The sequence below is a fragment of the Brachyistius frenatus genome, unplaced genomic scaffold (assembly GCF_029030835.1).
Source record: "Brachyistius frenatus isolate BFR_SWC_R1_liver_20210118 unplaced genomic scaffold, ASM2903083v1 Contig_10, whole genome shotgun sequence".
Lineage (NCBI taxonomy): Eukaryota > Metazoa > Chordata > Actinopteri > Embiotocidae > Brachyistius > Brachyistius frenatus.
In genome coordinates this window covers 5,420,342-5,486,917 of record NW_027210609.1, presented here as the reverse complement: position 1 = coordinate 5,486,917, position 66,576 = coordinate 5,420,342, and the positions used below count along the sequence as shown (strand labels likewise).

The 66,576-nt window shown below is 39.8% G+C and overlaps 3 protein-coding genes across 4 annotated transcripts; 2 read left to right on the top strand and 1 right to left on the bottom strand.

The window, feature by feature from the left end:
- The first annotated feature begins 23,433 nt into the window (after window positions 1–23,433).
- rtf2 (replication termination factor 2) lies at window positions 23,434–39,374 on the top strand. The gene is made up of 9 exons (XM_069691038.1): window positions 23,434–23,575; window positions 23,767–23,861; window positions 24,029–24,122; window positions 24,662–24,801; window positions 25,123–25,201; window positions 36,197–36,307; window positions 36,540–36,594; window positions 37,861–37,935; window positions 38,460–39,374. Exons 1-9 carry the CDS (start codon window positions 23,507–23,509, stop codon window positions 38,654–38,656), a joined length of 915 nt encoding a protein of 304 aa, XP_069547139.1. The 5' UTR covers window positions 23,434–23,506; the 3' UTR covers window positions 38,657–39,374.
- Window positions 26,562–34,110, bottom strand: gcnt7 (glucosaminyl (N-acetyl) transferase family member 7). Its single transcript, XM_069691037.1, has 5 exons — window positions 33,268–34,110; window positions 30,234–30,489; window positions 29,144–29,885; window positions 27,971–28,066; window positions 26,562–27,647 (listed from the first exon to the last, which is right to left on the bottom strand). Exons 2-5 carry the CDS (start codon window positions 30,438–30,440, stop codon window positions 27,391–27,393), a joined length of 1,302 nt encoding a protein of 433 aa, XP_069547138.1. The 5' UTR covers window positions 30,441–30,489; window positions 33,268–34,110; the 3' UTR covers window positions 26,562–27,390.
- A 7,159-nt stretch (window positions 39,375–46,533) lies between the features above and the next one.
- Window positions 46,534–56,356, top strand: tfap2c (transcription factor AP-2 gamma (activating enhancer binding protein 2 gamma)). 2 transcript variants are annotated; one of them, XM_069691035.1, is made up of 8 exons: window positions 46,534–47,204; window positions 47,853–48,311; window positions 48,772–48,823; window positions 50,010–50,081; window positions 50,698–50,920; window positions 52,289–52,407; window positions 53,843–53,984; window positions 54,758–56,356. In XM_069691035.1, the coding sequence occupies exons 1-8, from the start codon at window positions 47,157–47,159 to the stop codon at window positions 55,050–55,052; spliced, it is 1,410 nt and encodes a 469-aa protein (XP_069547136.1). In that variant the 5' UTR covers window positions 46,534–47,156; the 3' UTR covers window positions 55,053–56,356. The 2 variants fall into 2 exon arrangements, with proteins under 2 accessions (XP_069547136.1, XP_069547137.1); XM_069691036.1 differs by lacking the exon at window positions 50,010–50,081 and having other exon boundaries at window positions 46,535–47,204.
- Window positions 56,357–66,576: the final 10,220 nt, after the last annotated feature.

The window sequence follows — 66,576 nt, the reverse complement described above, 5'->3', positions numbered from 1 at the left end:
TTTTCAATTTTTTTTTAATGACTGTTGGTGACAGAGGAGTGAAATTGCTGAGTAATGATGAATCACCTCTGAATGGTTGTGTGAAGAACAATGAATAAGGAAAAGCCTGGTGTCGATTACACCTCAACTGTAAAGGTACACGGTAAATGAGGTCAAAAGGCTACTTATTTTACTTACATTTAACATTATTTTACAATTTACTTATGTGAATTTCCTCACTTTTACCCACACTATGATCTTTTTCAGACCCTAAACAAGTAGTTTTGGTGCCTAAACCTGAGGCACCTTGCGTGTGTGTCATATCACTGAAAGTCCATTCTTAGTGTTTGTACAATGCAGGTTTCAAGTTTTCTCATCAAGTTATCGATTGGGCTCCAAACTAGTTTGGATGTCATAAATCCTGCTAGCAGATACAGTTGTAAATGCTCACAGATTTTAGGCGAGCACCACTTCACACTTTCACCAGATGAATTTGAAAATAGTCTGCTGGTGTCAAACACTACATTTACATCATTCTGCACAGCGAAGGTAAGGGAAGTCAAATTGATGTCAATACATTTTTTAATGGACATCATTGAAACAGTTTATTCTTAGGGAAACATGAAGGACTGAGTCAAATGTAAAGGCAAGGCATTGAGTTTTGTGAGGACATTTTACTTAAAACCACAAATGTGAATTTCATGATGGCTCGAGAAGACAAATCTGTGTAGTCTTAGTTTTCTGAGATAGTTCAATTTGGATCAAAGTGCTGGACTGAACTGATGTGGAAAAAGTACCAAAAGGAACTGGAAACTGGGTAACGCAATCAACACAAACAAACAACATTTGAACTGTAAATAAACAGCCGGGATATAGCATGTTTGCAATGACCTGAAGGAAAGCATGCAACACTTTTCCAGCAATAACAACAATCAATAATTGTATCCACTCATGTTTGGTCTTCGAGGATGGATCAAAAAGCGACGAGACTGCTCCGGTTGTGCATGAATGGTGGGCAGCATCATGTCGCGCACGGAGCAGTAGGAAGCTATTACCGTGCGCACCGACCAGCACTCACAAAACAATGTGCAACTCAGGAGCTGATGTTGGCCAAGCAACGAAATTTGGAACACTTAATTACGTGGGTTATAGCTTATTTGATCTTATTTTGAGCTTATTGATCCACCCTCGTATAAAATCTGTGGTAGTTCAGTAGAGGAATGCATGAAGAGTTTACTAACACTCTTTTGTCATGAAACATAAAATCAGGGTGAGAATTTCAGTGCCTCCTAAATGGCTCTCATATAGTGATCCCACAAATATTCTATTTCATCATGACTTATTTTTACAATTGCTCTTAAATCAATTCACCCTGTGGCTGTTGAGCATGACAAAAGGACATCTTCTTTCTTACTCGTTCTCATCATATAATAATACAATGTAAAGTATTGCCAAGTGCAATCAAATAAAGCATCTGCTTTAAGAAGTTCTGGCGACAGTTGAAAACAGTACCAACTGGTTGTCTCACACTGCTGTTGTGTCAACTCAAGAGAACAAAGCAATCATGTGAGGGGATTTCCTCAATTTATATGCAGCAAAGGTTTGATGACAAACATCCGTAGTTACTTATATCATGATCAGCTACAGAACTACAACAAAACTTTTCTGTTAGTTTGTGAAAGTTAATTTAATGATAAGTGAATATGCATGACCTGTGAAGTGCTGCATGATGTCAGTGCTGCCTATGTTGTGCTGGATTCCCATGGCTGGAAGGCTGAAGGAAGCAGGATTTCATTACATGACCTGTATGTGCATGTCTGAGGGATTTCTGCTCTTTGATTGGAAGGAAACCAAAAGTTTTAATCACTATCTGCTGCAAAAGGAAGTTAGCTGTAGGAGTAATAAGATCGGGGGAGATGGCAAAAAAAAGAATGAAGGAATGTAAAAACTGGAAATGAAATAAAAACAGCGTGAGGTGCAGGAGAATGAAGATACGGAGGACAGACACCAGCTTTTGATTTCACCTGCATTGGCGAGACCGTCAGGAAGCCGTCATCGTCAGGGCAAGCTGAAGCAACGCTCTCAGCATCTCTCCTCGTAAATCCTGACACTTCACATCCTCCCTGAATGAAGATGAAAAGCAACAGAAGAGACACAAATAAATAGTTGGGAACAGTCCAGAATGAGCTAGACAGAAAAAGTGAATAATAATTTTGAAAAACATGGAGGTGTGGTGTCGATTTTGTATGAAAGGGTATCATCTCAAATTATTTTCCATTGCCTCCTGAGTTATATGAGCCCTGCTGCCTCACAATCCAAAACAGATCCAGTCTTGGAGTGAGAACCAGTGAGGTGCCATAAAGAAAATGCGTCTTCTCTCCACCGGATCAAACAGAGCTGGATCTCAAGGCAATAAAAAAATATTAAAAAATGTGGGCCAACAATGATACCAATACAGACACTCATATGCAGCATGCAGTCATGAGAAACACCATCAAATGTCAATAACACACTTTATACATGCTGCTGTAGATGACATTATGTTTTTAACATGTTGAGGTTTTATTTAAAAGCATATTTCTCTTTTATTAACAACGTATTTCTAGCTTGCAGTTGTGGTCTGATTGAATATTCACCCACAGGCAATTTTGAAACAGTCAAAAACTTACAAGTTTGGTTGAAAAATATGAAGGAGACATTTTTAATGTGGGTAATAAAAAGGCTCTGAAACATCTAAGACTCAAAGGCCATAGTTTAATTTCTTACACACAGTATTGTCACAGCAGTTTCATGTTTAAAGTGTCTTGAAACAGTTGGAGAAACTTTATTTACTTAATAGATATTTAAAGAAAGAATATCTTTAAATTGATTATTAATAATACAAATTGCTTTTGCTGGGTCAGCCGTCTGCTTTAACTGAGTAAATATTGATTTATTCCAAATGAATTGTGGGACTGTGACCTACCCTTGGCCTTTGACCTTTTATCCCTGCCACCCAAAGGTTACACAAAGAATTGATCACTGCAAATCAATTATTTGAAAAGTGATAGCTGGGCAGGAAGCTAATGGGTGCGTGAGGAGATTTGTAAGACTAAAAGGCGTGTTTAAAGCTGCACCATGTTTACAAGACAAATTCCGTTTCTGTTCCAAACAAACAGACAAAAAAATGTTTTTCCCATCAGCCTGAATAAGATGATTTGTCCAGTAAAAGAAATACTGACTTTACATAACAATACTTTTCGGAGACGTTTCTTGCTCACAGGAAAGTAAGTAAAACCAAGAAAAGCAATTAAGAGCATAAGTGACATTAACCTGCAGTTTTTCAAATTAAAAAACAATTCATTCTAACATGCTTTACAAAAATGACTGTATGCAAACATTGTACGAGAGCATAATACATTTCTTGACTTTTCTAATAATATAAAATGATTTTATCATATGCTCATAAAGAAAAGTTCAACTTTGATGGCTAAGTCTGGAAGCCAAGAAAGTGAAGATTAAAAAAAGGGAATAGAACTCAAATGTTCCACCAGTTTATCCGTCATTCAAGCAACTTCACCATCATCATTGTTGTGTTTTCCTCTGTGGTACACACATACAGTGCTTGCATTTGTTCTTGTGTTACTAAATTTTAAAAGACCAGGATCTTTATAAATATTGTGAATTACCTGTTGACTTATAGCCGCTGAATAACCTTTGCCGCCTTTTCACCTTCGTGGAGGGGAGCAAACTGAACAAGGAAATAGTGGAAGAAAATTGCAAAGAGAAGAAGAGACACTTGTCTGACTTCCAGAGTTACCTGGCCTGAGTGTTCAGGTTTGAAACTCCCTCTGGCTTGTTTTCTCTTTTTTCTCATTGTAGAGAAGAAATAGAGGGGAGTGGTGAGAGAAGGAGGCCACAGGTGACCTTTTGGATTATCAGTTCATTGCCTAGGGGGAATGAGTGAGCGAGTAAAAGGCAGTGAGGCCAAGGAGAGGTGGAGACAGGTTGGAGTAAAGGTGTGAAAAAAAAAAGATGTGATGTGCTCATTTCCTCTTCACTCTACTTCGTGGCTTCAGGCAGTGGATTTTCACCAAACCCTCACCTCGGTGCACATTGTCTTGTCAGTGCAAAGTGTGTGAAAACTCCACCCACATCCAGCTGAAAGCAGACCGAAAGAGAGCGAGGACGTCTAACTTAACACTCAGAAACTTCAGGAACACAAAATCCTGAGTAAGTTACCAATGAATGAGTAAACATCAAATTAAGAATCAAAAGCTAACCATTACTTAAAAACTGTCACCAAGATAGTTCCTCATATACATAAGAAAGAAGTGACTGATTAGTAGTTTTGTGCCATGCTTTAGTTGATCAGTTAGATAACAAGGAGCCTATCATAACAAGCTCACTTTCTCTGCCTTGCAACTTATAATTGTTATTGGGCTATGCGCTGTTTGCAAGGTAAAGAACAACGTCGGCACTCGATCTTTAAGCACATGAAAGATGATATTTTCCTTGTTTTACAGTGACCCAGAAACGTAAAAAAAAAAAAACTTTTTATTAATTAGCTGGTTCCTGAAATCTGGCGCACGAGAGCACTGATAGATGCACTTACATCACCCCAAGGGTAAACACGAATGTTGCATACTTTCTCTCTTGTGAAATATTTGAATTAGGGTTTAACAAAATTTCAGCTCTGCAGGTTTAAATATTCTCATAGTACAACAATCTGCACTGCTGTTATTTGCAGACTGTCTAAGGAGAGGTCTTCCTTTTTTTTTTTTTTTTTTTTTTTTATCAAATAAGTTAACCCCCTCAATCATTTAGTCTAACAATCATTTACTTTCTATCAATCATTTACAGACTATCAAATTTATATTTTGCTCCAATGGCTGTAATGGCTATGGAAATTACTGAGATGTTTTTATTTTGTAAAACTTGATCTGTAAACCCTAAAAGTTTTATGGTTGTAAAACAAACATTGGCTAAGGCCAGTTTGTCATCATGTCAGTTCAAAGCTTTGGCCCACTGTGTCATTTTGTCATTTTGCAAACCACATGAAAACCAAAACCAGAGATGTTGCTGTAAATGGCATATGGTTTTTCCTGTCAGTGCCTTAATGACTAGTTTTTCTGAGAAACCAGAAACTGTGCAAGGACACTAGTCACTGGCAACAATTGAGCTGCATTTGCATAAAATCACTGTCTTTTCCTGAATTTCTTGTCCATCTGTTATTCAACCTAACGGTAAGATAAGTGATTTCCTTCAAAATATTTCTTTGTACAACTGTTCCTATGATTGGTGTACGATTGGAAGTTTACACAAAATGAATCCAAGAAGTTGACTTGGACAAAAAGGGATACGACATTGACAAAACAAATATGAACTTCTGCGATCAATAAACATGTTCCTGCTGTTACTCTGTTCCTCCTCCCTGTGCACTGTCTCTCTCTCTTTTGTTTGTGTGCCAACATTCTCGTGGGATTTTTGTGTTTTGTCTGTTTTTGCCTCAGAGAGAAAACACGAGAGGAGAGGCCTAATTGGCTCCATGTATGTTCTGTGGACTGTGCTGTGAATCCACAGAGCGCTGAGGCCAATGTGTTTATGGTCATGTCTGTGAGCAGTCGACAGGCCCTGGAACGCCGCACACAACCACACCTAATTAGAACAAGACTGTTTGACTTACTGCGTTACCCTGTTATTACTCAGACCGGGTACTGAAGGACGCAAGGCTTGGTTTTAATAACTCTGCACACAACTGAGGGAAAATATTCAAGCAATCAAAGTCAGACAAGCATTTATAGTCACGGTTGCCACACTTTGCTTTTCATTGCGGCCGCTCAACTACCGAAGGCCCAATAGCATGATGGATCCGTTGTGATGGATGGTGGGATTCTTCTCATGTTAACAAAATGACGGATCTCATAAAAGCGCAGACGCACACATTAACCCAGATGGAGAGCATTAATTATTAATAACCCCTGAGTCCTTCCATAGATTCCACTGGCTCATCAATAATTCACACCTCTGATCAGGAACAGATTTTCTATTGGCTGATTTAATTATCTCACAAGGCTTTTAAAAGGTACTGTTCTTTCTATTAGGGTAATCACTTTATTGATAAACCGCCAGGATGGTAAGCCAGCTAACTGTCTTCGGAGCACGACTGATGGATGCTGAGTGCTTCTTTAACATTGTGACAGACCATCCATCCTGACCATCCCCCTTTTCTGGCTTCACCAAGTCTAGTCTTATCAGCATCAAACTGTGGTGGTGGAGAGGAAAAGAATGACTCAATAGTTTGGTCAAATACATTTAGTTAAAAAGAACAATACAAAAAAAATCCTTGCCACACAAAGGCCTGCATGAAAAGTTGAACGACATGGTGGCCCAAACAAAAGCTCAGTTTTGACCAATGTCTTGTAATTCCTAACAGGATATCTAAATTCAGCAGCATATGTTTAAACACTTGAAGTAGGTTTAGACAGCTGAATTTTAGCTGATGACGCAGCAACCTGAATCATATTTATCAATGGATCTTGAACACATTCCCAACAGATTATCTACTCAAGCTGTCAATTAGCTGCACTGCTCCAGTCCTTCTTTTCTTATCTCCCTTTCATCTCCCATATCCAGACACAGTTTTCATCCTCTGTTTTCACTTGTGATTTAGCATGAGTCAAAGTTAGTACTGATCCGTTCCTCTTAGACCGAAATGGTGGTGAAATCAAAAGTTTTGATTTTGATGGGTCTAAACTGTTTTGGGAGCAACGTAAGCACAGTGGAATATGAAGGCTGACTCGCTGGGCCGGGTGACAAAGCTTTGGAGAATATGTGCTTGTTTCAGGCTGGAGGTTTGTGATAATAGGACTTTTGGGATCCATAAAAGCTGACGGCTGCAGGACTGTCTGCATGTCTCAATGTGTGAATCATGTTTTCTGCTTCTGAACGCAGCTTGGGCTCTGCTGTATGGGTTGAATTTGTGAGAAATGTTTCTGGTTGTCTCTGTCTTTATCATGGTCTTCAGCTGGTGTTAGGGAGCTCATGAACACGGGATCAAGTCTCTTATTCTTTAAGGTTTGTAATGAATTTGTGACAGATGGAGCATTAGGGTGTGGCTTAGTCTACACAGCTATACTTAACAAATACAATCTGTTTCCACAAAATTAAATGTGACATCAGCTTGAATCATAAATACCCCTCCTATGATTTTTGCAAAATAAAATACAGAAGAATTTATGCTGAAATACAGTTTATTTTTGCAAAATGTGCATGATAAAATAGATGTCTTGAGGTTTGTCAAAAGAAAGAGTTATTTTGTCTTTCAATATGTGCTGTTCCGACTCTTTTTAGGACAAATCTGAAAATATTCTGTATTTTCTCCTTGTCACAAAAAAAACATTTATTTACATGGCGTACAATCCCAGTAAAATGCACCTCAAGGCCTTTAGAGTAAAATCATTACAACAGAACCCAGCAATATAGAAAATACCTCTTTTAACAGATATTCACATGAATGGAAAATTGTCCTTTGAGCTGAATCGTCCTCCTTTACATGAACAAAGTGTCCATATGTTGAACCTCAATGAGGAATGTTTCTCTACTCTCTGTGAGCTTTGCACTTCATATCAAGATTGAGGCTCTAAACAGCTGCTGCTTCACTTTCTCTCTGTGATGTAGATGGGAAACCTGAGCTGTGCTATTGATCAGACTTTCAGGTTGTTAGCTAGCAGCCTGATGTCTCCACGTTCACTTTATGACCATCTCCTAAACGAAGTGGAGGCTGTGATGAATGATGGATAAAATATGTATATACCATATAAATCTCTTTCAGTATAATTTTATTATTTAGAGATCGAGGAAGTGTATTTGTTTAAAATATTCTTTACCATTATTACATAATTTTTTTATTCTACAAAGAATTCACACCAAAGACTTCCACTAATACACTGCTGAGAAAGGTAGGCTTTGTTTTCTTACTGTCACTTTGAATGTTCAAGCGCACTGACGTACCGTGTTTGAGACAAACCAGGCTAACTTGGATTTATTATTTCATACTTTAATGATTATCTGGCTCGCTGTACTCAACATAATTTTACTAGCCTGTCACTCCAGCCTGAAGACATGGCTGTTCAACTTGGCCTAATCCTGCCCAAGGAACAGAGGGAGGAGGGGCCGCCACACCAGTGAAAAGATAGGCGTGGAGTGGGGGGATGCTGAAGAAAAATATCTGACCGGCATTTTGCAAAAGCACCTCTTAAGTTAAGAAAACATAGAGGTTGAGGAGAAACAGCTGTGTGCACTGAAGCCTGGCATCCTGAGGATGAAAACACAGGCAGTTAATAATAAAAATAATAAGCCTGCTGAGTTCCTAATAAAAGGACCCTGATGAGACAATGCAGTCAATTGAGGGGCCCCTTACTGTATCCCCGACTGCCCCTGTCATCACACAGACCCAGCCCCACCATCACAGAAGAAGAAAGAAGGTGAGGGGTTGGCAGGGACAGTGGGATGCTATTGGTTCCATACACCAGCTTTACCACAGAAGAAGAAAGTTGGCAGGATGACCCAGTCTTACTCCACAGTGCCACACGTGGCAATGGAAGGGTACCATGTTAATGTTGGAGCTAAGCCAGCAGTTGGAGTCAGAGTTTGAATACTTTATGTGTGGGTATATTTGAGTGTGTGTGTGTGTGTGTGTGTGTGTGTGTGTGTGTGTGTGTGTGTGTGTGTGTGTGTGTGTGTGTGTGTGTGTGTGTGTGTGTGTGTGTGTGTGTGTGTGTGTGTGTGTGTGTGTGTGTGTGTGTGTGGTTTGGTTTCCAAGCTCAATGCAGAATGCCAGGGAAACCCCAAACCACCCAGTTTGTCATCTTGTCCTTCTCCTGCCTCGCTTTTTTTTGTGCCTTTTCTGTCATCTGTTTCTCCCCCCTCATTGCTGTCTCTGCCATCTGGCCACAGTGAACAGACCTCTGACAGAAGCGTTCAGACAGCTCAGCCATAATGGTCTGTGTGGCGTTAACGCGGCTCATTTTATTCCACCAAACCTCACTGCATAAACGTCAACAATAGCTTTGCCAATAAATTGTTGGAGAGAGGCAATACATTTTTGCAGGTTTCTTATTAATTTATTGTTTTATCATGAGTTAAGAGAGGAGTACAAAACAGATCATTGCCGATTGTCATTGAACTGAATGTAAAAGGAAATGACGAGATGATTATCATAGGTTGGTATTGTTTGATTTGTCTGTCATGCCCCCTTGTTTTTTAGCCCTTGAACATCCCATGAAGAGTCAGGCTTGGCTCCATATTGCACTGATTTATGGGAACCCAGGGAGTAGAAATGAATGAGAGAGAAGCGTATTAGAGCATAAATCATCATCATCACAAATACCTACACTATCATAAAACAGCAGCCAAACCTTTGGTGGAGGCAAAAGGGAAATCCGTAAAGATGGCAGAAAAATGAGAACTGTGAGAAAACAAGGACCAAATATGACCAGTAAGCTAATACTGCTATGATTAGTCATGCTGTATGGTCTCTCAAAATGACCCCTTGCACCCTACACAACCTAAAACTGTAAAAAGTTTTGTCTGCCTGTTTAATCCCTTGTTTTACAGACAAAACGAGTATTGTTTCCCAACGGATTTAGTCACCAACAAAACTATACTATACGGATGTAATGTCAGCTCATATCTACTTGTTACATTGCTAGAGAGTGACCCAGAACATTCAGACTTATATTCAGAGAGCATTACAGTTTAGAGCAGAAATTAAGGTTTTAAGAAATGAAACTAACATTTTTTGCAAACATTTTCAAACAAAGATAACAACGGAAAGAAATTCTGGTTGTGTTTCTTTCTATAATATTGTAAAAGCTTGACCTTACATATAAAGTGCCTGGAGATGACTTGTAATTTGGCGCTGTATAAATAAAATAGAATTGATCTGAATTTAAATAACTTGAACTGAACAATAAGCTGAGAGTGAATCTTTAATTATCCAGTTCAGGTCTGTAGGATTGTTGTTGTGAAGACAATAGTGCGAGTTGGCAAGGGAGAGAAAACTGGATCCACCAACACACACACACACACACACACACACACACACACACACACACACACACACACACACACACACACACACACACACACACACACACACACACACACACACACACACACAGTATCTAAACCTGCACCCACACACATGCATTGTTCTCTGGTATCTGTTTCATAAAGTAGTGGCCACCAGCCAGCTGCTTTGTAGCCACCCAGTGGGGGGCGGTGGTGTTAGTTAGTTAATGCTGTTTACTGGTCCTCAGGGCAGCTCCAGTGCCTCAGGTACATGACCGCTTACAGTGGAGCAAATTCCAAGTAGAGCCTCGTATAAAAAGCCGAAGTGAATCCAGAGGAATACAAACCTCATTCAGAATCTCATATTAACTAAAAACACAGCCTTGGAATGGAGGGTCAACTTTATGTTGTGAGTCATATGGTTTTTTTAGGATTGTATGAAAAACTATCTTATATCAGTACTTATTAATCTATTTGTTTTTTTATCAGCCTCTAACAAACACCATTTCCCTTCAGCACCAGACAGGACGAGATGTGACCTCTAAGGTTTGACAGTGCTTTACAGCTAATTAAGGTAAAATTACCTTATTTCTTCACAAGCTCAATATATTATGATCATGTGATATTCAGGGTATAAAAAAAAAATATCCTCGTGCTCTGTGTTTGCCCAACCACAATGTGTGATGTCAGAGTTTGGAGATCTTAGACGAGAAACCTGCCTTTCAATACTTCCCCTCTTTCATCCCTTTTTCCCCTTCCTCATACACGGTTCGTGTGTTGCTGATTACCCCCAAATCCAAGTCTGAACCCAGAGCTTCCACCATTTCCATTCATATGGTTTGAAGTAGCACGGCACCCTCGCTGGAAATCCCCCTCACCCTCCCACCACCACCACTACCACTACAAACCACCACCTTAAAGCACCCACATGCGGCATTGGTACATGACGTCTGTGGTTTGTGTATGTAAGCACATATCCACTCCCAAATGGTAACACATGCAAACACAAACTGAATACAAACATAAACGCCACACACACACACAAGAGCATGCACACGACTTCCCCTGCCTTTTTTCCCCCCTGAGGTCCTTTTGATTGACAGTGCCTGCTCCTGCAATGGATTATAGTGGAAAATGGGGGTGGGTGGTGGTGGTGGGGGGGTGTCCTGGGGAGGGGTGATAGAGTTTGAGGCCGGGGTGAGGGAGAGTGAGAAAAAGAGCTGAGGATTAGGCCCACTGAGCTTCATTAACCTGAATGTTTACACAAGTTGATCTCTCGCAATGAGACCCTTTTCCTTCCCACAAGTGTCCCCTTCAAGAATCCGCTGCCCCTTCCTCCATCCCCTCCATCCGACTGAGGAAGCAGAGCAGCATTCACAAGTCAGGCATGCAGTCCACCCCGATAATAACCAGGACTGAGAATGGTGTAGCATAAAGCAGATATAAATCAATAAAATCACATTTTACCTCCTATAAAAGAAATATACCAATTGGTGATGTTTTTTGATTTTGTAAATGTTTAAGGATTATAACAATCAAAACTGAAGTGAGAATTTCAGGCAATTGCTCTGACAATGCTACCAAAAATATATTAATATATGTTAAATGTATGTATTTCTAATACACCTAATGCTTTGCAAACTTTAAGTAATAGGTGTGCAAAGCTTTATAACTAGAGTTTCAGCAAACTGCCCAGAATCCTTGCATGTTTTTGTTTTTTTATTAAGATCCTAACTGCTGTGCTACTGTATACAAATCATTGGTTTCCATAATGCATGATTCTGAAAAGTGAAACTAAGACCAACACATTTGACTCTTTTGAGAAAGCAGTTCCTGTTTTCCCTGCGTAGAATAAATCACAGCTAATTCCATAAGGCATTACAACATAAAGTAATACAAAAGTACAAAGGAAGTAAAGAGCCAATAAATTAGTGCCAATCACGAGGTATACTTCAAACACAGCGACTTGTGCTTTTGTTGCTTCTCTCCAAGGACCCATTGAGCTGTCCGGAGTTGTGCCTGGGCTCTAAGGACAACACTGGGGGCTATTTGCTTCTCAGATTAAAGAGGCTGAGTGAGATAGCCAGCTGAAAGCAGTGGTAGTAGGAAGACGAGCTCCAGAGGTTTCCCCCCTAAAGAGCAGTTAGCAGAACAGAACTGCCCGTATTGTTTAGCATCTCCGGGAAAGGGTGTTTTCTCTCGGCACTGAGGTGGAAAAGTAAATTAGCGTTCACTCTGTGCCTGGCTCCGGCCTCGACAAACTTAGAATGGTGTGTTGACAGCCAGAAGATTGCTCTCTTCAAAGAGGACACGGCTCGTGCTTAAGTAAACAGAGACAAGTCTAGAGCTCTTACTTAGATCGGCAGGCTGTGGCATGTATTTCAAAATCGCCATGACATCAAATGGGCAGGCAGATCAACTGGAAGTTATTCTGCAAGAGGCACTTCTTTGGCGACATCTGCCATGTGGGTCTAATTCTTCACCTTGAATGATTGTGAACGCTGTGGAGGTTCATCGTAGGTCCATGCCTGCTTGACAAGATGCTGATTCTAGAGACAGAAAAAAGGGAAGGGAAGGGAACGCTTCAGACGGAGGGAAAAAAGACAGAAAGACAGAGAGCCGACAAGAGTGCCAAATCATGAATGCCGAGGACCAGCCGTCTACACAATCTCTGACAGGAAAGGGAATGTGGGGGGAAGAGAAGGGGAATGAGAGATTGGAGAAAGGGGTGTAGTGAGTAGAGGGGAGAAAAAGGTTTTGAGGAGACATCTGGCTTTGATTAAGCGGGGCAGTGTGGAAAAGCCAGGCTTTGCTGCTTGTTTTGACTGGACCTTTCAGGGGAAGTTGATGTTGTTTGTTTTTGAATAGCAAGTGGATAGTTAATTGATGAATATGAGGCATGGAGACAATGAATGATCAGAGATTTGGCTTTTTAGAAGTTCTGGTGTTTACCTGTTTGTATATTTATGTGCAGTTTGCATGTACAATAAAGCATGTATTTGTGGGAATGAGTGATGACTGCATGGGAGGTTGCAATATATACAAAGAATAAATTTCTCCTTGAATGCCAAACTTTTCTTCAGTGTTGCTTTTAATGTTCTTTGAAGTGAGGTGAACATGAGCCATATTTTCAAGCAATTTTTTCCTGGTCTGTTAGAGGCTCAAAAAGCCGCAGGAATTCGTGGGTTTGATGCTGAATTAGATGACATAGAAGAATAAAGAAGATGGAATTGAAGAGAAAAAATAAACAGAGGAAAAAACAAGAAGAGTACAGAACAGACTTGAACAGACAAGACTAGACTACTTTGGACAAAATGTAGTTTTTTAGCGGCTGTAAAATGTCGGTATTACTAGACTTAAACAGCGAAGAGCCGTGGTATTGGCTGACTTAGAAAACGATCATTGTTCAGATCTTCAGACGAGAGCGAAAACATGTCTAACACCCATACAGCAAAAACTGAGATTCAGTCTTCTTCTCTGTCACTTCTTTGCAGACATATTGAGTGTGAGAGCAACCTCATGGCACAGTGTCCTGCACCGCTGAATATGAATAAACCATCAAGTGCAGAGACTCGAGCCAAGCCAAACTCAGCACGCAGGCATCACAGCAGAACAGGACAGGAGGCCCTGGAGCTCTTACTGGCAAGCACATCCGAACTCCTCCACCGCCCTCCCTCCACAAACTCTCGTTCCCAAAGTCAATTGCCCATCAAAAAAAGATAATGGCTTGAAAAATAACATCATGCAGTGATTTTTATTCTTCTGATTTTCAATTATCGTCAGGGTCACATGCATTCCTGCAGAAGAAGAAGACCCTGCAGGTCACAGTGAACGGGAATCTGAGGGAATACTTTTGAGACTGAAGGGGATTTGAAGAGAAACTGGAGACGTGGAATAGGCTGCTTGTTTTCAGAAGGCTTTGAGGTTGTGATGATGATTGGAAGTGAAGTCTGTTTGGTAGCTGCTGCTTCTGCTTCAAGGGCAGCTGTATAAATGTCAAAGGGGTTTGGCCCTTGGTCTCAAGCACTGTTAGGCAAAGTGAAACTCAAAAGTGTGTAAAGGAGTGAAGAATGATTAAGAGTGGCGTTTATTAGCCAGTGCTGTCTTAAGGTAAGACTTCCGTCCCTTTCAAAATGCTTTTGTATATGGAGAAAAATATTGTAAAATTCAATGTGTCAGTATTTCAAATACATGCTGAAGATTATGTTCAAAATTATTGTTGTATTGGAGAAAAATATTAAAATCACTCAAAACATAAAGTAAAGTGGCACATTTTACAGTGTTATGGTTGTAAAAATGTACTTAAGTGAGCACTAATGATCCAGATCATTTTCATCATATTTGATCATTTGTATTATATTACTTATTAGATGTATAAAACAGCTTATTCCTAAATACCTGAGATTACCAGTGTGTTTATTCACAGGAGACTGTAGGCTACCTTTACTTTATAATGTTTACTAAATATGAAAATAAATCAAATTAACAGAATTAAAATTGATATATTTAGTATTAATAATAGTCTTTCCAATTACTTGGTTCATAGTATTAAATGAATTGCATATTATTTATAACAATATCATATTTATTTTAATGTATTTCTAATATACACCCTGTTGTAAGAACCTTAACACCTCATCAAGTTTCATCTGTGTTGTGTTTAATTGGTTTAGAGGTCTTGAACCTCTGGCCACCACACCTTGGCAGCAGCAGCGCAATGTGTCAGAAGATCAGTGAAACATAATCCACGGGACGGGAAACCAGCTGGGAAGTGGAGAACAGCAGCGACTGGAGGATGTTCCCTCTGCTTACCAAACAGAAACTCAAGAGGATCTGTTCCAAGAATGAGGAGGAAGGTGTTAAAGAAAGTATCAATAGCCTGACACAACTCCCCATATCTGCAAGGCCTTCTGGTGTGTTTGCGGTCTGTATGTGAGCCTGCACAGCATGGTTGTGTGTGTGTGTGTGTGTGTGTGTGTGTGTGTGTGTGTGTGTGTGTGTGTGTGTGTGTGTGTGTGTGTGTGTGTGTGTGTGTGTGTGCGAGAGAGAGAGAGAGAGTGCACGTATTCAGATACCATGTGATGCTGTTAAAAAGATAATATTTCTATATGATTTCTAGGGCTTAAAAATATTTCACATCATAGCCAACTAAAAAAACAGAGAAAGTTTTTATTTTTACAGTTTGACCACTAATTATCTTGCCAAGTGAACACACTGGTGGGAAAGGCAGTAGTGAGGAATTAAATTAGTGTTGTTATGTCTGATGACTAGGAGGTCTGAAAATTTCAATTTCCTATAGTTGTGATTAACACGAGAAAAACAGTATAGGTGGAGGTAGATTCAACATTTAGTAAAGTTATTATTTAAAATTTCACTCAGCTGTATTACTTACTGAGATGTATTACACTCCATCCACAAGTCAGAACAATGTCTGCACACATTAGGGGACCTTTTAACATAGTTTTGGGTCTTTGGGGATTTGAATCTGTTTGTAAATGCAACACTTATACACAATGCACGTACGGAAAAGCTGACTTTCAATATGCTAATAGAGGCAAATTAGACCTGTCAGGGGTAATAACACTGATAACTATAATAGTGTAGGTCAAAAGGTAACAATATTAGCAGAACAAGAACAGTCTTGAACTTGAAATGACAAGACAATGTCAATTTATTTTTACAACCGCATCCTTCTTTCCTGAAACCTCACTGTCAGGTACTTTTACTTAGTTTCTATGGAAGATCAAACTCATCCACATAATAAGACAATGTTGGAGTGCTAAAATAGACAACTGCGGGTGAGACCTGTGGCTGTGTGTCATTATCTCATCAACCCATCAATCAAATAGAAGCACCGCCCTGTGGGGAACATTTGCCAATAGGCATGCAGGTGAACCCTTAAATCAGCTTTAATTAGGCTACCGAGTAACAAGCGTGGTTGAAAGGTGTGGGAAAGTGAGACTGGTGTCTGTGAACTTTATAGAAATCTGATGGATTCCTTCCAACTGCGGAGGCAGAGCTGGTAATGATAGTCTGTCTGTTCCATGTTTCTTTATCACTTGTTAACTACCTAAAGAAAGAAACTGAACAATAGGCATTACACATTTTTAACACCCATCCCAAATATTTCTGTGTTCTTTTTTCCAATAGAGTAGCTGTAGAATTCATGAATAGAATAAATCAGTACATTTTGTATTCTAGTTTTCAGTAGAATTACATTAGAAATGCTATGTGTAAGTATAAGGCAGTATAAGAAGCATTATTTTTCTCCAAAGCAAACACACAAGAACAGCAGCATATAGATACATTTTCACTGCAGATTTTTCTTTTCAAAAATTACTTAGTTATTAATTTCCGCTGCACATCTGTCAGTATGTTAACAGTATGGCAACATTGTCTTTGTAGTTGTGGCTTACTTGTAAAACAAGTTAAACAAGGTGATTTTGATTTTTGTGTAAATGTTGCACACTTCTGTCTCATATAAAGTACCAGCAATTCCTTTTAAACAATATTCTGGCAATTAAATTACTGTCAGCAAAAACGCTATTAACCATAACTCTCAGAAACAATCACCAATCCAGCACAGGAGCCCAATATCCAATTGGCTCTGGCTGTGGATACTTCTCTCAACTCAACACTGCAAATTTATTGACAGCTTTTAAAAAATATTTACTGCCCCACTTCCTCTCCCTGTGGGCACCTAGCCTGTAATCTCCCGACTCGTTTATTAGATCATTTGTCAAAGCCTTGAGCTTTTCTTCTCTCTCTTTTCTTTTTGTCATCATCTGCTCCTTTCACTTTCTAGAGAGAGAGTGTATGTGCTATGGAGTATGCACATGCACAAGAGACAGACTTATAGACGTGGAGCGAGAGAGAGAATAAAGGGTGAGACAGAGAGTGCAATGGGCCTTGGAGATTAACTCCTTCCATGCCCTCCTTTTCCTTTTTAAAACAGAATTTACAGCTGATTAGCCTCCACTGTAAAGACAGGCCCCAGTTCACAGAAGGAACGCTGCAAAACATTTATGCAAGGCCAGACGCAAAGACCCTTATTAAAAACATGTGTTCGTCCAAAGACCCCTCAGGGAGACATCTAGGAAGGGGCCGAGTAAAAACTCTGCAGACGGCTCATTTTCAGCATATCACTGAAGAAATGTTTGTTGTCCTTAACTAGACACAAGGAAATGTCAAAAATGACAAATTTTTAGTGCATAAGAACACCAGACACAAATGCAAATGTATCTGAGCAACATACATAACAATCTGATAAGGAAAAAAAAAAAAAAAAAAAACTAGACATTTTGGCAAAATTGCTGATTCGCTTTCCTGCTGGAGATTAGTTCATTTTAACAAAAAGACTGGAGAGGAAGTAAAAATGCTAGCTGCAAACAAACAAAATCCTTATTTGTTTAATCTGTAAACTGAAGTGTAAAAATGACAAATTGTTATTTCATGAAGATTATGTGCCTATTTCTTGGCCAGAAACAACCACTTCCTCAAATTCAAGTCCAAAACACAAAAGCCTGCCTAAAACCACGGTCAGTGGGGCCACTATTCACTGGTGAGCACTTCCACATTTGGCTTTTTAGAGTATCTTTTCTGCCCTCTCCATATCAGGTTATCTGATCAATTACATAATGGCCCCTCTATAAACCACGCTAACCTGATTCTACCAGTCTGCTTATCTCTGTTGGCGGCTAGTCCGAGTAACGTCACACTCGCCTTAAAATAAGGATGGCAGTAAGGACACAAAGACAACATGAACAGAGAGGATGGCACAACAGAGCTCTAAAAGTCAAATCCTCTCCAACTATTAAGCTACTAAATGCAGGACAGGAGCAGCAAGCATGCGTTAGCACCACTGCTTGCAGCAAAGAGCCTGTTGATGTAATGTCAGCCGTGGCATAAACACCTGTGGCTACAATCCACTTTAACCAAAGAGCATACTGTAAGTATGTGAATATCTTATTTATCATAAGTAACAAAGTTTGTTTTTGGCGCTTGCTGAATTTATGCTACAATCAAACTTTCAATCAGATAATACAACCTAACTGTCTACTGTTTCTTATTGCTTGATTCTGCAACTTCCTGTATCAATTTCAAAATATTACCCACTGTTTGAAATGAAAAGCCTTCGAGCATCATACACTAATAATTAAAGTGGTTGTCTCCTTGATTAGATACATTTATTTTGTGAACATCACCAATATCTTGTGATATCTTCTAGAATGTAATAATATTTGCTGATACACATGCTGATACACATGTCGACATGTGAATAGGGAGAGAAGAGGCATTACTTTCTTCACTTGAAGCATATATATACTGTATATATGGTCACTTGACTTTGGTTGTAGCCTACTAATTAACTGAACGACATATAACAAGGGATTCAGTTAGTTTTAAATCTGTTCGACAGAGCCAGACTGGTTGTTTGCTCTGTTTTCATGTTTTTATGCTAAACTAACTGGCTGCTGTATCTCCCCAGAGTACACTGTATATACTGGACCGACATCAGAGTGGTAGTGTACAATTATTCTCATCTAACGCTTGGCAACAAAGCAAATAAGGGTATTTTTCCAAACTGTCAAGAGTATTCCTTTAAAAATGAAGAGTTCTATGAATTTAAACCACAAAATCTGGTTAATAAACTCAAAATAATAACTACACTCCGAATGGAGTTTTGGTTAGCATCCAAAGTTAGCACTGAGCTCATCATGGCACAGAGGTACTCAGAATCACCCACTGTTTCCCCTCATGACTGTAATGTGAGTGTGTGTGGGCAGGAGAAAGTGAGAGGGGGGGTGTGAGATGGTGAAAGTGAGAGTAAAAAAAAACATTGTAAAACAAATAAAAAAAATATATGTATAAAAAAAAAAAAAAAAAGAAGAAGAAAGAAGTGAGAGTGATTTTTGTTATTGTTGAAGACGTGTACGGTGAGGCGGCGGCTGGCGTGGACACCCAGACCCTTCGCTACCGGCGCTGCCAGGCCTCAGCTGCTACGTGTGCTTAGTCTTCACCACGTGCCCGCAGAGTACACACGGCGGCCGCAGGTATGCCCCCATCACCCCAGGCCACACCAATCACAGCCAGGGTGCTGTCAGAACCCTTCTGGTACCCCGTCAGGGTAATGGGTTGTGACTGAGTCTGTGCTGCCAGCGCAAAAGCAATTGTTCCATTCATATATCCTCCACTGATATATGGAGACTTTCCTTACCTGGTCACTGCCATTAAGGAGGGACACTGGACCATGTGCATGTGTGTGTGTCATATGGTTTGTCTGTTTGTACAGGCTGTGTACATGTATCTGAGCTGCGTATGTGTGCATGTATCCATTTATCTGTTCGTGGGTGTGTGTCTGCGGGTGTTCGGTCTGGTTCACCACAGTGGAAAAGATAATCATAAACTGGCTGGCTGCTGGTAAAAAAAAACTCGTCCAGGTGGACTGCGGGTGTGCGCTGGTGCATGGGTCTGCGTCTCAGCTCGGCTAGGCTCTCAAAGGTCCCAGTTCTTCATGACGTTTGTGGTAAATAAAATGTTGAGCTGTACACTTCAGTGCAGCCAGTGGATTAAAACTGTCACAAAGTAGGCTGGTGCAACAAGGAAAAATGGTCCGCAATCATCTGCTGGAGGAATCATGGCAGCATTCAGCATGTTTTTCTTCATCACTCATTCCCTGGAAGTGGAGCCATGCAGACAAAACCTGATTTTCTCACTGCTGACTCATCTGCAGTGTTTCCAAATCCAATTGGAATCCCCTAAAAATAATAATCCCTTTAATTTGGCATTTTATTCTGATTATATAAACAATGACATTAAAAACAAAACTCCTGCTCAAACTCCCTGTTCAGGACTTCATGCCAGACTACATGGGGTAATACATAGTACAGGGTATCAGAAATCAGTATCAGTATGAAGCAAAAACTCAAGTGTGTTAATAACACTAGTACGTCTCAGACCAGGAGAATAGAAAAATTAGTTATGGGAAACGTTTCCAACTGACATAATTTTAGCAATGTGCGTTTCAACATAAACAGAGAAAGGAATGAGAAAATAATTGTGGTCAACTGGTGTGTGTGGTAACCCGTTTCAGTCTTCATGTTGGATGTGGTGCGCTTTTTCCAGGGTTTTGGATTTCTCATTATATGTTAGGTACATGAACTTGCACATGGCTCGAAGCGTGGTGTTAGAGTTGACTGAGTGCAGCAGCATTCCCTATTTGACTTAAAATCACAAATAAAATATTCTTTCATATAGCAGGCTTTTTAAAGAGAGGAAATGTTGCGGTGAAGGTCGAATTTGCCGTTAAATTCTTGACGTGCATCAGACTTCTTGCACTTGGTAGGGTGTCACTTCATCCACTGTAGCTGTTACAGGAAAATCACAACAGCCTTTATATTATATTATTCTTCTATGGATCATAGAACTTTGTGTCTTGAGGTTTGAGAATTTAAGCAACAAAATACTGTAATAAATGAATGCTATTGAGAAAATAAGAGTGCATGCAACGGGGGCCAAAATTATTCTGAAACAAAAAAAAGTAACTATTAAAATTCAAGTTTGATAACTGAATAATAGTTTAACTCATCTATCAAGAAACAAATTCTTCTGCTTCCCGTCTCAAATTTGAGCTTCCACTGCTTGTTTTATAAACTGTAAATTAATTAATTTAGTTTTGGACTACTGGACAGACAAAACAAGCAATCTGAGGAGTTTGCCTCGGGCACTGGAAAGTTGTGATGGTTAGCTGTAACTGGGTTTTTACATTTTATAGATTATGTGATAAATAAATAGATATTCAAAAAACCGCAGGATGGTATTTCCGTTGTTACTACAAATAATCCAATTCATGCCCTTGCCCACTATTGGTCTAAGGTCAAATCTGCCACAAAAAGGTTTACCCCCTAATCATCCCCCGTGATAAATCTGAGTAAATAGCCCTCTGCTCTGTTCCAAATAATTTCCTTCCAGCTCCATCCAGAGAGATTTCAGGGACTAGGCAGTTTGGCTCTTCTCCTTCAGAGAGCTTTAGTTCGCTTGGCTGCAGGGCTAAGGGTCTAGATCTATCAACTAGCGCCAGTGTAAACACAGCAATTCCTCCCCAATTAGAAACGCTAAATGCATTGGACTCGGTGCAAAACCAGGGTTGGCCTATGCAATTAATGCAGCCTTAGTCTCCACTGGCCGCTCTGGATGGCTGGGATGGTTAAGATGTATACAGTTTCAGTTCAAGGCCACTCATTGGAAGTCTGATTGGGCGAGTTGGACTCATCATGGAAGTATAAACATGAGGTTGGATGGACGCTCGTTGGTTGGGGTTTTCTTTGGGTCAGCCGTGCTGGGTAGCACCACTGAGATATGTGTGGTAGGAAGGTCAATCAGAGGGAGATTTGGGGAAGAGGAAGCTGCATTTCAGCTGTGCAAGTTCTTCAGATTCAACTCTTACAGAGTACAGAAGATGAGATCATTACAGTGAGGATGCCGCATACAACAGCCTTATCGAGGCTTTGAATCGCCGTCACTTCAAATGGTAATAATATCATGCAATTTTTTCATGATTTGAAGCTCATCTGATAAAAGTTTAATGAACTACAAATTGCCTCATTTTTAAGTATTGAAGTATATTAATTAGATCACAATGTACAATAACCTCAAAATTTTTAGATAAGAATCAGGTTTTCATTTTGTTGCTATTTCATGGTGATGATTCAGCTGTGACAACACATGCCTCTCTGTTACACTGAAGCTGTAATAGCTGGTTAGGCATGCAGCTCAAAGTATCAACCTGGGCATTTTTAAATTACTTTTTGCTCACCACAATAGGATAATTCCAGAAAATTGTGGTTGTGGATATTTGCAGAAAAAATATTTTGAACGATTATGAAATCAAAGTTTGTGTTGATTTGATGAATGAAAATGTAAAAAAAGGAACAAAATATAACATTATATAATTTTCCACTGAAGTCCCTTCAACTAATGAGATCTGTGTGGTACGTTTTTACAGGTAGGTGCATCAGACACAAGGCAGGACGGAAAACAACTCTGTCTGGCTTCTGAAAACTTGCAAGACAGGGTGAGAGGATCATTGTTCTACTCTTCTTTTGTCTTGTGGCCATTGTGCATTGTGTGTTCCTGAGGTGTTGGTTTGCACTATCAGCTTGGGGCACTGTACTCTCTCAAAGATAGTTTGCTAACAGAGCTTTCACTCCTTTGCCTCTAATGAAAATCTATACTAAACATTTAGCTGTGTGTGAGAAAGGGGGGAAATTCAATAAGACACATAACACAATTTATAAATTACAGGAAGAACCAATCGAACCAACAGGCAAAATGGAGAAATGTTTTTATGTTTATATTTGATCATTTTGATCCATTTGATCCATTTTTTTTAACCGCATGCGGCTGCCTGTGTGTGGTGAGTATAAAGCGGTTAAAATATTTTTTTCTCAGCCAAAATTAAGTCCAATGTTGTGTTTTTATTCAGCCCTCTTTCTCACACAGATTATCAGTCATGCTGCCAGAGATGTCTCCACTGAGGTATTCCCCAAACTAATGGTCGCTCATGGACAGCGCCATCGATAGTAAACTAATCTGCAGCCTGCAAGGCACAGGAAACAGATCTCATTAGCACTCATTGAACCATCTTCCAAGGAAACTTTCATCTTTAGACCACTCTGACAACAGGCCTGAAAGCCAGACTAATGTCACTTACTAGTTCTGAGTTTAATGGCTGACTGAAAATGGATGGGCAGCAAAAGAGTGAAGTAATCTGTGTGAAGTTGTTTTACATGCATGACTGCAGTCGTGTGAAGCGCTATAGGTTTTGCTAAATTAGTTTTTGTTTTTGTTGCTGCAACTTTTCATTGAAAAAAATTTTGCAATCATGATTATACTCCTTAGATTTGTTTTTGAAAGGGGGCTTGTGTTTATTGCATGATTTTGGAATACAATACCAAAATGTTTTCTTTTGCTCCTCTATTTAGTCTTTTTGCTTTATTCTCCACTTACTTTGCATTTATATGCCTGTCAGTTATGCAATTATATGGTTTTTATTTTTTTATTTTTTTTACAGTAGTCCAAAAGTAAGAAAAAAAAACTAAAAACAAAAATGTAAATAATTCTTAGTTCTTTAGCAAGGAAGCTGTCTTGCCCATCTTTTAACATCCTTTTTTTTTTTAATCATTTTATCATAAAACTTTCTTTCCATTCCTTTGGCAGCTTGCTCAAGTGAGACAATGAAACTGATATTTGGGCTGATGCTTCCACGCTGCGGCCGAAGCTACAAAATACACATTTAAGCGTTTGATGTATTCTTTCGTTCAGCCACGAGAGGGCGACGTCAAATTCGTCCCACATCCCGCGAGCTTTGCAGATCTCTCGTTGTTTGTTCACAACCTAGGAACTTCCTGCCCGCGAGTAGCTTCGTCCGCGTAGACTACCTGTTTTATTTCAGCTCTATAAATCACCTTTCAAGATGGGATGTGATGGTGGGACTATTCCCAAAAGACACGAGTTGGTGAAGGGCCCCAAAAAAGTCGAGAAGGTGCGTTGCAGTTATTTTTTTTCATGTTTAATTTTCAAATTCATCCGTGTCGTCGAAAGCTAGCGCTAACAAGGCTAAAAACAAGAGCATTGCTATCTTTTGACTTTATATGTCTTGAACATTTTTAAAAGAGAGATTGTGTTATTTATATATGTTTTACCCGTTGTTACCTGTCTTTCTTTGTTGTCCAGGTTGATAAAAGTGCTGAACTGGCTGCGAAGTGGAAGTACTGCGCCTTGAGCCAAGAGAAACTCAGACGGCCCATCGTCGCCTGTGACCTGGGAAGGTAAGTCTTGTATTTAAAAGCCATTTAGTCCAAATCAGTTGTTCAAATACAACTGTAAAGACATGGTGGTCATACGGAGTGACAGAGTTCACACTAAAAGCCTGTTAAACTTTTTTTTTTTAATAATCCAGTTCTATTCTGAAATTCTGGTTCATGTTGTGTTTCAGGCTGTTTAACAAAGATGCCGTCATTGAATACCTTCTGGATAAGACTGCTGAGAGACCTAACACTGAGGCTGTAGCACACATTCGAGGGATCAAGGTTTGTACTCACAGTTATTTTACCTATGTGGTCTTAAAACATTTATTTTGTCAGATATAGAGCTATGTGGCACATTTATATCCGAGTCCAAGTGCTCCAGGGCACATGCTCTTGCGTATTTATTGTTGGTTTCCATCAGGAAATATATTTCCCTTTCCATCTGCTTCTTTGATGGGAAAAAAAAAAGATTTGTCTCTTCCTTTTGTTTGCATTGTGGCTCTGGAAAGACCCTCGGTCAAGCAGGCTCCGGAAAGTCTCTTCTGTTTTCTCTCTTGTTTGCAAGTGATTCCTTTTTGTTTTACTTTCCACATCTAATTGACTCCCCTGTGTCTTTATCATGTGACCTGCAACCAACTCGGTATTACCATATGAAAGCAGATACAAAGGGAATGGGAGTGACTGTCAACTGCTGGGGGGAGCACTGCTGGACACCTCTCTCTTGAGGGTGCATGTAGTTGCTCCTTCTTGCAAGAATAAATGTCCCATATGTTTGATTTTGAACTGAGCCTCCGAGTAATTTTTCCAACATTCTTCTGCAGGATATAAAGGAGCTGAACTTGATTGATAACCCTGAGTGGGAGGGAGAGAGAAGAAATGCTAAAGGAGACCGATATGAGGACATCAACTGTGGCATGTTCATCTGCCCTGTTGTTGGCTTGGAGATGAATGGCAAGCACAGGTAAACAACATTATCTCAACCTAAGAATATACATAAGTAATAAAGAGGCTGCTGCTTCACTCGTGAAATATATAATCCCAAAAAGTTATCTGATTGTTTTAAAGATCAACTCTGTACATTAAAATTTCTCCACTATTTGTTGCAAAAACAGTGGCAGCACTCTGCAATTCTCACCACTAATATTTAATCTCATACTGTTTAGATCAGCCAGCAGTTACAGGTTTTCATTTCACAGGAAGTGGCCCTGCACATGAAAAAAGCTGAAAAGGGAAAACAAAAGCCTTTTTGTATTTTGTGTAACCTAAATGTTTCCTTTTTCAGGTTCTGTTACCTGCAGACCTGCGGCTGTGTCTTTTCTGATCGGGCCCTGAAGGAGGTCAAGACAGAAATCTGCCACAAGGTGACTAATATTTCATATTTCTTTTTAAATGGGTTGTTTCTTCTCGTTGGTTGTACACGATGAGCATTTTTCTTTTTTTTTTTAATAGACATAGAATCTTTCTTTTTATTAAACCGCTTTTCATCACAGACCGCTCAGTGTTTGACAGCGAGTCTGCTTGTTTGAGTCGCATGTAGCAAACTTCACTGCTCAAGCTTTGTAAATAAGCAGCTTTGATATAAATGATAAAACAGTCGTGGTCCGGTAATGATGTGGTTTCACAATCTGTTTCTCAGATGGATGTGAATATGAGTTAAAAATTTGAGATGTGACATATTTTGTTCAATGCTGCACTGGGAAGCACAGGAAGTTTTGAAATATCAAATCTATGTAGAGTTTAATTAAATGGTTCCGCAATCCAGAAAGTTTGAGTAACTTGAAATAAAGGTATTTTAGAGATTTGTTATCAAAGTATAAACACAGATTTTAGATAACCCAAGGTGACCGTCTGATGGCTGTCATCTTTGGAGTCTTAAATTTGTTCTTGCAGTTTCTTATAGGCTTATAATACACACTAAAGGAAATCCAAAATTACAGCTGCAAAGCAAATTAGTTAATGAAAGAGCACTGTAAAATAAATGAATTAAAACATTTCTGAAACATGTACGTGGACTTTTAAAATCACAATAGAATCAAGATTAACAAAATATGTTTTTTTTTGTTTGGTCCAGAAGGGAACTAATGCTAAAAGGACAAAGTGAATGTGGCTTGAACCAACTGAGCCGCTGTAGTCTGCTAGAAATATCTTTGTAGTTCTGTAGAGAGCAAACAACCTACTCCAACATGTCCCTCTTCTAATGTTTGATTTTGGAGATAATAGAAAACTTGGTTGTATATGCACCCCTTTCAGTGCCCTTTATTTCTGTAAGTAGATGTATTTTGCACATTTTTGGCTCCACTGTTCCTCCCTTCAAGCCATTTCTGAAAGTGATCCAATTTGGGAAACATGATAGTAACACGGAAGCAGGCCTCTGACCCATTTTGGGGTCCCGATCTGTTTGTTTTTTTAGTGACTTTAAAATATGTGTTCATAATTTCCCATGCTTGGTCTATTTTAAGATATCAGTTAGAAAATGGTTGTTAGTCACTGTTTTTTCTGTTGAAGTGAAAAGCATCTCAGGTCAGTTAAATGATGGCATGAAACTAGAAAGAAAAGTTGCTGTGCTTCTCGTGGGAAACTGAGTTGGTATGCAAGGATCTTTTTGTGGGTTAAGATTTTTTTAATATTAAGATTTTTGAGGTTTATCAGACAACATACAATTTCTGGAGGCAGTAACATTTTGGTTGACTTAACCTGGAGCCTGTCTTTCCTTCTCTCCATTTCTCTCTTTTTTTACTTTATTTCATGCATTTAATAACCCTTTATAGTTAAATCTGGTTTGTAGTTCAAATTCTACAAATGCCATATCCAAACACTTGTGTTTTTATTGCTAATAGTGGTCTGAATACACCCTAAAGCAGTGTGTTTTACATTTATTATTTGTGTTGAGGTATGAAAGTTAGCCCTGGACCTTATTATTTTTGACTTGATTTGAGTCAAACCAGACTATTTTCAAACCTAAAGCAAGAAAAACCTTAGTTGAACTTGATTTACTAATTAATCCCACAATTTAACTGAATGTAAACAGTTTAGTTATAGGAATGAAGACACTTTAAAAAAATTTTTTTTTAAAATCACAATCTATGCAAAAATGTAAAGCTTTGTCATAAATTGCACACACTAATGTGAACATTATAGGATGAAATGTTATGTGTTATAAAGAGGGAAAAAGGAGAGTTTTATTCTCATGATATATTTGTTTACACTTGCTTTCCACTAAATCATTAAATTCGAAAAACAGACAATAGTTTAATCAAATGCCTTTTTTAAACTGGACAACACACTGAGCAATATTTGATTTTTAGAGATATATAATTCTTAGTTTAGTCAATACTTTGTGTAAAATGGTTGTCTTAAATGGAAACGATAGCCCACTGGCATATACTGTCTCATGATTGTCATAAATAACAGCCATCATAAATAGATAAACATATATGAACAGTAGTCACACCACAGAGTATGGAAGTGCACAGTGCAATCATTTTGCCATCCTCAGTCCAGTGAGTGCAAACAATCTGGACTGCATGGATCCCGACTTCAATTTATGATATCAACAGCGATTCAATGCTCCAGCAGAGCTGTTGAAGTAGCTGCTGCTGCTTGAGTTGCTCCGTGTGGCCAGCAGCCATGACGGTTCGATGGGAACAGTTGCCTGGTTCAGCACTTTGTTCCTGTGCCACTGCTCCAGACAGTCCAGTGCCTCCGGAAAGGTGTTACTCTCAAACTTATTGGCAAACATGCTGTTCCTGTTAATGATCCATGGCAGGTCATCTACTCCATAGATACAGATGTCTCGTACGTACCGCCCTGGAAAATGACAATAGAAAATGTGGACATGGACAGCAATACTTTCCATAATCTTCTCAACTAATTATATTAGAAATCTGACGTCAGTTGCAATAACGAGCACTTAAGGTGGATGTAGATTGTTGGGGCACAACTGCCTCAATATATTACATTGCAGCCTGCTTTGTGGCTGCCAGCTGAAGCGGTCGCACTCAATACTGCACCGATTGAAAAAAAAAAATTGTTGTTCCCATTAGGATTCCAATTAGTCCCAAAATAATTGGAAATTAGGGTTGAAAAATGTTGGACTTTCCCTTTAATTGACATACTCCACTGCACTTTACCTTTGCAACCATTGTGTGTCCTTCCCTCATGGTCCCTCCACTTGATTGCTCGGATATCTCCCGCCCAACCTCCGTCAATGTGGCTTCCTGGAGCGTCTTCAAACATGTAACCAGACAAAGTGAATCATTATTGTGACCTCACTGAACTGTAAACATTTAATTTGCCCTTTTTGGCACCGTCTCAACTGCCACTTTGGAGGCAGTCCTGGACGCTTTCGCATAGAGAGGCTTTGGGAAGAGGTTGTGTTTCTAATCTTCATCAGAAGTGGGGGAATTTATCAGAAGTGCATTTACTAAAACAGTCCAACTAAGTTTTTGAAATGTGGTGTCTTCTTGGCCATATTGTGCTGTACCAAACTGTAAGAGGCTCATTACTGTCCACTGTGGCCAGAAAGCAGAAAGAGCCCCTCCACGTTAGAGACACAGTCGTAGTTATATTTGGTGTTTTTCTGCCACCTGCTGAAGGGAACACCAACAAGCACTTTGCACAAACAAATATGGACAAGCCACACAACGTTGGGATTTATATTTTAACTGCTGCATGAATAGTTAAATTCCCCACTTCCAATTAGGAGCGGCAACAGCCACTTCCCACGTTTTTCTAAAGGAAACATCTGAACGGTGCTGGTATTTAGTTGATGGTAACATTTTCTGAATACAAATGCAGACAAGACACACACACACACAAAAAAAAATCCCTTAAGTTTATCTATATATGATAAACATTTGTACAAGTGGTGCACTTGCCCATATTTTCAGTTGTAATCCTGACTAGATGAGAGAGGTTCAAGGAATTAGAAGAAATTAATAAATTGTTAAAAAAAAAAAGATCAATGTAAGTGAACAAAAAGAACAAGCTGTTAGTTCAACACACACGGATTGTGCTATTTGAAAGGGAATTTATCATCTTCATTATTATGATTTTTTTTTTTGCTTTAGAACACATTGACCATGCAAACTTAACATCCTGAGCCGTGCCATAAGAGCAGTCAGTGAGTTGGTATAAGGATCAAACATGGTGTTAATCTTTAATCTTGTTGCATTGATTTGACTAGTGAATAATCAGTAGTTCTGTACTAGGGTTTGTCCTGCTAATCTTTAAAAAACATGTTATGGCAGCAGTAAAAGGAAGCCGTTATGTGTCTGTTTACCGGTAGGAAACAGGCGGTTTACCTTTGATGTGGTTGAGTGTCACCCAGTAGTGCTCGTCTGGGCTGAATGTGTCTTTGGACCACTCCAAGAGGTCGTGGGCTATTGGGCTTTTCAGAACAAAGTCTACAAAAGCCCTTGTAAGAGCATAGTAGGCTGTTCCAAAATAAACTTTCAGATTGTGTGGAGCAGGACCTTTCTTCAGTCCCAAACCTTTTTGAGCTACATGTGACCCCACGATCTCCCTGTACTGGAGTTGTGTCCTGTGGCTCATAGACACTGGCTGTTTGACCCCAGGTGTCATGTTTCTGTCCCTCCACTCTTTGCTCTGCATGTACTGCACCAGCTGCAGGTTGCTCATGACGGGGAAATCCTGTCCACACAGATTCACCACCTTCCTCCAGCCGATCTTGGACTTTGCCAGATCTTTCATGCAGTTCAGATCTGCTTGCAGGCGAGAAAACCCAGCGTAGGCCACAGTCTCGCTGCGGCTGGAGAGGAAGGTATTTTGGAAGCAGCTGACGAGCTTCCGTACAGCCGCCTGGTACTCCCTTGGAGCCTTGGCATCCACATGAATGCAGTAGACGTTTTGTGGCATGTAAATGGCCCGCAACAGGCGCACAAAAAGCTCCAGCTCTTTGTGAACAGTCACAATGAACGCTAAAGGGGACTCCTCCTCCTCACGACTTAGAGGTCTTGTGATAAAGTGTAGGTCTCTGGTCAAATTGGAACACTGCAGACGGCTATTTAGAATATAGCTTTCCATCTGTAGACAGAAAAAAAGATACATTAACACTACCACTGTTATAAAACATAGTTCCCCTTGTGACATTTTTTATTTCGTAGAATATGTACACACGTTTGTGGGCAATGTAAGCTGATCTGGTAAATTACTTGTTCGACTTATTTAGCTTATTTGACACATTTTTAATGTGTTGCTAGCACTGAACCGTTTTTAAATGATCCCCAGTCTTTAAACATACTGAACAATAATATATTACAGTATTCCACAGTCGTATATTACCACTGCTGCAAAATTGTTGACGTTTTTAATAGGGCAAATTAATAAGAAAAGCAATCCTACTTAATAGCATACCAAAAAAAAACAACATACCTTGCAGTCACAGGGGATCCATTCTACTCCCTTTTCTGTGTCGGCCAGAAAAGCTTTACATTCGTTGGAGAAGGATCTGCAGCTTGGAGGCTGTGGGGTCTTTAGTTCAGTTGGCATCCTAGTCCTCAAATATATGAATGAACAGATAATAATACTTATCCCCATGCAGAACACGAAGCTGCATTTTGTCCCTTCAAGCTGGCGCATAATAGCCCTGCCTCTGTGAACTCCGCCAGCACCACCACAGATGAAACTCCTGCAATAGAGACATCCAGTTTGGTTATTTCCAGAAGGGTCCTGGATCCCCAGAGGAATATTAAATCAGGTTAAATAAGTGGGTTAGGTCTAATTGTTGAAGACAGTTTTTCCAAATCTAGTAGCAAATCTGGTCTATTAATAACTGTGATCTGAAAAGTTTCACATTAACCGGCTCTGGTTCCAATTTCGCAAATTGTTGTGTTGCTGTGGTATTCCAGATCATAACAGGTCTCTGTGTTGTCCATTTTCATAATAATGCAGAGTAATACATTTCAACAGTAGAGAACTGTTCTGCCTTTATTTTACATCCCAACAAAACAAAACAAAACCAATGAATGGAAACTGCCGCTTTTGATCAAATACAGAAACAAAGTACAAAGATAGTTGACAAAGCATAAAGTACTTAAACCCTTTAAATGCCCCCTTTTTTTTTTTAAGTTACCGTATTTTTCGGACTATAAGGCGCACTGTGAATTAACGTGTCTATGTTCACACATAAGACGCACCGGATTATAAGGCGCATTAAGCAAAACAACACAGTCCGGTAAATCAAACTTTATTCAACTCGGTTGTAACAACACTTGCGTACCATTGATTCATTGATGTTGAATTCTTTGGCGGCTGCTCTATTCCCACGTTCTGCTGCGTAGCTAATTGCTTGGAGTTTGAAACCCGCTTCGTAAGCATGCCTCTGAACAGGTGCCATTTTTGGCACCTGTTCAGAGGCATGCTTACGAAGCGGGTCCTTTTACGTACACACAAATGTACTGTAATATAATGTTGACGCACAGTAAGTATTACGTATAAAAAGTGGAGGGGGTAAGCGTACTAAATACTGTTCTCTGATTGGTTTATTGTGGCTAACGCATACTCCGGGCGCGGGCTGCCTTTACATGAATGCACTTTTAGTTTAGACATTTACATTCATGTTACGGGGCCGATCAGGTGGTGACACAGCGTACCGTAATGCTCCGAATATCCATTGAGCGGAGCGGCTTCGTTGCTTACCAAAGTCGTACTTACACATTTCGACAGATTTTTGAGCGCATTGTACCACATAAAATCGATCAATAAGCACAACAAGTAACCATACATAAGGCGCGCTGGATTATTAGGCGCGCTGTTCAATTTTTGAGAAAATTTAAGGATTTTTAAGTGCGCCTTATAGTCCGAAAAATACGGTACTTTCTTTCCTGGAAAGGAAATAATAAACTAGCTGATTAATCAGTTGTCGGTTTAGTTGGGTATTAAGTTGAAACACCGAAAAGTTGCTGATTATACTTTGCTTAGGTCTGGGCTTTTTGCTTTCTCTGATATATGAAATGAACTAAAACATTTTGCTGACCCAAAGAAAATATTTTGAGATCAAAGTGTGGATTTGTGTAGATGCCATGCTTTTTAATTTCATAGATTATTTTCATCCCAAAGTTACTTCAAAAGGAACAGATAAACCATTTAAAAGTGAAAAAAAATTGTCAGCGATTATGAAAGTAGTTGTGGCCTTTGTTGAGGCTCATTGGAAGAGCCAAAATCAGATCGACTAAAAACTCTCAATTCTCCAGGAGCGACATAGCAAATAGCTTTAAGTGAACAAACAATGTTTTGTGAGAGACATGAATACGCAAAACATGTCAGATTGGAATAGTTGAGAGAAGGACAGTACCTCGGTAATAAGTCTTAATTCCCTGCAGAGGATGTTATCAGTTGGTTCTTCTCAAACACTGTTGTTGTTGTTGATTGGAACACATTTTGCCTGATAATAATAAGAAACCTTACAAGCTGTGCAGTAAAATTGGCTAAAGAGGCATTTGTCTGTATTAATGAGCATACCACTTTGGAAAGAGAACATTATATTGCGTACTTTTGATGCTGAAATCCTTACAGAAATAGCACATGTACATTTTGATTTCACTATTTTCTTCATAAAAGGTATTCTCACAAAATTGGTTCTCACAATTTCCACTCATTACGCAACTCATTACTCAAGTTGTCACAATTCTACTCAATGCGTTATGTTATTTTGTGTTGCTTTATACATATTTGATGCTATATAAGGGTAGCACTCATTTAGCACTTGAGAGCCAGCTTGTTTTTTGTTGTTGTTTTCGTTTTGTTTTTTATCAAACACACTGATATTGTGCTGCAATTGTAGTTGATTAAAAATCAAATGTAATGCGGGACATAACAACAGCTCACCAGTATGTTTCTACCAGTGCCGGTGAACTCACGGACCCGTGTGAATGCTTATTTATTCAGCAAACTAGACTTTGTACCCCAGTGTCCTCTAGAGAGCAGAGAGGCTTTGGACTTCTCTGCAGACTAGTCGTCATATCACATTAGCGGAACATCTTCACTTGAATCCCCCTGCAGTTAAAGCCCTGTTGATAACAGCACCAAAGATACAGATATCCGCAGGGATGGAGGGCCTACCGTGGAAATATCTACGTTTCTAATCCTGTCCAGATGCACCCTCCCCAACTACCCTGTCCCTCTCTGACACTGGTAGAGGGACATTTACTATCATGCATATGAAATAGCTTGCTGCTTGTTTGCTCTCGGTCTTCGTAGATAGGGACTTTAGGCCCGTTGCGTTAGGTAAATTATCATTTCGCATTCCTAACATTCATTTTAGGATTATTTTTTTTTTATCATGTTTACACTGTCTGGATTAAACATCTAAAGCTTCTATCGATGCAACACAAATAAATGCAAACAAACATGTTGACACAGTCTGTATACACAGAATGTCAAAGATAGAGCAAGGTTAGTCATTTACCTTCCGGGCAGATCGGTCTCTGGTCCTTGTGGTGAAGAAGTAAAGCTTTATACATCAGCGCCTGTTTGGATCTCTGTTATCTAAACAGCTACTCCCAGCTGTGTTACTATAATCCATCCAGAGTCCTGCGGTGAACAGAGGTCATTTCCACTGGCTCCATCCGCAGCAGCAGTCTGCTATATTTTTGAGCTAAATTTGATTGTCAGGATTGTTTTATTGCGTGCCTGGCAGGGAGGCTGCGTTCCCCGTGCTCGAGACCTTGTCGGAGGGAGACGGAGTGTTTTGCAAATGCGTGCGTTTCTCTGGTTGTGTTCCCCGAGACGAGGCTCGTTCGTCCCTGCCTGGTTACCAGCAGTAACACCCAATCGCACACCTGACACACTCACACATCACACACACACACACACACACACCCACCCACGTTCTCTTTAGGTTTTCCACTCTCCTCCTCCATACAGCTTCCTACTCACCGGCGCGGTGCATCTTTCTTTTTTTTTTGTCCTCTTGCTTTCCATTATTATTTTTTTTTTCCCTAAAACGACCTCACATTAGGTTCCTTTCTTCGTTTTTCCTTTCAGATATGTTAAATTCCATTTGGTCTACCCAGTTAGAGGCGTATACATTGAATTATCCAGTGAGCATTGTCTCTCCCGTCTCGTTCACCTTCTTCTTGCCTTTTTAGTAGCTGGTTTAGTGCTAAAACGAGATCCGTCCACTGACTTGATGAGTAGCGCTCAGCTCTCCGGTGGCCTGTGTCATTTGCGGTAATAGCAACAGCAGAGTGACTGACTTCAGAGCAGCAGTTTGTTTGCTGCTTGGTCAGCTTCTGAGATTATCCCTCTTGTGTTGAACAGAGCACATGGCCGGAGTTCACACCCACTGAGCCCGCATAACCGACACACAATAGATCCCCTACTGGTTACTCAGAGGTTTAACATTTGTGTTTGTAAATGGGTGTGTTTTCTCCCTTTTTTTTTTTTTTTTTTAGAAAGCAGTCACGCTGCTTATGTTAATGTTTCGAGGTTCAAACTTTTGGAAATAGTGAGAGAATCCCGAGCGTTAGCATCATTATGTCACTGTGTGTGTGTGTGTGTGTGTGTGTGTGTGTGTGTGTGTGTGTGTGTGTGTGTGTGTGTGTGTGTGTGTGTGTGTGTGTGTGTGTGTGTGTGTGTGTGTGTGTGAGTGAGTTTGCCTCTTTCCCTCTGCTTCACAGAGTTTAGTTTGGTTTTCCTCCGAGTAAACAGAATTCAGCCTTCACGCAAATAAAGAGAGTAGGGATGTGATGCGGCATAGAGAGGATTTGGATGTTTTTCATGATTGTGTTTATAAGCATTGATCTCAATGTACAATTTGCATGTTTTCCCCAGAAAAACATATGCAGTTGCGTATGAAAATAACTCGGCTTATTTTACTATTTGCCTTTTTAGCCTTCTGAATCCCAGCCACAGAGGTACCTCAGAAACATGTTTGTTTGTTTTTTAGACTTCCATCAAGCAGGGTAAACAAACCATTGCTTTGCAAGACAAAGCGGGACTGCATCTTTTTACCTGTCACACACCTGAACTTTGTGAAAGGTTAGGTAGTTACTTTATTAATCCCAGAGGGGAAATATTTTCGCTACAGCAGCATACAGAAGCAATAAGATAATAATAGAACAATAGAAAAGCAATAAAATAGCAGTAAAAATATCAAATGCACAGTATATATCTATATATATTATATACAAATAATATATTATTATTATTATATAAAGCAACATTTATTTATCCTTTTCAGAGAAAAGCAACTTTAAACTGACTTAACACCAAAACATATATTTGTGAAATTTGTGTTTCCAAGTAGCGGACAGGAAAAAGCCTTCGAACACTTTAAAGGCACCATGTTGTATACAGTCAGGTTTCTATTTCTGTTTGCAGAGAAATGCACACAGTCTATATTCTGCAACTGTTCCAGTTGGACACCCGTAAGTTTGTGACGTCGCAAACTGACGCCAGTGATGTGTCCGCCCTCGGCACCGCCTGTTGCTCAACCTTTTACAAAGAAGAAAACTTGAGTTATTTCATTAAGGAGACAGGAAGGTACGAGACTGAAGAAAATCTGTGGTTTGGCTGGACACGTGTCGGTCAGAAGAGAGGATAACCGATATCAGTGCGCCTTAAAGACACAGACACAAAACTGCCTGTTCTTAGTAGAGCTGATTTTTGGTACTTACAACCACAAAAGTATCCTTTTTTTTTTTTTATAGATGTCAAGACTGCAAATAAACCACCATAAATGTTTAAAATATGCAATCTTTAAATGTCCTTTCCTGGCGCATACTCTAATGACTTTTAATATGTACTTTAGAAGAATTAACCACCGGACTACTTAAAAAAAGAAAACCCTCCCTTTTGAGCTCTGCGGAAGGTTTAAACCAACTTCACTCACTCGACACAATTTAAGACATTGATGGGTTCTGGTGCAGTTACCTCATAAGTGATTTGACACGAAAATATAACACTAAATATGTGCACGGCTCGGGCAACTGTTGAAATTAGCACGGTAATATTTTACAGTATCGGGTCTACATTATTATATAACGGATCAATATGTACCCAAAATGAAACAGCTTCATTAAAATCAGCTTTGTTCCACTGTTGTGCAGAATTTAAGACAAAATTGTAACTACATATGCACACATCAGAAAGTTTAAGGTCTTTAATATTATGATTCAATTTTGATAACGTTCATTGATTTGGATAACACAATACACGGAGCACATAAGTACCGATGCTATAATGCACATTAATCAGTCGTTTAGCAGCAACAAGAGTTGATAAATTGAAGTTTTAAAGTCGTATGCTGAGCGTGAACTGCCTTTATTGTTGATGGGACGTTTTTTTTCTTGTGTTAGTCACAGTCAGTAACTCTGTATTGTTGTGTTTTTCAGTGTGGGGATCCGTTTAAAGAAGAGGACATTGTTGTGCTCAACGGCACCAAGGAGGAGGCAGAGAAGCTGAAAGAGAGGATGGAGGAGAGGCGGGCCACAGCCAAAACAAAGGTGGGCTTTAATTTTGAAGCAGCATCAGATGACTAAATGGTTGAGTTGGTTATAAATAGAAATCATAAAAGTATTATATCGGACTCTTGAGAATAATTTGTTATCCGTTAGCGTTTGATTGGTATTTGTCTTGACCGTAAGAAAAAAGAAAGAAGGAAAACCCAATCAAATTCTATTTTGAGTATCATTGGTTTTGTTTTTTGTAATCAGTACATGTCCTCTCCCTTTATAGAAGTCAAAGAAGAGAAAAGCAACTGAAACCGCGTCCGCACCATCAGAACCCAAAGGTGAGCGTAAAGCCCGAAGGAGGCATCACACTTTTTATAAAGACAAACGTGTTCAGCATTTCCATAAACAAAACCAGGCAGCTGAAAAAGCACCACAAATGTGCTTCTTCATCTGGATAATGTTTTGAATGTGCTGCTGGGGAAGAGGTGGGTTGTTCAAGTCTTTAACTCGCAGGAAACCTCAGTAAACACTGAGAAGTTGTCGATATGCTGAATATAGCTCCAATTAGACACCGAGATGCTGAGACATCGCATCTCATGATCATCAGGGTGTCGGCTTAGGAACAACCGGATGCTTATCCGTTTTTACTCCAAATCAAAACGTAAAAACGCTTCAATGAAACTGCAAAAGTACGGGGGTTTTTTCTTTTCTTTTTTTTTTCCCCCCTTCCTCTTCCTGCTTATATAAAACTTGTTTTAAATTATAAAAGTCGATTGTTTCGTTTTTGTTTTACTGTCGAGGTTAAAACAATGGAGAACGGACCAGTATTGTTTTAAGGCCACAATCGCTCCCCGTCGGTACACACGCTCCGCATGCAGTGGATTTATTAGTGGAGGTTGTTTCAGATTCGGGATTCCAAACGATTTCAGAGGGAGATTTCCAGGAACTCTCGCTGAAACTCAAAACGTGACTTCAGAGCAAAACAAAACGTTGGACGCGCACTTTTGTCGTCAGCTGCTTGCACTTGCGAGCGCTGTGTTTTGCATCGAAAAAAAAACAAAGCAGAAGGCAAATGCGGATGAAGTCACGGCTTTAGAAGGCAGAATCAGCTAAAGGTTATCTTTTTTTTTTTTTTTTTTTTTTTTTTTTGCGGTGCGAGCCGGAGCCGAGTCGGAAATAAAGACTCATTGTTCGTCTTAGATCAGGCGACCGCAAGCTACTGCTACAAAGCTGATGTTATTTGCACACGCGCGGAGGTGACGGTGAAACCTGTGATCATTTAGAAATGCAGTCATTTTTTAAACGTCCTCCGGTACTTCCGCTGCCATTGAGAAGCCATTCCATATTAATATTGCTCTGCTCTGGGGAATTCACAAAGTTTGCTGGTGCTTTCTGGTCAGCTTGCTCTCATTGACTACTACAGGTTCCCCAACGCTGTTCCTTTGACACTGCAGAATTTCAGTTTAAAAAAAAAAAAAAATCGGGGAGACGCGGAGCCTCTCACCGCTGACAGTCGGCGGGAAAGGCAGCTTACGGCCCGGACGGTTCACCAGTAACGCTGAATAATATCCTCTTGTCTGATTCTGATTCTGATTCCTCCACAGAAGAAACGCCGTCTCCACCAGCGGATGCAGAAGAAGGGAGCTCACTACAGAACGGTGGTGAAGGCAGCCAGTCGGGTAGGTAAACCGCACTCGGCTCTCATAAATACTGACAATCTCTGGACAAAACATCTCACCTTTTGAAAACGGCACGCAGTCGTTGTGGATGAGAACTGTTTCAAATGTGCTGGTAGTTAATGTAATTGACTGGGCATCACAGTATGTCTTCATAAAGCCCTAAACTCCACGGAGTATTTACATTTTTATTTTTATTTTTTAAAATCAAACACAATATCCAAGCAAACCTTTTATAAGATATGTGGTTTTGAAAAGTTTGCTGCATTGAGTATAAATTTGAACGCATTCAGCCCGATCAATTTAACAGTCATATATCTTCAGTAAGTTAATACTAAAATAAATCCAGTTACAATTCCTATTTAATGTACAGTTAGAATAACATATAAAGAGGCAATAACAAAGTCTTATTTTCCTTCTTTTACTAATTCTTTTCTTTTATGTTTTTTTGGTTGTTTTTTTTTTTTTTTTTTGTCCTTCCTCGTTCTCGTCTTCATCTTTTCTTTTGTCCTTCTACCCCCCTCCAGCCGTATCCGGACCCTCTGGATCTTCCAGCTCATCCAAAGACACCAAGCCGTCGACAACCTCCGCCAACAAGAGGACCATCCAGCAGATGAAGGAGAAGTCGGAGGCTTTTAAATCCCTGTTCACGACCCACAGCTCCGCCAAGCGCACAAAAGCGCAGACATCCAACTGGGTCACCCACACCCCGTATCACTTCTAGCAAAGCAGAACAAACACGACCTTTTTTTTTAGATTGCTCTATTAAAGACCCAGTAGTGATAAACCCAGTTCTGCAAAGCACACAAACGTATTCCCCACATGACATCTAATAATGTCACCACTGCATGAACTGATTCCCAACGTGTCTCCTCAGGCCTCAGTGTTTATATGTTGTGAACATTTTGTTAACAGTTCCCCGAGCTCTTCAGACTCTGTTTTGTAACCTAATTTCTCCCTCATGTATTCTCCACTATGTGTTCTCTGGGTGCTTTGAGAATTGACGCCAGGGTGACTTCATTGTCTCCGTCACTCTGCTGTCTCCTAGTGGACAAAGTGCAGCTTTTTTTTTTTTAAGGTGATTCAACATGGCTGAAACCATCGCAAAAGCGACTTCACTCTGAAGTTAGGGTGAGGAAGGGCACAGGTTCTGTTTTTGAGCAGCGGGTCCTACCGGGTTTTACCTGTCTTGTATACAAATGAACACACAGAGTGTGTCATTGGTTTTTCTTTCTTTAAAAGATCTACAAGTATCCTCTGGCATTTATTTCCTTTTAATAGAATATTTAAGAGGTTTAAAAAAAAAAAAAAAAAAAAGTATTTGTTCATTTTTGTTCTTTGTATTGTATTTTCTTTGATAAGTGAGTTAAAAACTTGGTTGAACAACATAAAGTGTCTGCTGTATTTATTGGAGCTTCAAATAAACTCAAGTGCACACAACGAAAGACAAACATAAGCAGCTTTAATTTAACAGGTTGATGGGAAATATACTTTTAGTCCATTACTTTAATGCAATTTTGATCATCATAAACTTTTTTCTTTCTTTCTTTTTAGCTTTAGCAGGTTTAGTAACACACTACGTTGACAATAGCTCCAGCAACGAATGGTGCGAAAGCCCTGCTGTTCTTCAAGGTATTCTTCTTCCCTATTATTCTCGTTCATTAACGACCTACATCATTTAAAAAAAAAAAAAAAAGTCTCTTGGCAGGAAGACCTAAACGTAACACGAAGTCCGCCATTTTGAATTTAGTTGCCATCTTTGGCGATTCGCACATGTTGTACTTTCACAAACTCCTACCGAATTTTTCGGACTGACTTGACATTTTGTCAGTTCACTCTTGAACACCTTTGTGATTAAAAGTTGTTAAAAAAAATTTTTTTTTTTTTTTTAATCGGTGTGCCCGTGGTGTGGCGGCCATTTTGAGCGTCTCGCCATGAAACTATAAATTTGCGGATAATCTAATGTACATGGACTGACGAAGGGCCCCTAAACTGCAGCCCTGGCACCTACTTTCACCTGCACACACACACACACACCAAACTCGTTGGACATGTGTATCACACTGAGATGTGCATGGAGTATATTGAAAAGCCTGTGCTTTTTTTTGTCAAAGGACTTCGCCAGGGCGATGTGGCAAAGTTTGATATTTCGCTGTGACAAAGGAAGTTGATGGTTAAGGTCCAGGAATGCTCCAAATCTCACAAAACTTTGCACATAAGTAGTGAACCAACTTTCATGATGTTTTAAGAAAATTAAAGCTGACAAAAAAGGAAATTTTGTGTTAACAAGAATAAAGAAAAATACTATAGCATGTTGTCCAAATTATAAAAAAATAAGTCATACTATAGAAGCTATAGTATGACTTATTTAAAAGTTTATAAAAGTATGACTTTTTGTAATATTTTGGACGACATGCTATAGTGACTTTTTTTCATATTTTGGACGACATGCTACAGTGTGACTTTTTTCATATTTTGGACGACATGCTACAGTGTGACTTTTTTGTCATATTTTGGACGACATGCTACAGTGTGACTTTTTGTCATATTTTGGACGACATACTACAGTGTGACTTTTTTGTCATATTTTGGACGACATGCTACAGTGTGACTTTTTTTTCATATTTTGGACGACATACTACAGTGTGACTTTTTTTCATATTTTGGACGACATGCTACAGTGTGACTTTTTTGTCATATTTTGGACGACATGCTATAGTGTGACTTTTTTGTCATATTTTGGACGACATGCTATAGTATGACTTTAAAAAAATAAAAAAAAAATCTACGTATGCTCCGACCCACTGGCTCCCCAACGTGCATCATGCGAGGGCCGCATATCACTGCTCGCAGTTTTAATTTTGAGATTTTCTTCTTCAGACAACCAGCATGCTTAAAGGAGATTGAATTTGATTTTCTTCCTGTTCGGTAATTGGTTGTTTGTTTTTGCACGTAAGAAGAAAACGTCACAATAAATTTATATTTAAACACATCAGGGCTTTTTTTTGGTAATTATTTCCTGACAATTGTGCAGATTATACTACAAGTAAAATGCACAACAAGTTGTTTTCATTTTGTGTCCTGTCTGTAGCGCAAACATTGGTTACACAACCAGGTGCAAGACAGAGCAATAGTTACCTGAGATGACAGCAGCAGCACCAACTCCCTGTTGTGCCCTTCAAGGGAAAATTCAAACTATAAAAAGCTCTCGGTACACAGCTTACGTGGAGTTGTAAAAATAAAATCTGTAGTGAGGTTTAGTGTTTTACGTGACTGGTAGACACACACCAGTCACACCTATGTGTGTGTGTCTAATCTTATACACAGGGATTAAACAGCAGCTCCAGATCAGACAGGCCTGGTGAAAATATTCAGATCTATTAACCCGGGTAAAAGTTGGAATAGAGGACTATAGAAATATGTATTTACCTTAAAATATTTGACTTAGTGTTACTTCACAAGGAAATTAAACCGGCACTGTGCAGACAGATAGTGATAGATAGACTTTCAGAATAAAAGATTGTATTCACATTCGTCTGCCGATGATTAAAAGTTTTTCTCGGCTCACCTTTCAAATATGGCCTAAAATAATATTGCAATATTTTTAAACTGTATCGCAATACACGATATGTATTGCAATATTTTGGAATATTCTCTAAAACACTTCAAAAATGCTTAATTTAAGACTTTGATGCATTAAAATAACACCAGTATGATGATTTATGTTTATATTCATTAGTGGTTTCTTAGTGGGTTCTTTAACAAAACAAAACAAAAAAATTACAAGAAAAAACACCACAACATGTACTACATATAAATGAACATTCTTGAGTAGCAAACTGCAACAGCATTATTTAAAAATAATAATAATAATAATAATAATTCTTTGACAGTGTTTATACTGTACAGTAGTTTAACTATATCCCCCTCATCAATGAATGATTGATTGATCCGCCCCTGCTCTGTGTGAAATGAAACTAAGGGCTTAACCAATCATATATACCAATCAATCAATATATATGTACAGTATATATATATGACACTGTGCATCTGTGTGTATATATATATATATATATGTCTATAGTATAGTGTGTCATCCAAAAATTCTGCATGTGTGTGTTTGCCAAGAGGGTAGTCGTCTAGAGGATGTCTCCGAATCCCAACGCAGGACTGGCAGTTTTGGACTGCAGGAATGTCCCCATGTTAGTGTTATTATTCAGAAACTATAATTATTATCACTCTGAACTTGAGCTAATTTTAAACAGTTATAAGCTTGTATGTTGTTCAATCTGTAAAGAGGCATTACATCCAGACAACTTTACCTTGATTTTACAGAAATCTCAAAAATAACTTATCACGAATAAAAGAAGAACGTGGCATGTAATAGAATTACTAACATACTCTGTATACTTGCCTACCTTTAAATAGAACTGAAGTACAGTACTTGAATAAACATTCTTAGGCCAGTATGAACATTTGACTCACTCTGAGTAAAGATCAACACGTCTCAAAGTTACTGTATATTGATTATATACAGTATGTCAGTGAAGCACAGACTACTGCAGCGTCTTTGTGGTAATGTAAGGATGCGGCCACGAGGTGGCAGCAGAGGTGCGTCGATCACAACCGGTGACGTATTTCTTTTAATACACTCGCGCTGTGGTCGCAGTGTAAAAAAACAAAACAAAACAACAACCTACAAAGGGGAGTCTGCCTGCTTCTTATCACCTCATGTAAGTTGCGTCATAAATAATCCAATTATTGTGGCTAAAAATGTAAATAAATAGCATCGTCTTTCCCTTATCCAGCTGCAGCCTTTGCTGTTATATGGTGATTTAAATCTTTGTGCGCACGTTTGGGTCACTGAATATGGGTTTACAACTGGGACTAATAAAGCTCTTTTTTTATTGACCTTTTTGTCATTTATCATAAAAACTTGTTGTCTTTGTGCAGAAGCGGAAATATAGACTTTTTTTTTTTCCCTCCCAAAACTTGCATTGACTTTAATCTTCGAAGAACGAGGATAAAACCTTCTCATCTGAATGGATGTCTCTATAAAGATTTACCGCCAACCGCATGATGAAGCAACAGGGACTATTATTGAAAGTGTCTTTAAAGTGATTTAGCATTTCTGAACGTTTGCGCGTTTCAGACATAAATGTGGCCTATTTTTTTTTATTATTATTATTTTTTATAAATTGTAGGCTAATGACTTCTTTTTAAAAAAAAAAATTTTACGTCCGTGTTTATCTTTGATTCATAAAGACCACAAATAGGAATCAAAATAAATGTAACTGTTAGATTAACAACTTTTTCAGGACAAAAACTGGTCTTTTGCAATCGCGCGCCTGGTAGTTTTGTAGGCTTACATCTTGTAATTAAATGAATCTGGTCTGCATTGTTTGATGAGGCTTTTGTTTTGTAGCAGGTGTCGTCGGGCTACACATCAAAACGGTGTGAGATTTCTTTCTTTTTTTAAATTTATTTTTTTAGGATAAGATATGTAAGCTTGATTCTCAACCACAGAGAAGAGACACTTTGATCTGTTCATTAGTTTTAGCTAAAGTTTTTTTGGGGGGGATCAGATAACAGGAGTCATTTTAGGCCTTAAAAAGCTTCAGTGGCTTTTGAAAGCAGATTCTTTTGGTCAGCCTGGGGCGATGTGGCTTTACGGGTGGAATTACCTCATCTTGAATCCTCTCCCTCCCCCCCCCACCTTTTCTTATAAACTTTAGTATCTATGAAATTGTTAATTTTTTTCCCCCCCTGAACTATAGAAAACAATTATGAGATCAGTTCTAAATCAATCTCCTTTTAGGTGTAATCCTGTGAGTCATTCACGTTCATTCATTGTGTAGAAACGTAAAATGTTTTTCATTCATTCGTGCGCTCCTATTTCTCACTTTAAAACATTTCAAGGCGCGTGTTGCTTCAGGCCTACAGGGAGTAAAATAAACGTGGGTTTAAATCAAGGGGCTTACATGAATTGCTTTTCAAGTGTCCCATTCAGGTGTAGCCTGTTGCACCGGGATGGCGCATGCGCACATCGCAGCCATCAGGTGAAATCAGCAACGTAAACCTCGCATGGTTTCACTCACACGCTGCGTCTCAGTGGGATTGCTGCGACTGGAGCCTGCAGATGTCTGTACTGGAGAGGATAGACTGGAGGGTGAGCGCGTTTTCCCTCTTACAGCTGATTTATTTGAACCAAACCTGCATCGGGTTTATCGCTTTGTGCTGCTGAGCCCGTTTGTTTTATTACTTTCCGGCATAATCACCTGTTTGTACTCGCGCAGCGCCGTGTGCGCTTTTGGGTAACCCGTGATTAATGTCAATAAGGCCAAGGCTTTATTATCTCGGAATATTCCAGTAATTTGCTTTGAGGGGTACTGCATCACAAACCAGTGGTGCTGTTTATGGTTGAAACTAAAAATAAGTTAGTCATCGACTTGTCTTGCCTCTCTTTTGTAGCCTTCAATTAAAACGTTTTTTTTTATTTTTTTTATTGTATTTCTTTAAAATCATTAAAAAAAAAAAAATGAGAGAATGACTATCCCCTGATTATTGCAAACAAACTCGAATATAACGTTATATGTGTTTTTAAAAAAAAAAAATTTAAAGTAGGATATGTATATGACCTGATTGTTCTTGGGGCTATGTACCTATTAGTTTTTTTTTTATTTTTTTTTTCTTTAAAAGAAATTTTAAATTCAGATCGTAAATCATCCACGGATGTATATGAACATATTTCTTTTTTATTTCAGAATGGGCAGTCCAAACTGACATGGCAGATACTCGCTCATTGCCTAAGTGTGACTTTTTTTTTTTTTTTTTTTTAAATTTGCCTCGGCAGGGATCCATTTCAACTTTTACACCTGATCTCAGCCGAGTCGTTTTGTCGCTGCAGCCACCTGACATTTAATGTGACAACGCTGAGCATCACAACGTTACCGTCCGGCCGGCCAAGCGTGACTAACTTTCCTTGGGCCTGTTCAGAGCAACATTTAATCAGCGCGCATCGCACTGCTGCTCCGCATCACAAGCCGAAGGACCAACACGCACGAGAAAAGATAATCCTCGGTCGCCACGTCCTGTTGTTCCCAAAGCAGCCAATCAGTGGACGGACGCCACGGGCTGTTTATCCGAAAGGGACAAAAGTCTGTCCATTTTAAGCTCACAAATTAAAGTCTGACATTGATGTGTATTCTTGTCAGATGATAGCCTGCAAAACCGAGTGACAGAAACGAGAAAAAACAATATTAAAAGCTTAATAGTTGTAATCATTGTTTTGTGGAGGAAGATGGTTTTATAAAGCTAAATTAAATTTAAAAAAAAAATACCCCAAAAAAGTAAGCACGTAAATTAAATAGGTACATTTATCAACCATAAAAGGTAGGTCCAAAGAAAAAGAAGAAAAGAAAACAGAAAAAAAAACCAAACACCGTCTGTCTTCTTTTGGGATTTGCTGAGCACCAACGTTTCAAAGCAATCTGGTCTCGTTTTGGACATTGCAAAGATCCACCTAAATGTAAATGAAGTTGAGAAAGAGCTGTTTGTTGAGGGCCTTTGAGGTTCAGATGTTTTTTTGACGGAATGATGCTGCAGAGCCCTCGGGCTTATTGCTGTTTGAAACGAGCGCGTAACCGCCACTATGAAACACGTCACGGGCCTATTTGAATAGACCTACCTATTATTCTGTTTACCCATTCGAAGAGGAGACATGCATTGTCTTGATAAAAAAATAAAAAAAAAATCCAAAAACAACAACAACAACAACAGATTTCCAGATTTAAAAAAACCTTTTAGTCAGTAAATAGGAAGTCCTCAAGAGGTAATGGAAACACAAGAGTGAGTATAGGCCTATAGCCCACACATAAAGGCTATATATTATATAGGCTAAAATTATCCTTCTACATGCTGTCATGTACCACAAATATTTATTAGATAACAATGATAGGCTAATATTAATAATGAGTAACTGTAAAATGCTCATTAGTAGCCCATAGTCTGTATTTAACATTACTAATAGCCAAATAATAATAATAAAAAAAATAGCTTACTAGTTGTTTTTTTTTAATCCACTTATTTATCTTTAATGATAAAGCTGTGTGTTTCTCTTTTAATTTGGTTTAATTGGTGAAAAATTACACCTTCAAAATCCCAGGACTGCTCAAACCGAGCCACGTGATTGGCCAAGAGGCTTCAACCTGACGGTCAAACCCGAAACCCTCACCAAGAGTAACCCATAGCAACCAATCACTGCAACACTATTAATCGCGTCGTGTTGGTTCTGACACAAACTGCATCAAACTAGTGAGGAATTATTGGCTACGTAGACAATACATTTCTTAATTATTATTACTATTATTATTTTTTTTTAAACATGGGCTTCAAGCTCAGCATGCGGTCAACATAAACCGGTGGAATAAATTCACAACGACAACCATCGATCTCCGTTTTTAATCCGGAAACAGAACCAACGAGTGTCCTACAAAAAAAATCAAAGACCCTGTGGTTAAAACTACCGAGGAGATAAAAAAAAACAAAAAAACAAACACGGTGAAACAAATTAGAGGGTGGCGAGAGGCTTCACTCACTGAAACACACGGAAAGTGAGTTATGGTAAAGTTTATGAGTCTGTGCAAACAAAGACGGACCGAATTCTGATTGGACCGCCGTCCCGCCAATCAGCAATATTTTCATCTTCCCCTTTCGCTGACATCATCGGGAAGGGTGACGCCCACTCAAGACCGGCTGTGCCGATATATCAGTACGGCGCTCACGGTTTTTTTTTTTGGGGTTGTTTTTTTTTTGCACCAATAAGACTGAACATCGCCGTTTTGTCCATAAGAGGGAGTCAAGTTTCTTATGCACCGGTTTCGCCCACTTTCACAGCACAACTACAGAGCTCATTGACCGGAGAAGGGAGGAATATTGCTCGACAAACATTTATTTTCTCTCATAGTGGCTGTTGGAAACTCATATCTGCGGTCGGATAGTCAGCCGTCGGTCAGTTTGCTCTTCAGCCTTCAGCCACAACTTCGCCTCTTCGCTGCAGCTGAAGAACAAGCGGGTTCATGAGCACCAGGAAGATCTTCATTTTTTCATACCTGGATTAACTTGCAGGCGACGATATACATATATATATATATATATATATATTTTTTTTTTTTTTCTTTTTCTTATTTATTTTTTTGCTTAAGATAAACTTTTTCTCGGTCACAATGTTGTGGAAATTAGCCGACAACGTGAAATATGAGGATGACTGCGAGGTGAGTTTCGATAAAGTGGGAACAGAGTGGCATCGAAGGAAAGTTTCCTATTTAACGACAATCATTTCTATGGGTTGCTTTTTTTAAAAAAGATTTTTATCCTAGAAGTCTAATAATATTAAAGATAAGGGAACATAATATTAAACTCTTGAAACGGTCAGGAATACTCAGGGACATCAGGAGACAAAAAAAGTCACATTTAAAAAAAAAATGGAAAGTTTAGTCAGACGTGTAGCATTCAACTGTAGAAAAAAAGAAAAAAAAAAGACGCAATTTTCAGAAAATCACAATTTTCTGTCATGATCTCTAAAATAATGGCAATTGTAATAATAACAATAATAATATCAATACAAAATGATTATATAGCCTACGAAAAACGCTTTCCCCCCAAAAAAATATGATCACTTAGACCCACTGTTGGTATTTAAGTCTTGTAAAAGAATGAGAACGTTTAATGATTTAAAAAAAAAAAAAAAAAAAAAAAAAGTATACAAGTGGCTAAATAATAATCCTAAATCAAGTCTAAATTTGCTGTGGACGTTTTGCCAGTGACTACTTGACACGTAATCCCCTCGAGTGACAAATGTCACTGTCACATGCCATCTTGTTGGCATCTCTCTCAGCTGCCTTGTCTCCTCCGTCCCTCAGGAAAGGCACGATGGCAACAGCAATGGGAACCCCCGGCTGCCTCACCTGCCCGCAGTCAGCCAGCACCTCTACAGCCCGTCTCCGTCCCTCTCGCACACGGCCAGCTCGGACTTCCAGCCCCCGTACTTCCCGCCTCCCTACCAGCCCATCTCCTACCCGCAGTCCAGTGACCCCTACTCTCACCTCGGCGACCCTTTCAACATCAACTCCCTGCACCAGTCGCCCTCATCGAACCAACAGCAACCGTGGCCCGGCCGGCAGGGCCAGGAGGGACTCGGAGGCCACGGGAGGAGCGGACTGGCGAGTCAGATCCTGGGCCTGGAGGGAGGCTCGTCCGGGGTGAGGAGGGAAGGGTTCCGCCGGCCGGAGCTGTTGCCCCCACACGCTCACAGCCTGGAGTCGTCTGTTATCGGTGACATGGGGATGCACGACATGGGGCACGGACTGGAGGATGTTCAAGTAAGTGGATTGATTTCATAACATTACTTAAAATTGCACTTAAAAGACTCGGGCTTGTGTGCATGCATGCATGTGTTTAAACATATTCAAGGACTAATATTTTCAGGAGCCAAACACAATTAAAAAAAACAACAACAACAACAACATAGAATCATGCAATATAGTTCAGTTGTATTTTATACAATATTTTTTTCATGCAGATTAAAAATGACTAAAGGTCAATAGGTCACTGAGCACTCATTAACATATACATTTCTGAACTGCATATATCTATCATATATTATGTTAATGTTTATTTTACATAAAAAGGCAAAAAGAGAGTAAGACTTGTAAGGGGATGTTGAAGATTATGTGCTACATCATGCATAAATTAATTTGTTTGCTATGTCTATCATTTTTTTTTTTTTTAAACCATACATCTGGGTGCTTATTGCTACTTCTTTTCTTCTTTTTTTATCAGCATGTAGATGACCACAGTATTATTATGGCAGATCAGACAGTCATCAAAAAAGGTAAGACTTTTGACTAACTTAACTGTTCAAGATAAAAAAAACAAAATAAAAACCAACAACGGTTCTGGGGTACATGTGCCTTTTGTGCAACCAAAGATGCAGTAATTACTGACAGGCTGGAAATTCACTGCAAGGACTGTATTTTTTTTAATTTTTTTTTTCCGCTCTCCACATAGTTGGAAATGTCATACTACTATAGTGGCATGTCAGGGCACTCGGTGTGAGAGTGCAGCAAAGGCGGAGTCTTCTGTTTGCACTCACTGCATACAACGATAATCCTCACAGCCATGAGATGCACTTATCTAAGCTTGGTGTGATCCTTGGCCCATTCTGTTGGTGAAGGTGCTTGAATGGATGCCCAGTGGGAAAAAAACTGATCCCTTTTCAAATTTGACAGGCTATAGCTGACATGACATGAAAATTGAGCAATCTCACAACCTCTGTGTTTGACTGTGAGAGGAGAGGAACCCTCTGGATCATCTTTAGGCTGGTTAAGCTGGCAATTGGAGCTCTTTTCTGTTCAAGTTAACAGGAAATGATGAGTTGATCTTGAAGCTGTGTTTTGGCTCTGCAGAACCAGCTTTCGGTGGGGCGTGGCATTAGGCTTGCATGAGAAGGACGGTTTAGTAATTTGTTGAGACATGAACTGTTATGAGGGAGAAACTTATTCATGCTGTCTTGTCATCTGCGAGAGCTCCAGTAAACTGACTTAAAGTGAAAGATTAGCCTTACCGTCGTTATTAGCTAGATAGATAAAATGTATAAACATGATATAAAATTGAATTTAAAAAAAAATAATAAAAAAAAGCCTTTAAGCATTAGCTTCTCATAGACATGCCTGTTAAACATCAGAGATCACCATCTTGACCGTAAAGATGTGGTTAATTTGATGACCTTACTGTGATGTTTTACCGTGAATACAGTGTTGTTTTCTTTTGAAAGCGTTTGAAGTGCGACAGCATTACAATGCATAATTACAAGCAGAAAGCCATTGGCGCAGCGCAATAAACCAACCGGTCGGCATTTGTTACGGGAATCTGTGATGGCTTATTATATTGTTCCCATGCTCAGGGGCACGCTATGGGCAATCTAGGTTTTCCACTTGTAAACAATGGCATGTCATTCCCAGCCATGTGCCCCAGAGGAGAATTAAAGTATGCATGTGATTCTGTGATTTCTGTCTCAGTATTAGGACTACGAGGTGGCAGGAACCTTGATCGCTTACAGAGGACTTATTATCAGGGGGGCATTCTTTCGGGTGAGGATGAAGATAGCTGTTCTGTATTGTAGTGTGCTGTACTGTTTTGTTTGTCTGATGACTGTCAGTGATTTTGTGCTGGTTTAAAAATCATAAATCTGTGAAGTAAATTTGACCCAATCTTTTGTTATATCTCAAAAAAAAAAAGAAAAAAAAGAAGAAAAAAAAGAAAGAAAAAGAAAACATCACAATGTCCAGATCACTCAAGAGGGCGAGACCAAATCATTTACAGTGCCGAGGTGCATCTTTGGCTCAGATGAGGGGTAGTCTATATGTGCGTGCCTGTTTGTGGATGGTGTTTGGCATGAGGGCACCGTAGCCGTTTAACCATCAGGCATCCAGTGTTTCGAAAACCCACACATCTCAAAAGGCTTCAGTAGTCCTTTCTTCCGTACAGCAGACACCGGTTTCCTCAGTCGTGCAGAGCTGCACACACGCACTCTTTCCCTGTTGCACAGAAAGGACAAGACGATTAGAGCTTATACACATATGCAGGAAAAAGTGCACAAATAAAAAAAATACGATATACCATTGCCCAATCACAATCTGTTTTTCTTTTCTTTTGCACTTCTTTTCTTTTTAGCTTATCCACATTTTTTTCCCCCTCAACCTCCAGGTCCTGTCACTCTACCCAAAGGCAACACGCTGGGTCTTCCCTTCCAGAAAGAGTCCCTGCTGGGCATGGTATCGAATCCCACAGAGGTGTTTTGCTCCGTACCAGGCCGTCTTTCCTTGCTGAGCTCCACATCCAAGTACAAGGTCACCGTGGCTGAAGTCCAGAGACGTTTGTCACCTCCAGAGTGCTTGAACGCGTCGCTCCTGGGAGGCGTTTTACGCAGGTCAGAGCTCAGACTCATTCAAAATGACAGCTGGGCAGGAATTAATGGGATTTGCCCTCTTCCCTGTGGTTTGGAAAGGTCTTTAGCATAACAAGGGAGTACAGTACTGCTGATTCACAAAAATTACAGGCAACTCGCGTAAACATATTTTATTACATTTTTATGAGTATCTCGGTTATCGCCAAGCCTTTGATAAGTTGATTGTCTCTTTAAACTGTGGAGTTGTAGCTCTTGTGATCTGTAGACTAAAGCTAAGCAGCCCATGGGAAAGGCCTGTTTAAAAGCACAGCTTGGCTCAGTTGCTCTGGCTCATCATTTTTTTTTTTTTTTTTTTTTTTTGTGTGCAAGGTTTGTGGCATTCTTTTGTGTGTTCTGCAATTTTAGTTCAGTGCCTTCTTTGGGGATAGGGAACATCAACACAGTTAGCACCAATCTAAAGACTGTGGGTGTGTTTGTCAGGGTTTGCAACGTACGTAGGTCTATCCGTGTTTGAGCAGTTGACCTTATGGCACATATGTCTGTGTAGCAGTCTGTTGAGGGACTGTGAGGTTACAGTATGAACTCAACACCCCTGATTGGAGCATTTTGTACTTGGGGTGCACGTTTGCCACTTCCCATGTGCATGTGTTAATGCTGACATGCACACATGCGCGCGCGCACACACACACACACACAATCTCTGTCATTTTTAAGTAGGTCATAGTGATAGAGGGGGATCATTAGTAGAGGGACAGTGTGTGTGTGTGGGGGGGGGGAGTGGGGGGTGGGGAGGTGTAGGGGGGCACTCACACACACACACACACACTTCCCTAAAGATGCTCCGTCTCTCACCCGCCACGGAGAGGGAGAGCTTGCCTGCCGGTCATGCGGAAAACTGAATCGTCCGTGGCAAGTGGGGAGTTTTAAGAGCTTCTGCAAATGCATGTGATGCAGAGTGATCTCTCCGCCACGCTTTTTGAGTGTAGGCGTCAATTGTTTCAGTGTTTTTAGGTCAAGAGGGGCCGCTCGTGTGTGATTTTTTTGTTGTTTGTTATCAGAAGTGTTGGATGAGACCTTCTGCCAGAGTGAGCGCAAGGCCTGGCAGGTTATCTCTACTATATGTGCACAACAAAACAAATCTATTCTGTTTATTCCTCTTCGTCTGTGTGTTAAATGTCCGTGGGGAGATTAAAAAAATAAAAAAATAAATACATTGTAATGTGTGAGAAGAGTGGCAAATTCCACATGAACTCTTTTATGCTTCATTAAGAATTTTCCCAAAACTTCAAAAGCAGTGAAAAAAAAGAAAAAAAAGAAAAGTTATCTTGCATAATATATGAATGACTTCCCGATTGTGGACTCAGTTTCTATTTTTGTGTTCTCCCGCAGAGCCAAGTCGAAAAATGGAGGTCGTTCTCTGAGAGAAAAGCTGGACAAAATTGGGCTCAACCTGCCGGCAGGAAGAAGGAAGGCAGCCAACGTCACTCTGCTTACCTCGCTAGTAGAAGGTAAGACATGTCAGTCAGTGGCGCACAGCACCCGCTCGGGTATAATTGCTGTTTGCACTGACTGGAATGTCGCTCTAATAGTTTGAGAATGTGGGAATGTCAGACTTATTGACATAGTGTATGTGTGCGTGTGTGTGTGTTAAGTCCAGTACATTATCTTAAGTCATTCTCCCAACCCCACTCATCGTGGAAACACTCAATGATAAAGATGTTTTATTTTTTTTTTTCCTCTTCAAAAGACGATCAGCTGCACATTAGTTGTCCTTTTGTTTCCATGGTTATTCTGTCCATTTAGCTCAAATCAGAGCAAGTAAACTCAGATTTAAAAACAATGTAGTTGTCCTCTCTCTTTTTTTTTTTTTTCTTCAAGACTTGGTATAGTCATTTCCAACTTGGGTTTTTAATCTTTCGAGGCCAACAAGTGTCCGCGTAACACTGAAAGGGAAATCGAATAACTTGCACAACATTTCACCATTGTTTCTATACTGTCTTATCTTGTATTACTCACAACTTAAGTATAACAAGATGTATTTAGAGGGGACTTGAACTAAACATTTACAGAGAAATTGTTCCTTTAAATCTGTGCATCCTGTAAAATAGCCAGAGAGGTTGACGCACCTAATTACAGGGATCCCGATTCGCTTTTCCCGTCAGTGCTGTAGGTAAAATGACAGCATCACACCATCGCCCTCACACACCAAAAGTCATACCTTCGCCAGACAGCGATGCTTCCCTGTGATCACGGTATCACTTTAATCACATCTACTTCCCCCCCCCCCCATCTCTTGCTCCCTACACGCCTAATTTTTTATAAATGGGCTGATGATTCTGTGCAGGAGAATGACTGGAGGCTTGTGTTATTTAGAGACCTTCAAAGCTGAATTAAGCCTTGTTATCTCGTGTTCGGCTCGCCAGGAGGGCCGGCTGACCTTAAAGCTTGTGCTTCTGCATAGCGGCCTGCTTCCTGAAGTGATGTGCGTGTCTATCAATAAGCGGTGCTGTTGGTGCCGTGGGCACCCTCTGCTAGCATTTATCCACATAAGCCCATTATGACCATGCAAGTCAAGCCACCCTCAAGATCGAAATATATTCATCTCACTAGTCCCCCCCCCAAGCTAGAAGACTGAGTACAGCTGATTATTCTGGAGTTCAACTGCTTCACTCCATGTGCCTTGATGCTTATGTATATCAGGACCAAAACAGGGAACGCTCGTGTAATGCTGTAAACTGCTCGGCGTACAATTTCACCTTTGCCCAATGTATTAATACGTGCGCTGTCAATCTCTGTGTAAATAATAATAACCTTTATTTAATCAAGAATCACCGGTTTGAGATCAAGTGCCAACGTCTGTGTGGTCTTGGATGTACAGGTGAATGGAGTGTATCTTGTTTTTTTTTTTCTTGAACAACATTTGATTTCCTCCTTTTCTCTCAGGTGAAGCTGTTCATTTAGCAAGAGACTTTGGTTACGTGTGTGAGACGGAGTTCCCTGCAAAGGCAATTGCTGAATACCTGGGCCGGCCGCATGTGGAGCGCAACGAGGTTAACTCGCGCAAGAACATGCTCCTTGCAGCCAAGTAAGTCTTTGCCCCTTCGTCGCATGTATTTCTTTTCCTCTTGCAAAGCTGACATGTCTGATTGGTGGTTCTCTGGACGTCTGCATGGAAAAAAAAAAGAAAGTTGACAGTCGACAGAATTTCTGATGTGCTATTATTTTTGAAGGATATACATTTCCCATAATGCGGTATGACTGGAACAACCAAAACTGAGGTCATCACATCAGTAGTTAGGTCTTATTCGAGTGTCGGTAAACAGGGTTTGGGATTAGACAAATCTGCCCTTTTGATTTCATATCATATCACAGCTCAGTTTAGATTGTTGAAATCGCTTATTCAAACTTGTTTTAAAAGCATATATGCCTGTATATGCGATGATTACGCTTTTTGTTTTATTGAATTTTTAGCTGTAGTTTCACATTTGTTGCCTTTTTGTTGTTGTTGATTTCATGTGTTTAATGGTGCATGAAGGCATTTTGTATCATCACTTTTTTTCTTGAGAGTGGCTAAAAAAAATTGGTCACGACTTAATGACTAAGAAAAAATGGTCCTGAGGCTTGACCTGTTGAGAACCTCTGATCTAGACCTTTTTCAGAAGTGTTTTTTGTAATATTCTTTGATTAGGGGAGTATTTTGCTTACTAACTTACCTGCAGTGATATCCATGGGCTTTACCCTTGGGCCACAATGACTCCATGTGTGTGTGTATATATATATCTATCTATATATATAGATAGATATATATACACACACATATATAGTGTATCTTTCCTCATTGTGGTTTTCTACCTTCAGGCAAATCTGCAAGGAGTTCACCGACCTGCTCACTCAGGACCGTTCACCTTTGGGAAACTCTCGACCTGCACCTATCATGGAGCCGGGAATCCAAGGCTGTTTGACTCACTTCAGCCTCATCACTCACGGCTTTGGCTCTCCGGCCATTTGTGCCGCCATGACCTCGCTTCAGAACTACCTGAACGAGGCGCTCAAACAAGTGGACAAGATGTACCTGAGCTCTGGAAGCGACACCCAGGGATCCTCAGACAGTGGGAGCAAATCTACCGACAAAATGGACAAGCACAGGAAATGAGAGCTCGAAGGAGAATGCCTGTGAACTTCACAACCCCCGACTCCCTTACTGTTTGTTGCCACCCTCGCCCGCCCCTTTTGGACTTTTTTTGAAATCAATATTTAGTATTGTCATTTTGAGAGCTGAATTTGGGCGTGAGTATGTGTGCGTGTGTGCTCACACTGTAAATTCATTTTTTTTTTTTTGAGAAGTTGAGGATTTTTAACCACTTGTCACATCTGGCTGCACATCAGTCAGTGTCGGCACCTATGGCGAAATGCTGTGGACTGGAAGCTCACTCTGTGAAAGAGTAATACACACCAAATCGTACTAACCACTATGCAGTTCCATACAGTTGCCCATGGGCTGATGCCACAACCATAGGACCTGCACTCTGTTGAAGAGGAAAAAAACACAAAGTGCATTGTGTTTTTTTTTCTCTCCCCAGAGGACATCATTTCAAGATGAGTTGCTGTGGCTGTGAATTCCTCTCAGCTTCCCCCCTCCTGCTCTGTCTGGAGGCAAATCCACTGATTTCCTGTGTCTCAATGGACTTGCAAAGGACAATTTTTATATGTGAGAGAGAGCGAGAGAAGAAAATCCACTTCATTTTCTATATTTTTGTGTGCTTGATTTGTACAACCACTTTAAAATGGCTCCAGTGTTATTGTGCTTTGTTCATGGGAGATAATTTGAATCTTGTGAAGGGCTTGGATGAGAAAAGACGATTATTGGTTTGTCAGTGTGTGCTCGGTCAGAAACCAGACTTTAAAGTTGCTGCAATAGAAGCGGACAGCGTTCACGTGGATTACAGAAGTCGCCATGCTTCCATTGTTACTTACTATCTTTTATACATGGCAGTGAGAATACAATATTTTTGTGACCAAGCTATTCATTGTTCTTAGTATTTAAAAAACAAAAAACAAAAAAAAACCCAAGTTAAAATCAACCTGTCAACAAGCTCAGTCCTGCCAGAGTGTGTGCATGTTGTGAGAATGTGTGTAAATGTACATATTTCTTTCTTTTAAAAAAATGTTTTTAATTAGACATTAAATTCCAAACATAGAATTTTATCCAGCGTCTTGTCCTGGATGTAAATATTTTCTAATTTATGTTGTAATTTAATGGGCTTTATGTAAATAATGGTATCATTCTGGTGTATGGTTGAACTTTTTATGATACGTGTTAAACTTTTATAAATGGGTTAGTTTTTTATCGAGTAGAGGTTAGGAAGTGGGCATGATATACTTTTCTTTTGAAAATGTTAAAAAAAAAAAAAATCTGTTAAAATTTCAGGAAAAATAAAAATAAAATGAAAGCCTCAAGCCTGAACGCAGTGAGTCAGTGATGTTGCCTAGGCCACTACACAAACATAACACATTATTTATTTTTTGTTTACAGATAGCACTGTTTTTCAGCAGTATTTCACAGATGATGGTTAAGTCATGTGTTGGAAGATTTTCCTATTAATAAACGGCAAAGGAACCCCCCCTCACCCCCTAGTAAACTAATGGGAACAGTAGCCATCATTAGCCGTTCTCACTTCACAAGATGTGTGGCTCAGTGAAGGCACAGACCTCAAAAGTGCATCATGTGATGGCCAAGGACGCGCAGCTGAGAGCAAACAAATGGGCTTGTTCATGTTTAAACATAGAAAAGCATTGATAAACACTGAATAGAGTCCATCACTTCAAATTCTAGAATATCCTATTTTTTTTTTTTTTTTTTTTTTTGCAGCTAACTGATATTTCCCGTCAACTGGAGCAGGTGTGCTCAACACATCAAACGTCAGTCTGCTTTTAGTTTCAAGGTGTATTTCATGCGTGGAAATGCGGCACTGCAGGTTTCTCACTGCAGATGACGGTTCCTTTTGAAGACTGTCAGAAAAAGACGTGATGCAAAACCGCGGATGGGATTTCCGTGTTACAAAAGGTCACTTAATCATCACCCGCCCGGCCAGCCTTTGCTGATTCATGTGGTCGTGCCCGTTTGCGTTTCACGAGGTTATTACTAAGTGTCTGAGCCATCGCAACGCCAAAACCAGCGCCGGCTGAAAGGAGTTTGTGCTTTCGACGGTGGACACGTAGCCGAAATCTACAAGTATAACGGCTCCAACACCGTGGTCCGTGATACTGCCTCAAGATTTCTCTTCCCGCGTCAGACATGAGCCAAAAATCACGCCGTGGAGGTCAGTGTGTGAAAGCTACATTTCACAAGCCCCAGGTTAGAAAGGCCTCAGCAGCAGCAGCAGCAGATACCTAGCAGTTAAACAAGTAGCAGCCTCTCCCCTCAGAACCTGTTTAACCAGACCTGTCAACTCCGTGGCTCGCTGCCCTCACAGCGGTTGACTCTAACTGCCTTCAGTTAATCGTGTTAGCTTGTACAACTTGGCCCCTGAGAGAGCAGAAAATGGGCGGGGAGGAGGAAGAGGTATGGCTGAAGGTTGGTGGAGGAAGTAAGAGGAGTCAACACCTCCCGTGTGTCTGAGGATTTGATTGGAGGTCGTTTATCTCATGTTGTCACTATCACGTTTAAGTTGTTTTTTTTTTTTTTTGGCCGTTTGTATGTATACACAAACACGTCCCTCTTTACTTCCTTCGTCTTCTTTCTCTCTGAGGAATTTTGCAAAGTCACAGTCGGCCAGTGGTGTCCAATCAAAAGCCAGATTTTTACATGCATATGTATGTGCACAACCTGCCACCAGAAAATGATCATGCATTCAATCAAACCACAATACACCCGCCTAATGTGTCATTCCTTATTGTGTGATTTTTTTTCAAAACAGCCAACTGGTCAAATATTTTTCCTCCGAACTGTGAGACAGCGAGTGATTCACCTATGACACACCTAATACAGCTGGGAAACGGAGGCGAGCACAGACTCGTTGAGCCTACCTGCTACGCACACTTCTTTTAATGAAAAAAAAAAAAAAAGAGAAACTCGTACTACTTTTAATAGACATTAGAGATTATATCTGACATGCTAATATAATTTTTTTTAGATCTCATTAAGATGCCTCGGGCTACTTGTCAACTCCAGATTCACTGAACTGTAGTTGTATTTCATGCCAGCTCTGACTGAATGACCTTTCGATGTAGGTCACGGCAAGTCATATGACAAAGCTGTCAGGGAAGAGGAAAAATGTGGCAAAAAGAAAAAAACTTGATGTCATTTTCAATTTAAAAAGAAAAATCTTATCATTTTTCTTTTCTTTCTTTTTTTTTTAATGACTTCATTCCTGCAGTTTAGAGGGACTTTCTTTTTTTCATCAACAGAGTGATAAAATTTTTTTTTTTTTTAAATCACACTAATCTGAACCATACATTGACTTTTGTACCAGCCCTGACTGTTACAAATTTACCCCAACATGTTCCCAGATATTTAACACTTTACTTTCACCCTTTCCCAAAGCAGTCAACCACTTCCCTTCGACAACTGTCGACAACTGTCGAAGGGAAGTGGTTGATTTCTTTGAAATCTGTTGCACATTAGGGCTCATTTGCAGTCAGACTAATCGCTCGCTTGCAGTTCTCAACCACTGAAACCACTTTATGAGTTAAACCATAGTCTTAACATCCCATGTCATAAGCGTCGAGTCATACAGATGACTACAGTAGATTCTCGTGTAAATCGGGAGTCAAATTCAAGTCAATTCCCAGCTCTGTAAACACAGGAAGCAGCTAATTATGTCAGTATCAAAATGTCTCTCATTTGGAGAAAAAAAAAAAAATCGGTCTTCAGATGATAAAGTTTGTAGTTTCGTGTCCTCGAGATCGAGCAGTGAATATTAAGAGATGACTGTAACTTTATTGATGCACAAAAATGAAAGTTTCAACACAGACTGCACCTTAATCAGCGGTGGGAAAAGCACTGGCATGTCCTATTCAGGCGGACATAGACTGAAGGTACAATCAGAACTTCAGACTTTAGAGCTGCCCTGTAATATTGTTATATTAGCATTAACATGAAAAATTGTGTTTAATGGGTTTTTTTCCTATGCGATTTGGCCAAGACTACAGATTAATTATATTTCTTGTTGTATTGTTCCTTTAATTAGTAAAATGTAAAAAAAAAAAAACTAAAGTTGTGTGTTGCGAATCTTTTTTGCAGCAGCTTTTATTTCTCAACCATGAGACAGAAGACAGTCTCCGTTTACAATGTAACATTTGTTATAAAAAAATATTATTCTCACTATTCAAACAGTATTTTGTGGCGGGTGGGAGGGGGGTTGATAAAGACGACATGAAGGAAAAATATACATTTGTAAAAAAAAAAAAAAAAGGCAGAGTTTATTGCAAAACTCACAAAATGAAGAGACAGCCAGAGAAAACCAACGGAGACTTTTAAGAGGTTTGTCACAGGCCTGCACAAACTTGGCTTCTCTGAGACACGTACTTCTCCAGGCCAACAGCTGGTGTTAACTGCACAACAAAAGAATGCAATGCAGAGGAATCGGTCGTTTCAATTTGGCAGACAAAAGGAGGAAAATGTAATGAAGTATCTGATGATTACATTCAATAATTAAACATATTTCTAAAGACGGTGGGATTAATTTGCAACCGGTCTTTGCTTTACTTTCTGGGTTTGCTTGTTGTTTTGAGAAACTTTAAAGTCTACTCCCAGCGTGACTCACTGGCATTAAAACAGCACTTGATTTACAGTAAGTATCTGTTGGTATTTGCCCGCTGTGTTGTATTCAGCAGCAGTAGGAGAACATGGCAACTATAATTGTGTCTGGAGGACACAACCCGCCGCCTTACATATGTTCACTGTGAAAACGATGTTGGAGCATTCATTATGTTTTCATCATCCTAATTCTATGATTCTTCCCAAAGTGGTCACCACCTTTTATTTATGAGAAAAAGAGGGAAAAAAGATTTTTTTTTTTTTTTTTTTTTTTTTTTTTTTTTTTTTTTTTTTTTTTTTTTTTTTTTTTTTTTTTTTTTTTTTTTTTTTTTTTTTTTTTTTTTTTTTTTAAAAAGAAAGAAAATTCCCCTCATTTTTTTTTTCCATAAAAGCCACTTTGCCCAATAATTACTGCCATTTCAGAAGTAGCTTGGTACAACAATTAACAATACATCTGGTGACAGTATTTGAAAATAATAACTCTGACTTGACTCTGTTGCAGACAGTCTTGCACCATTGAAGTTAAATAAGACGTAACAGTTTCATTCTCAGAGGAATCATTTAATGAAATTAAACCATCACACTGATTTGCGCTGATAGTTGTTACATTTGTGTGTGTGTGTGTGCGTGTGTGTGTGTGCGTGCGTGTGTGTGTGTGTGTGTGTGTGTGTGTGTGTGTGTGTGTGTGTGTGTGTGTGTGTGTGTGTGTGTGTGTGTGTGTGAGAAAGTTGGGGGTGGGGCGGGGATAGATGTGCGGGGAACGCAGTGCAATAATGAGAACATTAAGCAACTATGGAAGGGGGTGAGCTGAGTGTGCGTGCCTGTATGTTGGGGAGGGATGGCAAGGGCGGGTGTGTGTGTGTGTGGGGGGGGGGGGTTGCAGCCTAATCCCTGAGGAAAATGTGGAAGAAATTAATCTAAATTACAAGGATGAAGCTAGTCTGGAGTCTGGGTCTGGAAGGGCTACAGAGGGAAGGAAAGGAGGGTGAGAGGGGGGAACGAGGGGAAACAGCCACTACTCCTGTCCTTTTCTGCACTTTGGTTGCCGTTTTCTTTTTTTTTTTCCTGTTCTTTTTTTCCTCATCCTGTGGGAATGAGGTGGCCTGTCTTCCTTCCTCTTTGGCTTGCCACCCAGACACCCCTCCTTCGCTTACTCACGCAGAGGCCTCTTACCAATTAGTTAGCAGCGCAGCCACTGCCAGTGTGGACAGGACTGTGGAGACCCCTCAATCCCTGCTCTCCTCCCGGTGCTCTCTTCTCACAGACAACAGATGTCTCGGTTTCTCAGGGAACATGTGTCTCTTCGCTGGCCCCTTACAGCCTCCGCTACGAACTAAAGATCCTTTGCCTTCTCTCCAAACCTGCCACATCCCAGGGCCATTAGCCAACTAGAAGAAGGATTATCTGTTTTGAGGAGACCTCGATACTCTCCAACCGACACATACGAGCTCACCCGTGCGCAAGCAGAGTCCACCGGCAGTAAAAAGCCCCGTCGTCTCTCTTATTTACCTCGACACAAAAACAGATAAATTACACAGGATGGTTGCCGGCGCTCATCTATCTAATGAAAAGCATCTGGAGTCTCCCCCAGCTAACCAACGTAGAAGCAGGTCTTGTTCACCTAGCTCTGAGTGCGGTAATCGGAACAAGCTGTTTGGTCAACAAACAGGCCTGTAAACACAATCTGCACTGTACTTTACACACAGTACTCTCCACTGGTTTACTGAGTCAGAGATCCTGAGCATACGGGTACGACAACAAGAGATTACACAGATGGTCCGACTGGACACTCGAGTATCACTTTCTAAAAAGGCTTAACGCAGATAAATTGTCTATTGTGGATCAATAGCAAACAAGAAAGCCACGAGAAGAAACATTTGCTGCTCACTGTTGTTGCTGTTAATGGGATTATGGTTTAGCAGGGATTATTGATCTGTGTGTGTGTGTGTGTCTCACTGTCAATCAGTTTTTTCATCATCCCTGGACTACACATGGCCGATTCCCAAGCCCAGTGAATGGAGCCTGTGAATACACGGCTGAAAAAGAGCGTAATGTCGCAGTAGCGGTCGCATCCGATTGGTGAGACATTAACGAGAGTGTCTCAGAAACCACCCGCTGCCATGACGATGCTGTTCTCACAACAAACAGTAAGATGGCTTGTTTGTGCTTTGCTAATGATTTGTACCGAGAGTAGGATAAATTAACGATGCTTGTTTAGAAACCTTCTGCTGTGGTGTATGTTTTAATGTACATTTTTTTGGTTGGCCATGAAGGACACTTTACAATACAATTCGTAGTTCCTTTAGGAATTACCTAGCAGACACAATATGCCACGAATCGATTTGGGTCTATTTTTTTTTCATGGTGTTAGCAGAGGAGGTTTTTGTTTCAACTGAGGCAGCCAATGCTAGAACACGTTTTCCTTCCTTTCCAAAAAGTTGAAGAAAAATGAACACACTGGATCAAAGGCCAATTCACATATTCTATTTCGGCCTTTTCACCATTTTGTTTTCCTTGAAGAAATGATGCCACGCATATTGGGTGCAAATTACATTGAGCTGCTTAGAAAGCACAAGAACAATCACAAGACTCAATTGTGCAACAACTTTTGTTAAGCTGTTGTCCAAAGTCATTGTCGTGGAGCAACATAAAAATCTGCATGCATGTTGCACCTCTCGAGTCATGCTCTGCATGCTGAATGCGTTATAAATCTAAACCCCATCACCAGTTTATCCTACACACAGGTCATGCTGCGTCATCTCCTATTATATGACATCAGGCTGGACAGTTTTATGTGGATTGAATGACACACATTGACCTTTGCAAAAATAATCAATAATCTACGGACGTGCTGCTGGTCATGAGGGGCCTGCTATGAAAATTGTTCAATTGTTCACGATCAAATGACACTGTTTGTTGTTTTCAGTGCGCAGAGGTCCATTGTTTTTCTCGGGATAAGATGGTCCAATATGAACTTTAATGTGCTACTTAATATATTTTCTATTCATTTTCCCCTCTGCAACTTTGCATCATTTGATAATTCCCACGCTATCTTCTAAAAGCTGAATTATTATAAGAGCCGACCATAAGGTGCATGCATTACATAACATATCATCGCCTTATCAAGTTTTTATAGCCCACTGAAAAAAGCTGTGGCTACAAACGAGCTTGACGACAGTGATGAGAGTAAATGAAAAGAGTAAAACCGCAAACTAGAAAAAACTAAATTGGGACCTGAAAGATGCTAAAAGGCTCCATATAGGACAGTGGAACTGCAGAGTCGGCTAATAATACAATCTACTTTACAAAACATGAAAAATAAAGAAACTAGAATTAATGCCTTGCAGTTGTGTTCCTCCTCTATCCAGTCAAGCTGCAGTTGACCTCCATGTTAGTCCAAACTCGTAATGTAGTGAGGACTTTGACAGATTCCTTTTGTGTTCACATGTTTAGCCAATTAAGCTGATTCTGAACACAAAGTTGTAGCCATGACAATATCTTCACACATATCCGTTTTTATCTCACTTCTTTTCTATACATTTTTAAATGTTCCTTTATATCTGTTTTTATGTGAAACACTGCATGTGATTCTCTTGCTGTGAAGCATGTTGAGCTGCATTTCTTGTATGAAAGGTGCTATACAAATAAAGTTTATTATTATTATTATTATCATCATCTTCAACCCCACAGCATAGAAGACGTATACAATCACAGCAGTTTCAGGATGGACACCCCACATTAGTGTCACCTATCCAGTCACCTCCTGTTCTCTTCCTCAGTTATGAGATCAGAAGAATGTGATGGACGTGAGGTCACACTGACCTCTGACCAACAAAATCTGTTCATACTCGAGTGAACGTTTGTGCTAAATTTGAAGAAAGTCTCTCAAGGTGTCCAAAGAGTCCTTGCGATATCATGACAGACGGACGGACAACCCGAAACATAAAGCTTTGAGCCACGGCTGTCGCCGTGGACGCATAAGAACTGACAGACATGAGCAAATACAAATAAAATGGATGTTTAAAACTATCGTTGTTTCAAATGGCATACTCGTCTACTAACGCTCACTATTTTGAGTGCATAAGTGCGTTCACATTACCAAGTACAGAAACATGGTCCAAAAAAGAAGTGTGAGACGCTGGACACTTTCCACCCTAAATGGTCGCCATCTTGGCTACGTAGAGGAAGGGGCGGGACCACCGACGTAAAGAATCAAATTAGAAAGCTGGAGCTGATCCTGAACACCGCACAAAGTTTGTTTTCACCCAAGTACCCCCAAACTGCTGGACAGAAGACATTAATGTGTTTATTGAGTGTGAACCAGAGGGCACAAAAACACGGTAATGTCTGTGAAAAATAATTAAAGCTGCAGATAATTTGGTGGGTGATGTAATCAAATGCTGAGGTTATTTCCGGTCTGTGCGATTTGAAGCAACACCATCCATTCAAAATTCCCGCACTCCACAAGGGCTCTTTCTTGGAAGAGCACTTTTTGTTAGTGCACTAAGGGAAGTATGTCATTTTGAACACAGCATAAATGAATTGATGAAATGTGATACAGTAAATGAACCTAAAGATCATACCAAGTTTACTTTGAATTGTTTTAGAAGTCCCATTATCTCATTTACAGGGAGACAAATCTACATTTGGGGCAGTTCAATGTCACTGTAGGATTTAAAATCAATTAGAGAGTCCGCTGAAAGCAGTGGTCTGTTAAGGTCATAAAGTATGGCCTTAAAACAATTCCATTGTTTACAGGCAGCAAATAAAGAGATTTATGAGTAAAATGTTTGGGTGATCTGTGTTAAACAGATTGATGTGGGGACTCGGCACATTGAATTTCCACAATTGTTGAGTTTATTTCAAGACCCAGCAACATATGATTGTTTGACAATAAAGCCCTCCCAACAACAACTCGGGCTTTCCTATCTTAAGCTGTACATGATGAGGGGAAACATTTAAAAGCTTAAAAGTGGTAGCTGTTACAACCCAGAGAGATGGGGCATCAAGCGCGCACGTGCATGTGTTTGTGTGTTATCCTCACTTCAGAGCAAGAATGCCCATAGGCAGGAACCAGCCTTTATGGTTCAGCTAAAGGTAAAGCTCATTACTCTGGCCGACAGTCCCTAACCAGCTGTACTGCATGGTTTAAGCTAAGACCTCAGGCACTTTGACTTTCCACTAATAAAGATAGCAGAGCAGAAGAGAAACATGTAGAAATGTGGGATTCTGCAGAGAAGGAAGAAAGCGCTGAAGCAAGCAAAAAAAGGAAGTTCAAAACAACAAAAAGACAACATGAAAGGCAGAAAGAGGTTTGAGACACTTGAGTTTTGCATCATTTTCAATGAAAAACAACTGCAGACGGTGCCTTTTGTTAAAAAAAAAAAAAAAAAATCTTTAAAAACCAGGTACGACTACCCAAGTTCGAGGGCAAAAATCAAAACATGTCCCCGGTAAGGTGCGTTTTAGAGGTAGGAAACAGCCGAATGAAAAGATACATATCTTCCAAAGCAAGAGAAAATAGTAAACACGTGAAGTCGAAGCTGCTTTGAATGGATTTCTTTGACAACAAATGCTTCCAGTATGGAGTGAATCATTGTAAAACCACATTCATTTCCTGCCTGTGTTTATCCAAAGAGGGATGAGATACAAAGCTGTCCAGACTTGTTTGCAGTGTGCAGGATAGTGTACAGAGAGGGAGATGCTCTCATCTCTGACAGGGAGAGGCTGTACTTAAGCAACTTGTAACACTTACATGAAGAGTTTGACAGCCTCATGCTACTGGATAGGAATATTAATGGATGCCAACAAGCTGCTATCTTTTAGAATTAACCAATTTCTCTCACAACAAAGATGACAAAATTGAAACCAAATACTGCTGTAATTACCATCTGACTGCCTAATTTTGAAAGAATAACTCATGAGTGATTTAATCAAAAGGAAAAAAAGTTTTCTCCTTTCCTCCGTCTGCTCATTTCTTCCTTTGCAGCAATTTATCCAGCCCGTGTTTGACATATGGCAGCCACAAACTTGCATGCCTCAATTATGTCGGACGGTATTGTGTTGGAGGGAAGGAGAGAAAGGCAGTAATGTTTACAGTACCTACCCGTGGCATCCGGCCACGATGCTGTTTTTGCATAAAGAGGGAAGGTGGTGATGAAAGGTGTCAGTGTCCTTTGTCAGATTGGTTTGCCTCATCTTTAAACAGAAAGAGAGCAACAGAGGAAGGGAGAAAGTAAAACAGAAAAGCTATTTTCTGCTGTGCTTTTAGTTACTGGCAGTTTAAGAATAAAGAAAGAATAACGTTTTCTGATATGAGCAGAATATCAATTATTACTGCACCAGTGTTAATGATTATTTTTGATATAAAAAAATAGGGGAATTCGATTTACCGAAATGCAGTAAAAACTCTGAAGAGTGGAAGTGTATGCAGATGTCTGGATACGGACATGACATGAATGCAACTAATGTCTTTGTGTTAGTGGAAAGTGTGGCGTACGTGTGATGGTGTGTATGCTCAAACGACAAACACATTTAAATAAAATCTGTAGTGTTTACAATATTCAGATGTGCTTGTAAATGTTTGAACAGTGTTAGAAATGAACCAATCCTATCACTCCAAACATAATTTTTCAAAAAGCGTTCAGTGTCTGTTCTGCTCACTTATGTGTTTTGTGTTGCTGTGTTTATGGTTGTTTGAGTATAAGACAGAGATAAAGTGAGTGAGTGCACTGTAAGTGTGTGTTTGTGTGCACTAACATGCACCTGCCCACTCACAGAATAAAAAAAGAAAAAAAAAAGCAAAGCTAAATTAGCGTGACTGCCACGGACAACGGTTCTGCTGATGCAACCACTACTGGATAAACTGGCATGTCAAAGGAGCAAAAAAACAAAACAAAAAATGAACATGAAGAGCACG

What these genes read in the sequence shown, in the direction of transcription:
- rtf2 (XM_069691038.1), top strand. Translation starts at nt 23,507, where the DNA reads ATGGGATGTGATGGTGGGACTATTCCCAAAAGACACGAGTTGGTGAAG. An exon ending in GTCGCCTGTGACCTGGGAAG is followed by an intron (nt 23,862 to 24,028) that starts GTAAGTCTTGTA and finishes GTTGTGTTTCAG; the next exon opens with GCTGTTTAACAAAGATGCCG. An exon ending in GAGATGAATGGCAAGCACAG is followed by an intron (nt 24,802 to 25,122) that starts GTAAACAACATT and finishes TTCCTTTTTCAG; the next exon opens with GTTCTGTTACCTGCAGACCT.
- gcnt7 (XM_069691037.1), bottom strand. Translation starts at nt 30,440, where the DNA reads ATGCGCCAGCTTGAAGGGACAAAATGCAGCTTCGTGTTCTGCATGGGG. An exon ending in GGATCCCCTGTGACTGCAAG is followed by an intron (nt 29,886 to 30,233) that starts GTATGTTGTTTT and finishes TTCTGTCTACAG; the next exon opens with ATGGAAAGCTATATTCTAAA. An exon ending in GACACACAATGGTTGCAAAG is followed by an intron (nt 27,648 to 27,970) that starts GTAAAGTGCAGT and finishes GTCATTTTCCAG; the next exon opens with GGCGGTACGTACGAGACATC.
- tfap2c (XM_069691035.1), top strand. Translation starts at nt 47,157, where the DNA reads ATGTTGTGGAAATTAGCCGACAACGTGAAATATGAGGATGACTGCGAG. An exon ending in TCAGGGGGGCATTCTTTCGG is followed by an intron (nt 50,082 to 50,697) that starts GTGAGGATGAAG and finishes CTCAACCTCCAG; the next exon opens with GTCCTGTCACTCTACCCAAA. An exon ending in CTGGGAGGCGTTTTACGCAG is followed by an intron (nt 50,921 to 52,288) that starts GTCAGAGCTCAG and finishes GTTCTCCCGCAG; the next exon opens with AGCCAAGTCGAAAAATGGAG.